This window comes from Salvelinus alpinus, chromosome 38 (assembly GCF_045679555.1).
Source record: "Salvelinus alpinus chromosome 38, SLU_Salpinus.1, whole genome shotgun sequence".
Lineage (NCBI taxonomy): Eukaryota > Metazoa > Chordata > Actinopteri > Salmoniformes > Salmonidae > Salvelinus > Salvelinus alpinus.
The window spans coordinates 14,086,849-14,158,937 of NC_092123.1; the positions used below are offsets into that span (position 1 = coordinate 14,086,849).

The 72,089-nt window shown below is 41.8% G+C and overlaps 1 protein-coding gene across 1 annotated transcript; it reads left to right on the top strand.

The window, feature by feature from the left end:
- The first annotated feature begins 21,256 nt into the window (after positions 1 to 21,256).
- Positions 21,257 to 29,217, top strand: LOC139566238 (zinc finger protein 804A-like). The gene is made up of 4 exons (XM_071387268.1): positions 21,257 to 21,475; positions 21,720 to 21,833; positions 25,711 to 25,841; positions 26,472 to 29,217. Exons 1-4 carry the CDS (start codon positions 21,257 to 21,259, stop codon positions 29,215 to 29,217), a joined length of 3,210 nt encoding a protein of 1,069 aa, XP_071243369.1.
- Positions 29,218 to 72,089: the final 42,872 nt, after the last annotated feature.

The window sequence follows — 72,089 nt, forward strand, 5'->3', positions numbered from 1 at the left end:
CCTGACTCTCTGAGGTCATTAAAGATCCCATGGCACTTATTGTAGGGGTGTTAACCCTGGTGTCCTGACTAAATTCCCAATCTGACCTTCATACCATCATGGTCACCTAATCATCCCCAATGTACAATTGTCTCATTCATCCCCCTCCTGTAACTATTCCCCAGGTTGTTGCTGTGAATGAGAATGTGTTCTCAGTCAACTTACCTGGTAAAAAAAAAATATATCAGCAAAAAGGTTGAAAGCTAGATCAGGTTCAGATAGCTAAAATACAATCAAGGTCACTGAAATAAAAATTATGTTAAAAAAACACCTGCTCACTGAAGTTTTTAAAGTTTGTCTTTGTGATCATGAGGCTTAGATTTTTGTATCTCTAACACAAACAACTGGGCAATGGTCACTAATATCTTGGACACCAGTAGAAACATAGTAGAAACATAAGAATAGAATAAGTTGAATTTGAAGAATCTTTAGGGCTGGGCCATTTAGGCTTATTCACCAGCTGGGTTAGGTTTAGATTATTACACATCATTTAGATTGTCTGATGCCTACTTTTCCCAATCATAATTTAGGTCACACAAAATAATAACTTCTGATTTAGTAAAGAAGACAACAAACTAGTTAACTCCTCAAGTGAACAAATGTTAGCTGGACGGTAGACCCTTATAATGTTATGACCAAAAAAATCCCTAGACAAAGGTTTAAGATGGTAGCTAAAAGAAATTGGCAAGGGAAATGGATTTCAGTAAAGAGACAGAGAAAATATTTGTTATAAAATGGCCAATCCACCACCTCTACTCTTTCTGTCAACTCTAAACACATTGCAACCCTCAATATTAATAGCAGGGCAAACATTGTGATGACCATACTGGTTGACACAAGTGGACAGAGTGTGTTTGATGGCTTATAACTCCATGTTGGAATGAGATATGAGGATACAAATTTCAACCCAAGACCGTGGTCTTTCTCCTAATATTGAAACAAGTCATTTAAGATATACTGGTGCTGAGAAATACACAAAAGATTCAAATGTGTAACAACCAACCCCAGTCTCCCTTACTTTGAATGGACCATCAGATATGTTTTCCTTTTACCATGTTATGAATGAAGATATCAATAAATATCAGACATTCAGGCCAGGAAGAAGACAACATTTAATGTTAAAGTTGAAATATCTCTGCCTTCAAATGTTGTCTCTGCTTTTACAGCTGCCAAAATGTGGAGCAGCTGGCATAATGTGTATGTCAGGCCGCTGGCATGTACATGTATTTCTCAACAAACTCACACACTTTTTCTTTAGCAGGGTTTGGGGGACACTCAAGCTGGGTAGAAGACAATCTATGACACCAATCATTAATGCCTCAAGTCACCACGCTTTTCAAACATGGGCATGGTTGTGACAGGATAGAAGAACAGTGTATTTGTATTTATTATGGATCCCCATTAGCTAATGCCAAGGAAGTTCAGGATAACTCCAAGCAGTTTAGTCACCTCAACTTGCTCAATTTACACATGATTTGTTACAAGATGTATTTGAGGTTTAGGGTTTAGTGAGTGTTTTGTTCCAAATACAATGCTTTTAGTTTTAGAAATATTTCGGATTGAGTTATTCCTTGCCACCCACTCTGAAACTAACTGCAACTCTTTGTTAAGTGTTGCAGTCATTTCAGTCGCAGTAGTAGCTGACGTGTATAGTGTTGAGTCATCCACATACATAGACACTCTGGCTTTACTCAAAGCATGTCATAAGTAAAGTAAAGGCATGTCATAAGTAAAGATTACCTTTTTCAATGGGCCTAGACAGTTGCCTGGGGAATTCCTGATTCTACCTGGATTATGTTGGAGAGGCTTCCATTAAAGAAGGGAGTTGAAAGTCCGTGTTGCCCAGCAATAGCCCCAAAACATCACTGCTCTAGAGGAGATCTGCATGGAGGAATGGGCCAAAATACCAGCAACAGTGTGTGAAAAACTTGTGAAGACTTACAGAAAACGTTTGACCTCTGTCATTGCCAACAAAGGGATAAGAGCGTCTGCTAAATGACTTAAATGTAAATGTAAATAACAAAGTATTGAGATAAACTTTTGTTATTGACCAAATACTTATTTTCCACCATAATTTGCAAATAAATTCATTAAACATCCTACAATGTGATTTTCTGGATTTTTTTTTCTCATTTTGTCTGTCATAGTTGAAGTGTACCTATGATGAAAATTAAAGGCCTCTCTCATCTTTTTAAGTGGGAGAACTTGCACAATTGGTGGCTGACTAAATACTTTTTTGCCCCACTGTATATTAGGTCCAGCCTTTGGAACTTTGGTTTTCCTAGATATGGCTACTATATTGTGAACACTACATCCGATGGATCTGAATACTGCTTTCAAGCTAATTTCTGCAGCATTAGTGAAGATGTGATCAATACATGTTGATTATTTCATTACTCTGCTGTTTGTAACTACCCTGGTAGGTTGACTGATAACATGAACAGGCACTGGTTACAGTTTGAAGCTTTTTCTTGAGTGGGCAGCTTGATGAAAGCCAGTCAATATTGAAAAAGCACCTAGAAAATATACCTCTCTCTGTTGATATCACATACAATTTAAAGCATTTCACACATGTTTTCCAGATACTGACTTTTAGCACTTGGTGGTCTATATCAGCTTCCCTCTATAAATGGCTTTAGGTGAGGCAGATGAACCAGTAGTCATATTACTTCAACTGTATTTGACATGAGATCCACTCTAATCTTTACAGGAATGGGGTTCTGAATATAAAAAGCAACACCTCCACCATTGTCATTTCTATATTTTCTATAAATGTTATATCCTTGAATTGCTTCTACTGTATTGTCAAAGGTATTGTCTAATTGCGTTTCAGAGATTGTCAGAATATGATTGTCATCTGTTACTAGCAAAATATTGATTTCATGAACCTTGTTTCTTAAGCTACATATATTAACGTGGGCTAATTTTGAGCACTTTTCTTATGGGATGCTTACATGATTTTATTGCTTTACTGGGAAGTAGATGTGCTCATGTTCTTTATGTTAGTGCAGGGTGAGCTGCTCACAGTGGACTTCCTCAGGGCACACCGGCTTAGTGCTAACAGTATAAATCTGGTTCATAGGCACATGATTACTGCATACAATATCTGTAGGATCAGTAGAGGCATTCAGGGCAGTTAAAGGGACATAAATTAGGTTACTTATATTGTGTCTACTGACACCACTGGTGTAATGTACATTTGCTGAAGCATTATGACAACTCTGCGTCACAATGGTAGGGATTAGTTGAGCTGGGCTTGAGTCATTGATAAATCATTGTCTCAACGCAGCCTTATAGTGTAGTAAGGATGTGTACAGATGCCGTATCTTAATTTAGTCATCCTGTTGTTTCAGGAATTTTTCTGCATAGAATGCTTCTAAAGTTTTTAATCAATCATATTTGATTTGCCCTAACAAAAAATGTATCAAACCCTACAAAAGGTCTCTATTAATTATAATCCACATAATAATTAACTTTCTGTTGCTACAGGATTATTTTCCTACTGTAGCAAACTGGCACAAATTAAGATCCTATATCTGTACCAAGAAGATCATTGATTAACCATTATTTCAGCACATCAAATCAGACTCTACCTACTGAGTTTACGTTACTTTTCAGTTTTTTTAACCCAGGCTTACCTGTGTATTTTCTAAACCCTTGTGTAGTTTTAACATTGTGTATATTCCCCTTGCCCTAAGAGTAAAAAATGACCTGCCTTCACTAAACCCCTCAAATAAAGCAGCTTAATTGAATTTTAAACCCCAAATCTATTTTGCATGAAGAATCAACCTGTCATGCATCACAAACTTTGTGAATATCTGGGTTTTCCCTCTCCACAATGCAGAAAGACTGCATTTAATCAGTGGACACCACTCGTTTTTATTATAACACACCTGTCATAATTGTTTTCTTTACTAAAGTAGAGGTTTATTATTATTATTGCTAAAGGTATTGCATAGGTGTAAAGATTTTTTTTTCAAGCGATAGCACTTGTATAGCCTAAGAAATTAGCAGAAATGTGCAGAAAGTAGTTTGAATGCATTTTATTGAAGGAAACAATGACAGTCTTGAACTTTTTTTGCAACATAGTGATATATTCCTATATACACTGTACAATGAAGAATTCAACTACAAAATACTAGTCTTCTCCCATTTTTTTAACCATTTCCTCCACCCACAAGGTGTATAAACAACAACAATAAATTAGAATAAAATAAGATAGATACAAAACTAAAATGTGAAAAACATAAATCAATCAACTCTAATTAGCACATGTAGAACAGTATGCATGGGTGTGTGCATGGACTTTGCAAATGTATTTCTCACGTGCAGCACATAGCATTTGTTTTACAGTCCTTCTTTGGGTGGCAGAATTGGCATCTCTTCCTCTTGCCTGCCCCAGCTGCAGCCACAGGTGGATCAGGACAAGATTCAGCCCCCTGAACAGCTTTCACAAGCGTTGCAGAGGCTACTGTGCGGGGGAGGCGCTCCCTTCTTTGAATGTGTGGAGTTACATGTGTCTTTCCCAGCTGCTGCAGGAACACCCTCCTCTTGTTCTGCTTATCAGGCATCCAGGTAGGGTTGATCTTATTATCACGAAGGCATTGTATGAGGAAACATCAATGATGTTATGGAAGATGACCAGGGGCCAGCGGGCAGTCATCCTCCTGCAGCTGTAAGTTCCAATCACTTTGTCCAGGTTGTCCACACCTCCTTTGTTGTGGTTGTAGTCCAGGATGATGGCTGGCTTCCTGTCCTCACGATTACTGATCTCAGCCGTTTTCTGCGGTGTGCTCAGGTGGACCACATTCTTGTTCCTCTTTGGGAGGTAAAAAACTATAGTGGTGGTGGGGGTGAAGCCAAACTTTGATGAGAAGGCCTCTCTCCCCCTTGTTGCGAGGAGTGCAGGGGGAGCTCAGGCTTGTTCTTTCTAACTGTGCCAACCATGCTGATCTTCCTCTACAGGAGCTCCTGGCTGAGTTCAATCAGTAGCACACATCATCTCAATTCCTCATTGTGTGTGTGTGTGTGTGTGTGCGTGCGTGCGTAAATTATTTTATAACTGCCGGGTCAAAAATGACCCTAAGACAATATTTGTACTCTGGTGGTATACAGATTTCATGAAAATATTGACAAAGGTAATGTTTCACTTTTTCTAATGTTGGGGTCACTCTAGGAAAAGTAATCAAATTTCAAGTTGAAAAAATATAATTTAGGGGGTTTAAACATAGTGGCGGGTCATTTTTTACACGTACGACAACACAATGGTTAAGCACTCAGGAGAAGTCAGCACCTGAGTGATTTTTTAAAGCTCTGTTCTCTTTAGCCCTTTCAGAGGAAAGCATTACAGTGGAGTGAAAGACCAGACATTATTGAGTTTGTAATACAATGTTCTCTCAGGGACGGAAGCTCTATTTAATTCCATCATGATCTTTTTCCTAGTGTAAGGGCTATAATAGAATACCAACACCTCGGTCACAAAATTCAACCACAATCTGATTGAGTGGTAGGGCCAAACAAATTGCCACACAGCCTACAAAAATTGATTCTGTGGTGTAGAACCACTTTACTACTGCCATTGTTGACCGGTTTCAATAGGTCTGCCATATGTGCTAGGAAAAAATGTCATTATTTCCAAACACAGAGGAGTAATCCTCTACAACAGTGGTTCCCAACATTTTTCGCTTACAGTACCACCAATTGAATTTTGCTCTGCCTAGAGTACTCCTGAAGTACCCCCTCATGTGCATTTTACCAGTTGGCCTCAAGTATATAGGCCAAGTACCCCTGGTTGGGAACCACTGCTCTACAAACTCCTCCACATTATACCTTGACTGTATTGCATATGAAATAGTTGTTTTATAAATATGTGTAGGGCTCCCTTGTGAAAGAGACCTAATATATACAGTACCAGTCAAAAGTTTGGACACACCAACTCATTCCAGCATTTTTCTTTATTTTTACTATTTTCTACATTGTAGAATAATAGTGAAGACATAAACTATGAAATAACACATATGGAATCATGTAGCAACCAAAAAAGGGTTAAACAAATCAAAATATATTTGATTTTTGACAGAGTAGCCACCCTTTGCCTTGATGACAGCTTTGCACACTCTTGGCATTCTCTCATTCAGCTTCACCTGGAACAATTTTCCAACAGTCTTGAAGGAGTTTTTGAGCACTAGTTGGCTGCTTTTCCTTCACTCTGCTGTCCAACGCATCCCAAACCATCTCAATTAGGTTGAGGTCAGGTGTTTGTGGAGGCCAGGTCATCTGATGCAGCACTCCTTCTAGGTCAAATAGCCCTTACACAGCCAGGGGGTGTGTTGGGTCATTGTCCAGTTGAAAAACAAATGATAGTGCAACTAGAGAACATTACCAACCCCTACGCTCCATATATTCCGCTGGCTGCCCCACCACCACAGAAAGCACTGAGCTAGGTTGAAACACCTGCATTTTGAAGCTGTCTTACTCAAGAAAACAAAAGAGAGACCATGTTTATATGCGGCTTTATTGACTCAAATAACATTTTGCATTTTTACATTGTTTGCAAACTGATATGTGATATCTGCCGAACTTGCCCTGAAAGAGGGGTCGCCACTGGTTATGACATGGTTAAGTAAAGTGTTACCTGTCAACATAAGTGAGCCAGATAACAATAAAAGGACTTGGTTCTGACATTGATCTTCATTATAAAGATGGACTGAGTTTCCCATATCTCTGTCTGCTACATTCACCCCCCAATCACACTCCCCATTGACACCAGCAGTTGATCTGAGCGCAACTGTAGATCCAAGTCCACGTGCACAATTGTAAAGAACGTTACGCTGCTTGCTTTGCGAGGACCACTTCCCCATGATCTGGCACCTACAGTAACTGGCTCGAATTTGGGACATCTGCCTTGCAAACACGTGATATCCCTCCTGAAGCTTTTCAACCCATCACGCCACCAAAAATGCATTATTTAGTGGTGCAATCAGCGATATTTCAGGCTGAGGATTGAGTTTCACAGATCCCCATCTACTACACTAACAGTGGTAAGTCGCTCCACTACAAATAATTAAACACCAAAAAGAGAAACTAGACCTAACCGTTGTGTAGTAATTTTTAACTTTAAAATCAATGAGACATCTTTTCATTGCTGTTTTTAATATGTTAATTAATAAGGATTAGCTCTTAGTATCATACACAGATGGTGGAATCAGCCCAAACTTCAGTGGAATATGGGCTGTCCAGCCATTTTTGGAATGGTGAAGTTATGGCATGTAGTGGCATTTTCTTTACATGGCAATTTCCAACCGTCCACTAAGGACAACATGTTACCATCTAGTCGAGCCAGGGCATTGGGGAGGGGTTTGGGGTTAAACTTAAATCATGAGTTACAGCTCCTAGCATCGCAGGTTCAATCCCAATGCTTGGCTCTGTTTTAAGCCTATCCCAAACTTTATCCCTAACCATAACCTCTCTGAATGAATGCCTAACCTTAAGTTTAACCCATCCCACTCGGAATTAACACCTAAACTTAAGTTTTGATTTCAGTTTTGCACAGTTTGACTGACAACTAACAGACAGCAAAATACTCCATAACTAAAAGGGCAACACACTCCATAATCTCTGTTGCCTGCAGTTTTGGCAAATGTATCAATTTGCATTGGGTCGGATAGATTTTTGGGCAACATCTTGTTGCAATTTCTCTCAGTCTAAATTAATTCTGTATTGATCAAAATTATGGGATTTGGCCAGACAATGTGTTAACGTTTGGTTTGGGTGGTATACCATATTACCATATGTCGGGGTATTTGTAAATAGCCACGGGATGGTTTTTCCAATAAAACTATTTATTTTAAGGTTTTCAAGACATTTTCATATTTGGAGCTACTTTTTAAGTAAATACCTGCAGTAAACTTGTGCAATACTTTAGGAGATAAAGCAGATCGTTCTCCATTTAACTTTGAACATTATTTTAACTGTCACGCCCTGACCGTAGAGAGCTGTTTATGTCTCTATTTTGGTTTGGTCAGGGTGTGATTTGGGTGGGCATTCTATGTTCTTTTTTCTATGTTTTGTATTTCTTTGTTTTGCCCGGTTATGGTTCTCAATCAGGGACAGCTGACTATCGTTGTCTCTGATTGGGAACCATACTTAGGTAGCTTTTCCCCACTGATGCTTTGTGGGTAGCTATTTTCTGTTTAGTGTTTTCTGCACCTGACAGGACTGATTCCGTTTCGTTTTGCACTTTGTTCTTTTTGTTCTAGTGTTCAGTTTAAATAAAAGTCATGAACACTTACCACGCTGCGCTTTGGTCCGATTCTTCCTCATCCGACGACGACACCCGTTACATTAACTTATGAAGCATACCAGAGTTCCCCAGAACAGTTGAGCCAGCCACGTGTTTGTTTGTAAATAACATAACGGAAGAAGGCAGGTCAGTCCAGCTGGGGTCGCGTTTTATAATGAAAGTTAAGTTTTTTTTTGTTGCTTTAATAGAGTGATCAGGAACGTGCATCTATAGTTTTCTTTCACACAAAATACTTTAGGGCAACACATTCGGCAGAACATTTTAATCAGATGACAACAGAAGTGCAACACAATTTGGCTGACAGCCACACAAGTAAATGAGCGTACATTGAAAAAGTAAAAGGTAGTTTTTGTAAAACCGATGCATGGCCATCATATTTCTAATGTTAATCATATTAAGAATGTAGCCAGCTTCATTTGCTAATGTTTTTCTTAAAGTTAATTTAGCATTTTACTGGAGAAAAATTGTCTGGATTGACCGAGAAAGTGTACCGGTGTCAATGTTCTAGGGGAATGGAATAAGGCGGAGTCAGGCGCAGGACACAGGTATGAGTAAAGCCACGATATTTACTCAAATTCAACAATAATCCAACAAGGATGAACATAAACAATCCAGATCACGTACACGGAATCACTTGACAAAAACAATCATGCACAAAACAACAGGGGAAGCCAGAGGGTTAAATAAGGAACGCTGATTATGGAATGGAAACCAGGTGAGTATAATGAAGACAAAACGAAAATGAAACATGGATCGGTGGTGACGAGAAAGCCGGTGACGTCGACCGCCGAACGCCGCCCGAACAAGGAGAGGGACCAACTTCGGCAGAAGTCTTGACAACCGGAGAAACGTAGCTACACATCAGTCAGAGACCTGTCTGCTAGTTGCCGGTTTCTGGTCCTTTATTAATCTGGATTGGATTAAATAAATGCAATACAATGAATGGTGAACTTCTCAATGCTGCACACAGTGCATACATCTCCTCAATAGAATCAATGGATCTAGAAAATGTATTTGAAATAATACCATTACTCCAAAGTAATTAAGCTCTGCATTGTACAAATAAATATATTTGTGTTTTGTACACTTCACATTACAAAAGACCACCGGCTGTACTATAAACAGTAACAAACTAGCCACAACTAAATGCAATACACATTACAATACCACTGTAGACCTACATACTTGGACTGGATTAAATAAATGCAATACAATGAGGGGTAGTTTCTCAATGCTGCACACAGTGCACACAAGGGAAGCTATGTTGCAGACAGTCTGCTAGCATGTACTGTAGCTAGATAGCCTAATATTGCACCACGCGGTAGAAGACTCTTTCAGCAGAATTATATTTAATCCCAAAAGTTTAGCTAGCAACACAACAATGTTAGAATACAGTGGCTTGCAAAAGTATTCACCCCCTTGGCATTTTTCCATGTTGCCTTCCAACCTGGAATTAAAGTCGATTTTTGGGGGGGGGGTTTGCATCATTTGATTTACACAACATGCCTACCGCTTTGAAGATGTAAAATATTTTTTCATGTGAAACAAACAAGAAATAAGACAAAAAAACTGAAAACTTGAGCGTTCATAACTATTCACCTCCCCCAAAGTCAATACTTTGTAGAGCAACCTTTTGCAGAAATTACAGCTGCAAGTCTCCTGGGTTAGGTTTCTATAAGCTTGGCACATCTAGCCACTGGGATTTTTGCCATTCTTCAAGGCAAAACTGCTCCAGCTCCTTCAAGTTGGATGGGTTCCGCTGGTGTACAGCAATCTTTAAGTCATACCACAGATTCTCAATTGGATTGAGGTCTGTGTTTTGACTAGGCCATTCCAAAACATTTAAATGTTTCCCCTTAAACCACTCAAGTGTTGCTTTAGCAGTATGCTTAGGGTCATTGTCCTGCTGGAAGGTGAACCTCCGTCCCAGTCTCAAATCTCTGGAAGACTGAAACAGGTTTCCCTCAAGAATTTCCCTGTATTTAGCGCCATCCATCATTCCTTCAATTCTGACCAGTTTCCTAGTCCCTGCCAATGAAAAACATCCCCACAGCATGATGCTGCCACCACCATGCTTCACTGTGGGGATCGTGTTCTCGGGGTGATGAAAGGTGTTGGGTTTGCACCAGACATAGCGTTTTCCTTGATGGCCAAAAAGCTACATTTTAGTCTCATCTGACCCAGAGTACCTTCTTCCATATGTTTGGGGAGTCTCCCACATGCCTTTTGGCAAACACCAAACATCTTTGCTTATTTCTTTCTTGAAGCAATGGCTTTTTTCTTGCCACTCTTCCATAAAGCCCAGCTCTGTGGAGTGTACGGCTTAAAGTGGTCCTATTGTCAGATACTCCAATCTCCGCTGTGGAGCTTTGCAGCTCCTTCAGGGTTATCTTTGGTCTCTTTGTTGCCTCTGATCAATGCCCTCCTTGCCTGGTCTGTGAGTTTTGGTGGGCGGCCCTCTCTTGGCAGGTTTGTTGTGGTGCCATATTCTTTCAATTTTTTATAATGGATTTAATGGTGCTCCGTGGGATGTTCAAAGTTTCTGATATTTTTTTATAACCCAATCCTGATCTGTACTTCTCCACAACTTTGCCCCTGACCTGTTTGGAGAGCTCCTTGGTCTTCATGGTGCTGCTTGCTTGGTGGTGCCCCTTGCTTAGTGGTATTGCAGACTCTGGGGCCTTTCAGAACAGGCGTATATATACTGAGATCATGTGACAGATCATGTGACACTTAGATTGCACACAGGTGGACTTTATTTAACTAATTATTTGACATCTGGAGGTATTTGGTTGCACCAGATCTTATTTAGGGGCTTCATAGCATATGTATTTGCTTCAAACTCCCGCAGCTGACTTGAAGATACTGCAGGCCAGAGCACTATACCAAAAAGCAATCGATACACTCACAATCCATGGATTATGGTAAATAAAAAACAAATTAAAGGATTTAGATTAAATATATATAAGACAATATTAATACTCGTTACATAGGCATTATGCAATCTTTGGTTAGCAATAACTTTGAGTTAACAGAATCTAGCTGTAGGCCTACAATAAAATCTATCATTTCAGTCATCTTTGAAGTACAAGAGTCAAACATAATCACTGTGTGCAAAGATGTCTTCATAACATTCAACATACGGAAATCAGTAACTACTTCAAAAAGACAAAATATAATTACAACCACAAATTAAATAATGAATAGAATAGAATTATCTTTTCACAGTGTGAATACTACAAGGTTAAACGCCTCTAGTCTAAATTCCCTGATGGCAGAGAATAGATGAAAAGCAACCTGACATTTAAAATATTCTCCCGCCCAGAATGAAACATCCATACTTGAGTGACTTGTGATCTTATAAACTTCAAATGTTGTTTTTTCTGTCAGTACCACAACCACTTAAAACATTTACCTTCTTATGCATTGCTTTACTTCTCTTTTACTGAGATAATTTGTGAATCAAAATTATTCCCTGATGATTCACTTTGATTCACTCTGAAACATTGATGTTTCAGAGTCATGTAAAATCATTCTTGAACTCTCCAAACTTTCCAAATGTAGTGGTCCCACATGACCTTTTGTGAGTGTATGAAAGATTCTCCCTACTGCTAGAGCCATGCTGGTCTATATATTGGTTTATCACAGCGTGAGAGTGTGGGTGGGTTGATGTACAGTAAGTGGTGTGGCAGGAGAAAGCTGATTGATCTACTGCTTGGTGCTGGCAGAGGAGACATGGTGTTTTCTAAATGACCAGGTCATCACCAGGTCCTCAACAAACAGAACATTGACCCATTCAGCAAAGGTCTTAATCATGGCTGACCAACCTGTTCTCAGAGCATTTCGTATTATTCTGTACGTAAACCAGCGACACACCATTCAGTATGATATGTTATGTTTTGTATGGTATGTATTAATTTGTGGATGTCCATCATCCATTTTGTACGATATGTTACGAATTGCAATATGTACAATATGTTACGATTTGCAAAACGTATTAGGTATTAAACGTATTTAACCTCCCCACGTCTACCTTTGACTCATTCCTCTCTGCCTCCTTCTTTCCACTCCTCTCCTCTTTTGACCTCACCCTCTCACCTTCCCCCCCTACTCACAAGGCAGGCAATACGCTTGACCTCATCTTTACTAGATGCTGTTCTTCCACTAATCTCATTGCAACTCCCCTCCAAGTCTCCGACCACTACCTTGTATCCTTTTCCCTCTCGCTCTCATCCAACACTTCCCACACTGCCCCTACTCGGATGGTATCGCGCCGTCCCAACCTTCGCTCTCTCTCCCCCGCTACTCTCTCCTCTTCCATCCTATCATCTCTTCCCTCTGCTCAAACCTTCTCCAACCTATCTCCTGATTCTGCCTCCTCAACCCTCCTCTCCTCCCTTTCTGCATCCTTTGACTCTCTATGTCCCCTATCCTCCAGGCCGGCTCGGTCCTCCCCTCCTGCTCCGTGGCTCGACGACTCATTGCGAGCTCACAGAACAGGGCTCCGGGCAGCCGAGCGGAAATGGAGGAAAACTCGCCTCCCTGCGGACCTGGCATCCTTTCACTCCCTCCTCTCTACATTCTCCTCTTCTGTCTCTGCTGCTAAAGCCAATTTCTACCACTCTAAATTCCAAGCATCTGCCTCTAACCCTAGGAAGCTCTTTGCCACCTTCTCCTCCCTCCTGAATCCTCCTCCCCCTCCTCCCCCCTCCTCCCTCTCTGCTGATGACTTCGTCAACCATTTTGAAAAGAAGGTTGACGACATCCGATCCTCGTTTGCTAAGTCAAACGACACCGCTGGTTCTGCTCACACTGCCCTACCCTGTGCTTTGACCTCTTTCTCCCCTCTCTCTCCAGATGAAATCTCGCGTCTTGTGACGGCCGGCCGCCCAACAACCTGCCCGCTTGACCCTATCCCCTCCTCTCTTCTCCAGACCATTTCCGGAGATCTTCTCCCTTACCTCACCTCGCTCATCAACTCATCCTTGACCGCTGGCTACGTCCCTTCCGTCTTCAAGAGAGCGAGAGTTGCACCCCTTCTGAAAAAACCTACACTCGATCCCTCCGATGTCAACAACTACAGACCAGTATCCCTTCTTTCTTTTCTCTCCAAAACTCTTGAACGTGCCGTCCTTGGCCAGCTCTCCTGCTATCTCTCTCAGAATGACCTTCTTGATCCAAATCAGTCAGGTTTCAAGACTAGTCATTCAACTGAGACTGCTCTTCTCTGTGTCACGGAGGCGCTCCGCACTGCTAAAGCTAACTCTCTCTCCTCTGCTCTCATCCTTCTAGACCTATCGGCTGCCTTTGATACTGTGAACCATCAGATCCTCCTCTCCACCCTCTCCGAGCTGGGCATCTCCGGCGCGGCCCACGCTTGGATTGCGTCCTACCTGACAGGTCGCTCCTACCAGGTGGCGTGGCGAGAATCTGTCTCCGCACCACGTGCTCTCACCACTGGTGTCCCCCAGGGCTCTGTTCTAGGCCCTCTCCTATTCTCGCTATACACCAAGTCACTTGGCTCTGTCATATCCTCACATGGTCTCTCCTATCATTGCTATGCAGACGACACACAATTAATCTTCTCCTTTCCCCCCTCTGATAACCAGGTGGTGAATCGCATCTCTGCATGTCTGGCAGACATATCAGTGTGGATGACGGATCACCACCTCAAGCTGAACCTCGGCAAGACGGAGCTGCTCTTCCTCCCGGGGAAGGACTGCCCGTTCCATGATCTCGCCATCACGGTTGACAACTCCATTGTGTCCTCCTCCCAGAGTGCTAAGAACCTTGGCGTGATCCTGGACAACACCCTGTCGTTCTCAACTAACATCAAGGCGGTGACCCGTTCCTGTAGGTTCATGCTCTACAACATTCGCAGAGTACGACCCTGCCTCACGCAGGAAGCGGCGCAGGTCCTAATCCAGGCACTTGTCATCTCCCGTCTGGATTACTGCAACTCGCTGTTGGCTGGGCTCCCTGCCTGTGCCATTAAACCCCTACAACTCATCCAGAACGCCGCAGCCCGTCTGGTGTTCAACTTTCCCAAGTTCTCTCACGTCACCCCGCTCCTCCGCTCTCTCCACTGGCTTCCAGTTGAAGCTCGCATCCGCTACAAGACCATGGTGCTTGCCTACGGAGCTGTGAGGGGAACGGCACCCCCGTACCTTCAGGCTCTGATCAGGCCCTACACCCAAACAAGGGCACTGCGTTCATCCACCTCTGGCCTGCTCGCCTCCCTACCTCTGAGGAAGTACAGTTCCCGCTCAGCCCAGTCAAAACTGTTCGCTGCTCTGGCACCCCAATGGTGGAACAAACTCCCTCACGACGCCAGGTCAGCGGAGTCAATCACCACCTTCCGGAGACACCTGAAACCCCACCTCTTTAAGGAATACCTAGGATAGGATAAAGTAATCCTTCTAAACCCCCCCCCCTTAAAAGAGTTAGATGCACTATTGTAAAGTGGTTGTTCCACTGGATATCATAAGGTGAATGCACCAATTTGTAAGTCGCTCTGGATAAGAGCGTCTGCTAAATGACTTAAATGTAATGTAAATGTAATGTAAATGTATTATATGTTACGAATTACAATTTGTTGTGGCTAACATTGGCTAGGTGGCTAACGTTAGGTAACTTGCTAATGTTAGCTAGGCAAGGGGTTAGTGTTAAGGTTAGGAGTTGGGTTAAAGGGTTAAGGTTAGGGGAAGGGTTGGCTAACATGCTAAGTAGTTGCAAAGTAGCTATACTTTTATGGCTGCATGTCCTGCACCAGCATCCCATGTTCTCTCCCAGCATCATGGTTTGAACAAGGTGCTTAATTCCTGCTCATTTAATACAATACAGTACAGTACTACAGTCCACACTCAAAAAGATTAGCCTACTGGAGTTAATTTAATTTATTTTCTCAAAAGAGCATAGCTACATCAATGGGCTTTTATGTTTTTATGTAGTGCGTAATGTGCGTTAGCCTATATATCATAGGCTATGTATTGGATAAGGGAACAATTATTTCGGCTTTTTTGGGCTTGGCCTCATAAAATGTATTTAATGTAGGGCTCATAAAACATATTTAATGTAAGGCTTATCAGGCTCAGGTAGCATGAGGTTTGAATTTTTATGCCGATCAAAGCTCTAGTCAAATCCAGACGTATTTATATGCGTTTGAATGACACTTCCAGTTTTCTTTGGGAAATACCAGGTTACCCGGGAGAAAAGTGATTTGTTCTCTGAATGGAACATTGCTGACAAAATCTATGACTGATTTTGTCTGTCAAACAGTAAGGGCTACTGCTTATTTTTTTAATAGGAATAAATAGGCTCAAACACAAAGACCTCGTTGTTAGTAGCCTAAAGTCAAATTAAAATGGAGACTGTTTAAATGATTTAGGCCCTTTCGAATTAGCCTTCTTTTAGCACCATACGCTTTCCATCTCCCCGGCTGCCACTTCATAGTAATGTATGTTATGTAAATTACTCGAATATGGCTTATTGTGAGATCAATAACTGATAAATAGCTTCATTATGGGCAACAAAACATACTGGTTTTATTCAAATTAATTATAGCGTAGCAAGCTTTTTATTTATTTTTTATTTAACCTTTATTTAACTAGGCAAGTCAGTTAAGAACAAATTTCTATTTACAATGACGGCCTACCCCAGCCAAACCTGGACGACACTGGGCCAATTGTGCGCCGCCCTATGGGACTCCCAATCACGGACCGATGTAATACAGCCTCGATTCGAACCAGGTACTGCAGTGACATCTCTTGCACTGAGGTGCAGTGTCTTAGACCTCCGGTCTCCTTCTCATCTCAAACTGAACAGGACATAAGTAGGCCTAGTCCACACGCACAGATATTGCATTTTTTTTTTTTACAAATGGACTCGCCTCCTATAGTGCCACTGTACACAGTACAGTCATTGGATAGGCACTACATAACAGTTCACATCAGCAAAAGCAGGGCGGGTCAGGGCTCATAATTGGGAATGCCTCTCCATTGCAGTGTAATGCAATGTAGCCTAGGTTTGTATACACACCATCCCAGCAGTGCAAAAACTCAGGAATCAAAACTTTGCCGTGAGCGTCTCCGAGCATGCTCTTCATATAGCCTATAATATAGGCTATGGATAATTTTATTGAGACCACATTACGTACACTTATATTGAGTGCCCAGCAGAGAATCAAGGATGGGGGGCATCATCGGGCACACATGAGATACTTAAATAAGCCACTGATTCTCAAACCCTGAGTAATATGACATGTAATCGATTACAAATTACATGACCCTCCCCTGGACAAAATAAATAAATACTAAACCCTCCCCCTGACTTAAATTGAAAAAGCAGGACCCTCCTCCGGGTAACTATTGTATAAATGTATATATTTCCATAATTATCTCATAATGTAGGTAACCTACACGTATCTGTGAGGTGTTGGCTAGAGCGCACGTGCCAAGACCAGAGCGTGCACATTTGCTATATAAAGCAACAGTTTTTGTGACAAAACCATCAGCAGAGTTGAATGCGATGGAAACCCATTTAACTTGTATTTTTTATTTGGCACATTGGAATTTAACCGCAAACATTATTGTCATGTGCACTACGTCATCACGTACAGACTTTTTCCCCCAATAAGTCAGTTTGATGGAAACACATCTCTGGTGGAAAAAGGTGCTTATTAGTTCATGCACATTTTTGAATATTCACTTGAAATTGGATGGAAACCTAGCTAGTGATACATATAATTGAGTTTAGCATTTTCTCTAAATTTTCCCTGACCAGGATTACTCACAGAAGGAGAGGACTATGGCCGAGGCACTTGAGGACCTGAAGGCTCATTTCTACTGTGAGCTGTGTGACAAGCAGTACTACAAGCATCAGGAGTTTGACAACCACATCAACTCTTACGACCATGCTCACAAACAGGTATGGTGCACCTAATACCTCCTACCATGCAATTCATTCAGACTAGTTACATTTCAACGTTGCCAAATGCAAAAAAAATCTAATCTACGAAGGACAAAGAAAACACTGTCAAAATAGCAATCTCCAACAAAACGGCATATTTGATTTCAAAGTACATATCAAAAGAATGAGGGGATAAAAAGGTGTTTGTTCTACCATGCTACAGTATTTGCATGACTTGCTTAACCTGAGAAAAATATTTGACCTGTGCCCTGAATGAGCATATCCCCCATTTACTACAGTGTACACATTTATATCCCCCGTTACCTACAGCAGCTTTTCTCAAACCCTGTCCTGGGGACCCCAAGGGGTGCATGTTTTGGTTTTTGCCCTAGCACTACACAGCTGATTCAAATGATGAACTCATCGTCAAGCTTTGATTATTTGAATCAGCTGTGTAGTGCTAGGGCAAAAAACGAAATGTGCATCCCTTGGGGTACCCAGGACCGAGTTTGGGAAACACTGAACTACAGTGAACACATTATTCCACTAAAGGGGATTCTTGTTCATGCCTTCAACAAAGTTTGTGGTCATTTGAAGCTCAGTTGGTAGAGCATGGCACTTGAAATGCCAGGGAAGTGGGTTTGAATCCCTGTGGGATGCAGAAACTGGCAGAGAACGTTTCTGTGCAACAATGTCTCTGGAAAACGTCCACATTATTTCAAGGATTAGCCGTTTCGATAACCGAGACACCAGACCAGCTCGGCGGCAGAGAGACAAGCTAACTGCAATCAAGTCAGTGTGGGACAAGTGGGTGGACCGCCTTCCACGGTTTTACAACCATGGGCCAACGTTACTGTTGATGAGCAGTTTATGCCATTTTGGGGCCGCTGCCCCTTCAGGCAGGACATACCGTCTAAACCCGCAAAATATGGAATCAAGCCCGCAAAATATGGAATCAAGATCTAGGCTGCCTGTGATGATGCTTCATCATATGCGTGGAACTTGCAAGTGTACAGTTGAAGTTGGAAGTTTACAGTTGGAGTCATTAAAACTCGTTTTTCAACCACTCCACAAATTTCTTGTTAAAAAACCATAGTTTTGGCAAGTCAGTTAGGACATCTACTTTGTGCATGACAAGTAATTTTTACAACAATTGTTTCCAGACAGATAATTTCACTTATAATTCACTGTATCACAATTCCAGTGGGTCAGAAGGTTACATACACTAAGTTGACTCTGCCTTGAAACAACATGGAAAATTCCAGAAAATTATGTAATGGCTTTAGTAGCTTCTGATAGGCTAATTTGAGTCAATTGGAGGTGTACCTGTGGATGTATTTCAAAGCCTACCTTCAAACTCAGTGCCTCTTTGCTTGACATCATGGGAAAATCAAAAGAAATCAGCAAAGACTGATTAGACCTCTACAAGTCTGGTTCATCCTTGGGAGCAATTTCCAAATGCCTGAAGGTATCCCATTCATCTGTACAAACAATAGTACGCAAGTATTAACACCATGGGACCACTCAGCCGTCATACCGCTCAGGAGGGAGACACGTTCTGTCTCCTAGAGATGAATTTATTTGGTGCGAGAAGTGCAAATCAATCCCAGAACAACAGCAAAGGACCTTGTGAAGAAGCTGGAGGGAAGAGGTACAAAAGTATCTATATCCACAGTAAAACGAGTCCTATATCGACATAACCTGAAAGGCCACTCAGCAAGGAAGAAGCCACTGCTCCAAAACCGCCATGAAAAAGCCAGACTACAGTTTGCAACTGCACATGGGGACAAAGATCCTACTTTTCGTACAAAATCGTACAGAAATATAACTGTTTGGCCATAATGACCATCGTTATGTTTGGAGGAAAAAGGGGGGCGCTTGCAAGCCGAAGAACACCATCCCAACCGTGAAGCACGGGGGTGGCAGCATCATGTTGTGGGGGTGCTTTGCAGCAGGAGAGACTGGTGCACTTTACAAAATAGATGGCATCATGAGATAGAAAGATTATGTGGATATTTTGAAGCAACATCTCAAGACATCAGTCAGGAAGTTAAAGCTTGGTCGCAAATGGGTCTTCCAAATGGACATTGACCCCAAGCATACTTCCAAAGTTGTGGCAAAATGGCTTAAGGACAACAAAGTCATGGTATTGGAGTGGCCATCACAAAGCCCTGACCTCAATCCTAGAGAAAATGTATGGACATAACTAAAAAACCATGTGTTAGCAAGGAGACCTACAACCCTGACTCAGTTACACAAGCTCTGTCAGGAGGAATGGGTCAAAATTCACCCAAATTATTGTGGGAAGCACGTGGAAGGCTACCCGAATCGTTTGACCCAAGTTAATCTTGCCACCGTGTCAGATTTCAAAAAGGCTTTACGGCGAAAGCAAACCATGCGATTATCTGAGGACAACACCCCATCAATCAAACACATGACAATGGCATTTCAACTCGCCAGGCGCGACACAAAACTAACAAAACTCAACAAAAAAAACTATATAATTCATGCCTAACCTTTGAAGATCTTCTTCTGTTGGCACTCCAATATGTTCCATAAAATTCATAAATGGTCCTTTTGTTCAATAAACTCCATCGTTATATCTCCAAAATGTCAATTTATTTGGCGCGTTTGATTCAGAAAAACACCGGTTCCAACTCGCGCAACATGACTACAGAATATCTAATAAGTTACCTGTAATCTTTGTCCAAAAATTTCAAACAACTTTCCTAATCCAACTTTAGGTATTTTTTTACGTAAATAATCAATCAAATTTAAGACGGGATAAGCTGCGTTCAATAGCGGATAAAAACAAAGTGGAGCGAGCTTTCAGGTCGCGCGCCCCAACCACAACAGTACACTTGGCTATCCACCCAGATAGGAAATGGCTACTTCTTAATTTCTCAAAGGAAAAACATCAACCAATTTCTAAAGACTGTTGACATCTAGTGGAAGCAATAGGAACTGCAAGAAGGTGCCTTAGAAATCTAGATCCACATAGAAATCCCATTGAAACCACTGTCACCTCAACAACAAAAATCCTGGATGGTTTGTCCTCGGGGTTTCGCCTGCCTAATAGGTTCTGTTATACTCAAAGACATCATCTTAACAGTTTTAGAAACTTTAGAGTGTGGTCTATCCACAACGACAAATGATATGCATAACTTGGCTTCTGGGCCTGAGTAGCAGGCAGTTTACTTTGGGCACGCTTTTCATCCGGACGTGAAAATACCGCCCACTAGCCCGAAGAGGTTAACAAGAAGTTAAGCTGTATTTTGGTGGATTGCACTTGTGATTGTATGAAAGTTAAATATTTCTAATAATCTTTTTTGAATTTCGCGCTCTGCAATTTCACCGGAAGTTGTCGAAACGTTCCGCTAGCGGAACCCCTAGCAGTAAAAGGTTAAACAATTTAAAAGCAATGCTACCAAATACTAATTGAGTGTATGTACACTTCTGACCCACTGTGAATGTGATGAAAGAAATAAAAGCTGAAATAAATCATTCTCTCTACTCTTATTCTGACATGTCACATTCCTAAAATAAAGTGGTGATCCTAAATGACCTAAGACAGGGAATTTTTACTAGGATTAAATGTCAGGAATTGTGAGAAAAAAAAAGTTTAAATGTATTTGGCTAAGGTGTATGTAAACTTCTGACTTCAACTGTATATGGGGAAGCCAGATGGAGGAGCCCCTGAGAAGATCCAAGGGATGCAGGTTGTCCTTGGACGTGACACAGTGACTACGTGGCCACAACATCACATGCAATAACTTTTTAACTTCGCACAAGCTGGGCCAAGAGTTCCTCAAGAGGAAGCTGACGATGGTAGGAACAGTACGAAAAAACAAGCCAGAACTCCCACCTCAGCTGTTGAATACAGCTATCAATTCCTGTAAGTTTGTTTTCACGGCCGACACGTCCCTAGACAAAAATATGGCACTCATGAGTACACTGCATAGGGATGGGAGAGTCTGTGGCCAGGAACATTAAAAAACAGAAATCATAATGGATTACAATGCCACAAAAGGAGTGGTGGGCAGTTTAGACAAGCTGGTGACTGGCTACAGCTGCAAAAGAAGAACCCTACGCTGGCCACTTGTGATATTCATCTTGGACATCTTGGCATACAGCACGTTTGTCATCTGGATGGCATTGAACCCAGATTGGAACAGAGGGAAGCTCCAGAGGAGACGGTTCTTTCTCAAGGAGCTGGGCAAGACATTGGTAAGACCTCAAATCCAGAGGAGGCAACATATCCCAAGGACCCCAGCTTCTGCTGCCATCGTGAGGAGGATGCTGGTTCCCCGTCCACCTGACCCACAGAACCAACAACTCTAGTACCGGAAGTAAGTGTGAATGATGTTGTTGCATGTGTGTGTGTCTGTCTCTCCTAACTTGGCCTGCTGTAACTATATATGTGAGTGAGATGTTAGTAAAATTCCTGAACTAAGTGTTTTCATCATTCTAGATTGCAGCCGGTAGCAACAAGAAGAAGCGCTGTGATATGTCTTTACCCAAGAAGGACAGGAATACACAGTACACATGCATCAAGGGCAAGAAACACATTTGCAACACACAGACAGTAAAACTCTGTCCCTCGTGTGGTGTGTAGACCGGCCTTAATTTGTGTTCAATGGGGTTCATTTATCATTTCCGTAAAATACTGTGCGTAAAATGTGTCCTTCCAATTTGTTCAGGTCAAAGCAATAAACATCAATAGTGATGAAAACCTTGTTTCATTTATATTTGTTCAAGATAAACATGATTTATTCCACCCATGTCTTGATTTTGTTTGCAAAAATCTTTTTTTATTTTTTACAAATAGCTCTTTTATTGATAAATGTGATCTAGCAGAGGTAAATAGCAAATATAAAAGAAGGATTTTTAAGTCTTGAGACATGGACTGTGTATATATGCCATTTGAAGGGTGAATGGGCAAAACATACGATTTAAGTGCCTTTCAATGGGCTATGGTAGTAGGTGCCAGGCTGCTGGGTTTTTCACACTCAACAGTTTCCTGTGTGTATCAAGAATGGTCCACCACCCAAAAGACATCCAGCCAACTTGACACAACTGTGGAAGAATTGGCGTCAACATGAGCCAGCATCCCTGTGGAACGCTTTTGACACCTTGTTAGAATCCCTGACAAATTGAGTCTGTTCTCAGAGCAAAATAGGGTGCAAATCAATATTAGGAAGGTTTTCCTAATGTTTTGTACACTCCGTGTATATTAAGGTTTTTGAGGTTTGATCAAATGTGACCAGATATCTCTATGAAAAGTCACATTTAAGTGGTTCACTAAATGTTTTATTTGATAAAAGACTCAGAGCTTCAAAATGGTACATACACTGTAGTTGGAGGAAACATGGGAAAGTAATGCTGCTTTGAAAGTTGATAAACTTGATATCCCACTTAGGAGACAAGCAGAAAATACCCTTGAAAGATTTTGATGAGGTTTTCACACTTGCTAAATAGATTTTCTTTGTTTACTCCCATTCAGCATTGTTCACAACATCTTAAGCATTAGTCCCACCCATCTCTTTAAGAATTCACATGCAAATGCATGACCAACTGTTACCGTGGTCAACCCCTCCATGATCCCAGCCAGTCTTCGTTAGCCAGGAAGTATCCTGTCTTCCTCCATCTAAAGCTCAGCGTTTCTCCTTGGCTAAACTAGGCTCATAATCATATTTACGGATCACATACAGGTTTGTAATTAAGGCCTAGAAAGTTCACATACTCAAGAAGGCATTTCTGGAGAATTATAATTTTTTTAAACTTTCTTTCAAACGACATTACTGTGAGGTAGGAACTATTGTCAAACGTCCCCGATTCTGTAACCAGTCACAAATGTAATTAATATTTGTTTAAAGATCATATGCTAACCTAAGCTGAACTGTATCTGCATTATTAATTTTGCATTAACATCCATTCTCACTTAACAAGCACAGGTCAATGAATAAACCGATTTTCAGACATATACATAACACTGACAGAGCTAATTCCTCTAGCTGGCTGTGTTATCCTACACACAAGGAGTAGGGTGAAGTTTCCCTTAGATCTTGGGTCAGAATTACATTGTCAGTATTGCAAGGTTAATATTGGGGGAGGGGAAGCTGATCCTAGACCTGTGCCTAGTGTAAACTTCATCCCGGAGCAGCCTACAACAGCATAGTTGGAACAGTCTAAATATCAGTTCCACTTTGACCCCAGCTAAAAAGCAGATTGATGAGACCCAAAAAGACAGTAGCCTGGTTTAGATCTACATGTGATTTAGGAAACTACTGTGACCAGGGCAGTTGTAGCTAAAGCAGAATGTCACATGCACTTCATTGTGCATTGTGTATTTCCATGTAAGTGATAACGCCCGAGAACCTGGTGTTTGAAGGATATATTGGCATGGGTGTTGTTAACTGTGGCAATATATCCTCCAAACACCAGCCTCGAGAGCGTTATCACTCTTATCCCTTGATTGCTAGCTAGCCAACTATGGCTAATTTACAGTTACGTCAAAGTGCAGCCAGATGAATAGCAAAGTAGCTGCATTTGTTTAAGCTGTTTTCTAGTGACATTTATTTGAATATATCCATAATAATGAGCTAATGAGTTGCAATTTCGCCTGGCATAGAAAATATGCTTTCTCGTCAGGACACTGTTGTTGTTCAGAGGAGGTAGCCAACAACACAGCAAATACAATCACTTCAAACTGAAGCTGGAAAGACTGCAAACTAACTGACATTTTTTCAATTGACAATTCTTTGTATATATCCAGAAGAATTATGCTAGCTGATTCATGATTTCGACTGGGTGAGAAATGTTGCCTGTCTGTCTTGTCCCGACGTCATTCATTACTATGGGACAGCTGGAGATCGAATTTGAATATTAAAACAATGTTGCAAAAGTCGGAGAGACAGAGAGCAAGGTTTTTACAAATCTCGGCTGTTGAAAACTAAATGTTAGTTCAAAAGGAATGTGAGATAATGTCTAGATGCTTTTTCTAGTGGAGATCAAGTTTATAAAGTGCCTGGCTGTGCTGATGAGACAATGGATTGCACAGTCAGATGGAATAGAGTAAATAGGCATTTTAATAGATTAAGCCGGTGGTAACTTGTGGAATAGACACAGGGTGGAATGCGATTATAACCAATTAGCATTCAGGATTAGACCCACCTGTTGTATAATATATTAATAAGTAATGTAAAGACTATGACATTTGGCTGAACAAAACATTGTGTCTGCATATACAGTCATTTATCTACATTACATTCTACCTTCGAGGGCAACAATTTGCATCAATAGTCACTTGTACCTACCTCACTTGTAGAATGAAAAGGCTAAACATTTTGGAGAGCCTGCAAGAGGTAGAAGCTCAATAACATGTGTCTATTGGACAGGCTCGTCCTATACTGTAAACCCAGCACATTAACAATTGCCTAGCCTCTCTGCTCGATAACCCTGAGAGAAGAGGCTACTTAACATGACAAAATTATCTCGGATGCATGCAAATAATCTCCTGGCTTTGTGACCCAGCCACTCTAAATGCAACCATCAGAGTACTTCAAAGAGGTAAGGTCACATAGCCTTGCTGAGTTGTGTGTAATACAAAGGAGCCTGTGTAGAATACATAAGGTGGAGCCATTCATGGGTTTGGGTAATTATAGAGCCCTATAGATTATCTATTCTATTAGGTGAAAAATAAAGATATATTATGGCAAATGTAGGGTTAGTTCACTCAAGGGTAACAACAGTTGTACACACAATAGTTGTGGCGAGTAACACTAAACACTAATTTAAAGAACACTAGGTGCATAAACGCTAATTGCAAAATGTGCATAATCTGCATTTGTGTTTATGGTCCACTACATCCTTGGTTGTCACACAACAGTTGTGGAAAATGCATTGTATAACTTCTGTTCCACTGAGTGTGAACTCAGTCCTAGGGTATGAGTCTATAATTAAACATGCTGTAAATTGTGAAGCAATGTGATCAATAAACCTCACTTTCCCAATCACTGCAATATTGTATTTTTTAAATATTTGCTTCATTTAATTAAAAACAGGTGTAGGGTAACTGTGAGGATATGGTAACCAATTAGTGAACGTCAGGATTGCTGATTTGGAATAAGTTGGATAAGGTTAGCCAACGTGAATTAATGAGATGTGAGTTGTTGTGGCATAAAATGTGTACATAGAATATTCTTACAACACATGCCTCCAGAGATTTACAGCACTGTGGGTGGCTGTCTGATACTGTACAGTTAGTTTAAAACCTTCTCCATAGAGACATTATATCTTCATTGCGTTCCAATGCCTTATATTGGAGAGGACCGTCTAAGGAAATAAAAATGACCTGAAAGAGTAATATCACTTAATTCAATTAGTTTGGCTGGAGTAAGCTCCTCAGTGGCTGACTCAGTACAGTAGATAATGAGTCTGGTGATATTTCTTCTCTCTGCCAGAGACTGAAAGAGCTGAAGCAGCGGGAGTTTGCCCGGAACGTGTCCTCCAAATCCAAGAAGGATGGCAGAAAGCAAGAGAGAGCACTACGACGTTTACATGAGCTGGCCGAACAGCGGCGGGAGGTCCAAAGGTGGGTGGAACAGCCAATGGACTCGTATGTGTCCCTATATGACATAATTGCAACAGGCTGTAAATTAATTTTAGAACGAGTTGCAATTGTAGTTTACGTAAGTTAAAATACTTATCAAACTAATGTTAGATGTATTTATTTTTGGGATGAATTAGACGATGAGCACGGTTACATGCACACAATGTGATTATTGTGGATAGTCAAGTTAATATAATACTTAATTTAAAACATGCTTTGCAAGAAGAACAATTTCCCTAACAATTATGTTTACATGGACACATCTCAAATCTGGCTGCTGATGGGACTTTTGATAAATGCAGAAAATCGGCAATCAAAATAAACGTTCTACCACAGTGACCATGATATTGTGTTATAATAACAGTAACACTATTTGATTCTGAGTTCAGACATATAGAGTTTGTATGAAAACCAGGTGTTTTAAATCGGTGTATGCTTACTTTGATTATGACCTTACGATAAGCAGAGTAAGGTGTATGCATGACTAATGCCATACTCTGCCTTCTGCCGTAATCAGTTTAATATATAATTATTAGTGTGCATGTAAACATGTTGATTTTTGGATGTTGGCTGCTGTCATACTGATTCTAGTGTCAACTCCTTTCTGTGCAGCGCACCTGGTAGTGGACCCATGTTCCGATCTACCACTGTGGCCGTGGAGGGAGGCTACAGGGGAGCCGGTGGTGACAGAGCCAGCAGCCGGGCACAGAACAGCACCCAGGAACACACAATGTGCCCAAAAATCACCTTAGACACACTTACAGATAACCCCAGCACCATTCAGGCCCAGAAAACTCCCAGCAGTGTGGCCGGAAAGTGTGGCCAAAAAATATCTTTCTCCTTCCCTAAAAAGGCCTCTGTGAAGCTGGAGTCTTCGGCGGCGGTGTTCTGCCAGGCTGGGGAGGACGGGTCAAGCAGGCATGCATGTAGACAGAGACTCGGTGTGCAGCTCAACTCCCCACGGCCTCCCGCTGGCCTCAACTCCCCCAGCCCCCCTGCCAGCGAGAAGGCTCTGCATAACAAGGGGAAGATTCACATTGCAGGCTCACAGGGTCAGGGGTTAACCAATGCACCATCGGGGTCAGACAGCTCGATTCCCCCGGCTGATTTGTGCGCTATCCTCGTTTACTCTGAGGATGTGGCTTTTCCCTGCACAGTCCAATCCTCCATGTTTCTCTCCCATTCAAACACATTAGATGACTGTGAACTGGACATGGTGCAGGGAAGTCTAAAAAGCAACTTGGCTGAACAAAGACAGGAAACTGAGGTGGAACAAGGACAGGGGACAGAGCCTGACAAAATCATGTTAGCAGATAATGTCTCCCATAAGGGAGGACACCCATTGTCGAACTGCGCTAATCATTCGAATGAAGCAATTTACACTCAACCTCAAGACGAAGACCTAAGTGTGTCAGAGGATGAGAAATGGACAGTTGCAAGGCCATGTAAACCTTTCTGCTCTATCCTCAGTAGAAATAGGAAAACGGTGCTCCAGTGGCCCTCTGAGATGTTGACATTCACCAGGACAAGCCCATCTATTTCCTTCAGCTGCAACCCCCTTCACTTTGACTTCAGAGCCTCCACTAAAAACGCTGGCTGCAGAGTGGTGGAAAGAGATGTCGAGAAATCAGCTGAATTAGCTAAGAAGTTCTGCAGCGATGAAGCAACCCTGGAAACACGTGAGTTGTTTAAGAGCTTGCCAAGCCCAGAGCGCAGCCTTGTTCAGGAGGATTGCGAGAGGCCTAAAAGTCATGGATGCGAGGAGCAAAGCAACACACTCATCAGAAAGGATGAGCAGTGTTGCAATTATTCAGCACAGTTGGCAACCACAAGCTTGACACACACAGCTATGGCTGTGGACACACGCAGGTGTTGTAGCACAAGCCAGAGGAGGAGAAGGCAGCGGGGGCACAGACGGATGACTCACCGGGGGGGAGACAGATATGAAGGGGCAACAGAAAGATTTGGTAATTGCCTGACACTTCCCAATCATTGTGAAAGGCTTGATGACCAAATAAGTGATAGCAGTGCAAAACAATTTCAGCCAGACGAGCCCAAGCAATCACCCTCAATTGAGGGCAACGAGGGGAGAATTGAAGCTTACAGAGACACAGCAGGTGTTGTGAGGCAGGCATTGGCAGAGTGTGTGAATGGCCCAGCAGCTAGTCTGGCCCACTCTGATGAGGCTCTCCAGGGTCCAGGACAGATCAACGAGGGCAATATGCGCCTTCAGCTGTCCCAACACGTAAATGCCATAGAACACACCTCTCTCAACTTTGGATCTCTCCAGACCAACCCGGTCATCACAAGCGCAGACCAGATGAATAAAAGAGATCCCACACCTTTACAACACCAGCCACTCCCTGAATCATTGTTACAGGAAGGTGGAAGATGTCGAAAAAGGACTATGGATGACCAAACTGTTGGTAGTACTTGTGTGAACTCTTTGCATAAACCAAACAAGAGACGAAGAAGGAGGAGAAGGGCATGTGGAGCTCATCAGAGTTCAGTGGCTGACATGAGCAGTGGAGAGAGATATGAGCAGAGTCGAGGAGCAAATGGCCTTAGACCATACACTGGCTCCGACTCCCCTGGACCTGAGGATAGATTGAAACCTGATGCACTTGAGAAGAGTATTGACAGTGTAAATGGCAGATCCAGCTGCAAAGGCCAGATCAATGGGTCAGATCTCAAGAGGTATATTTTTGATTCCGGAGCTAAGGGCTCAGATGTTATTGTTGCACATAAGTCTGTGATGAGCCCAGATCAGCCAAACTTTCACAGTAAGAGTGATGGCTCCTGTAAAGTATTTCTACCAATAGGCAATGGGAAAATGTCAGAGACCTTTAATGCTAGCTACACAGAATTAGAGGAGGAATCATTTAACTCAAAGGACTGTTACAGGTCCACACTGGACAGACTGGAGAAGCATTGCCTCCAACATCTCCAAGCCCACAGGAAGGCTATGGACTATCAAGCGTTCCCTGACAAACTGAAACCAGTTCTAGCCAGCCCGCACATCCTTGTGTCCTCCCCCATAGTACTACACCCTGTACAACTCCCTCTACCCTTATCCACCTCCATCACCATCCACCAGACTTTCCTGCAGCACCACACAGACTTCCTCCAGCCACAGCCCCCACTCATGTCACCTATCCTCCCCTTCACTCACCTGCCGCTGGGGGCAGAGGTTTGCCCACACGGTCACCCTCCCTTTATTTACCCAGCCCCAATTTCGGTCATGGCACGACCGAGCCTGCACCCCATGACTATGTCCTTTCGCCCCCTGCCTCGCACTATGTTTCCTCATATGTTCCCACCTCACCACACTGTCATCCCCCTACATCCTCTGTTTTAAGACTCCATTGACCTCCATAGAATTAAAATTACTAGTGTAGCCCTCTTTGCTTTGTAAAGTCTGGTTTTGACTACATAGTATATACACTATATATACAAAAGTATGTGGACACCCCTTCAATTTGTGGATTTGGCTATGTCAGCCACACCCATTGCTGACAGGTGTATAAAAATAAGCACACAGCCATGCAATCTCCATAGACAAACATTGGCAGTAGAATGGCCTTACTGAAGACCTCAGTGACTTTCAACTTTCACCTTTACAACAAGTCAGTTTGTCAAATGTATGCACTGCTAGAGCTGCCCCGGTCAACTGTAATTGTAAAGTGGAAACATCTAGGAGCAACAACGGCTCAGCCGAGAAGTGGCCACACAAGCTCACAGAGAGGGACCGCCAAGTGCTGAAGCACGTAAAAATCATCTGTCTTCGGTTGAAACACTTAATACCGAGTTCCAAACTGCCTCAGGATGCAACAGCACAATAACTGTTTGACGGGAGCTTCATGAAATGGGTTTCCATGGCCGAGCAGCAGCACACAAGCCTAAGATCACCATGCGCAATGCCAGGCGTCGGCTGGAGTGGTGTAAAACTCGCCACCATTGGACTCTGGAGCAGTGGAAACGCGTTCTCTGGAGTAATGAATCACGCTTCACGATCTGGCAGTCCGATGCACGAATCTGGGTTTGACGGATGCCAGAAGAACGCTACCTGCCCGAATGCGTAGTGCCAACTTTAAAGTTTGGTGGAAGATAATAATGGTCTGGGGCTGTTTTTCATGGTTCGGGCTAGTTCCAGTGAAGGGAAATCTTAACGCTACAGCATACAATGACATTCTAAATGATTCTGTGCTTCCAACTTTGTGGTAACAGTTTGGGGAAGGTCCTTTCCTGTTTCAGTTCCCCATGACAATGCCCCGGTGCACAAAGCGAGGTCCATACAGAAATGGTTTGTCGAGATCAGTGTGGAAGAACTTGACTGGCCTGCACAGAGCCCTGACCTCAACTCTATCGAACACCTTTGCCCATGGCTGAGTGGAAGCAAATCCCAGCAGCAATGTACCAACATCTAGTGGTAAGCCTTCCCAGATGAGTGGAGGCTGTTATAGCAACAAAGGGGAGACCAACTCAATATTAATGCCCATGATTTTGGAATGAGATGTTCGACGAGCATATTGGTCATATAGTGTACTTGCACTGGAAGTGCTTTGTCCGAGCGTTAGAACTTTTATCTATTATTTTAGGGCAGCTCTCATTGTATTTATTTATCTATTGTATATCAGCCAGCATAGCATTCTGTGTGAAAATGTGTGAAGACAGCTTGTCTGTTGAAACATTGGTTATTAAATTATTGCATATGAGCTCCTAGAGGATGCGGCTCTCCTTTTCTTTTCAAGTGTTCTACTCCGCTAGCCAGCAACTTGCCTAAACAGGTGAGTGTTTCTTTCGCCTCCGGAAAATGTGTGGTGACATTTCTTTCCTGAATGGGATCTCGAACACTCAAGTATTTGATAGAGGTTTCCAAAACTTCTCCACTGTGAGGGTGTTGTCTTGTTTTACTGTTTTGCATTGTTCTAGAGAAACTTGAATAATATTTTAAATACAGACCATTCCATTTTAAGGTTTTATCAGCATAAGCATCAGCTTTATCAGTCATTGAGGTTTGAGTTTTTATTTATTTTTTATTTTTTTTATTTAACCTTTATTTAACCAGGTAGGCAAATTGAGAACACGTTCTCATTTACAATTGCGACCTGGCCAAGATAAAGCAAAGCAGTTCGACACATACAACAACACATAGTTACACATGGGAGTAAAACAAACATATAGTCAATGATACAGTGAAAAAAAATAAGTCTATATACAATGTGAGCAAGTGAGGTGAGATAAGGGAGGTGAAGGCAAACAAATATATGTATAAATAAATAAAAATATAAAAAGGACATGGTGGCGAAGTAAATACAACACAGCAAGTAAAATAAAAACTAAAAAACACTGGAATGGTTGGTTTGCAGTGGAAGAAAGCGCAAAGTAGAGACAGAAATAATGGGGTGCAAAGGAGCAAAATAAATAAATAAATACAGTAGGTAAAGAGGTAGTTGTTTGGGCTAAATTATAGATGGGCTATGTACAGGTGCAGTAATCTATGAGCTGCTCTGACAGCTGGTGCTTAAAGCTAGTGAGGGAGATAAGTGTTTCCAGTTTCAGAGATTTTTGTAGTTCGTTCCAGTCATTGGCAGCAGAGAACTGGAAGGAGAGGCGGCCAAAGGAGGAATTGGTTTTGGGGGTGACCAGAGAGATATACCTGCTGGAGCGCGTGCTACAGGTAGGTGTTGCTATGGTGACCAGCGAGCTGAGATAAGGGGGGACTTTACCTAGCAGGGTCTTGTAGATGACCTGGAACCAGTGGGTTTGGCGACGAGTATGAAGCGAGGGCCAGCCAACGAGAGTGTACAGGTCGCAGTGGTGGGTAGTATATGGGGCTTTGGTGACAAAACGGATGGCACTGTGATAGACTGCATCCAATTTATTGAGTAGGGTTTTGGAGGCTATTTTGTAAATGACATCACCGAAGTCGAGGATTGGTAGGATGGTCAGTTTTACAAGGGTATGTTTGGCAGCATGAGTGAAGGATGCTTTGTTGCGGAATAGGAAGCCAATTCTAGATTTAACTTTGGATTGGAGATGTTTGATGTGAGTCTGGAAGGAGAGTTTACAGTCTAACCAGACACCTAGGTATTTGTAGTTGTCCACATATTCTAAGTCAGAGCCGTCCAAAGTAGTGATGTTGGACAGGCGGGCAGGTGCAGGCAGCGATCGGTTGAAGAGCATGCATTTAGTTTTACTTGTATTTAAGAGCAATTGGAGGCCACGGAAGGAGAGTTGTATGGAATTGAAGCTCGCCTGGAGGGTTGTTAACACAGTGTCAAAAGAAGGGCCAGAAGTATACAGAATAGTGTCGTCTGCGTAGAGGTGGATCAGAGAATCACCAGCAGCAAGAGCGACATCATTGATGTATACAGAGAAGAGAGTCGGTCCAAGAATTGAACCCTGTGGCACCCCCATGGAGACTGCCAGAGGCCCGGACAACAGACCCTCCGATTTGACACACTGAACTCGATCAGAGAAGTAGTTGGTGAACCAGGCGAGGCAATCATTAGAGAAACCAAGGCTGTCGAGTCTGCCGATGAGGATGTGGTGATTGACAGAGTCAAAAGCCTTGGCCAGGTCAATGAATACGGCTGCACAGTATTGTTTCCTATCGATGGCGGTTAAGATATCGTTTATGACCTTGAGCGTGGCTGAGGTGCACCCATGACCAGCTCTGAAACCAGATTGCATAGCGGAGAAGGTATGGTGGGATTCGAAATGGTCGGTAATCTGTTTGTTGACTTGGCTTTCGAAAACCTTAGAAAGGCAGGGTAGGATAGATATAGGTCTGTAGCTGTTAGGGTCAAGAGTGTCCCCCCCTTTGAAGAGGGGGATAACCGCAGCTGCTTTCCAATCTTTGGGAATCTCAGACGACACGAAAGAGAGGTTGAAAAGGCTAGTAATAGGGGTGGCAACAATTTCAGCAGATAGTTTTAGAAAGAAAGGGTCCAGATTATCTAGCCCGGCTGATTTGTAAGGGTCCAGATTTTGCAGCTCTTTTAGAACATCAGCTGACTGTATTTGGGAGAAAGAGAAATGGGGAAGGCTTGGGCGAGTAGCAGAGGGGAGGGCAGTGCTGTTGTCCGGGGTAGGGGTAGCCAGGTGGAAAGCATGGCCAGCCGTAGAAAAATGCTTATTGAAATTCTCAATTATAGTGGATTTGTCGGTGGTGACAGTGTTTCCTATCTTCAGAGCAGTTGGAAGCTGGGAGGAGGTGTTCTTATTCTCCATGGACTTTACAGTGTCCCAGAACTTTTTTGAATTTGTGTTGCAGGAAGCAAATTTCTGCTTGAAAAAGCTAGCCTTGGCTTTTCTAACTGCCTGTGTATATTGGTTTCTAGCTTCCCTGAAAAGTTGCATATCACGGGGGCTGTTCGATGCTAATGCAGAACGCCATAGGATGTTTTTCTGTTGGTTAAGGGCAGTCAGGTCAGGAGAGAACCAAGGGCTATATCTGTTCCTGGTTCTAAATTTCTTGAATGGGGCATGCTTATTCAAGATGGTGAGGAAGGCATTTTAAAAAAATGTCCAGGCATCCTCTACTGACGGGATGAGATCAATATCCTTCCAGGATACCTCGGCCAGGTCGATTAGAAAGGCCTGCTCGCTGAAGTGTTTCAGGGAGCGTTTGACAGTGATGAGTGGAGGTCGTTTGACCGCTGACCCATTACGGATGCAGGCAATGAGGCAGTGATCGCTGAGATCTTGGTTGAAAACAGCAGAGGTGTATTTGGAGGGCAAGTTTGTTAGGATGATATCTATGAGGGTACCCGTGTTTACGGAATTGGGGTGGTACCTGGTAGGTTCATTGATAATTTGTGTGAGATTGAGGGCATCAAGCTTAGATTGTAGGGTGGCTGGGGTGTTAAGCATGTTCAAATTTAGGTCGCCTAGCAGCACGAGCTCTGAAGATAGATGGGGGGCAATCAGTTCACATATAGTGTCCAGAGCACAGCTGGGGGCAGAGGGTGGTCTATAGCAGGCGGCAACGGTGAGAGACTTGTTTTTAGAGAGGTGGATTTTTAAAAGTAGAAGTTCAAATTGTTTGGGAACAGACCTGGATAGTAAAACAGAACTCTGCAGGCAATCTTTGCAGTAGATTGCAACACCGCCCCCTTTGGCCGTTCTATCTTGTCTGAAAATCTTGTAGTTGGGGATGAAAATGTCAGAATTTTTGGTGGTCTTTCTAAGCCAGGATTCAGACACGGCTAAAACATCCGGGTTGGCAGAGTGTGCTAAAGCAGTGAACAAAACAAACTTAGGGAGGAGGCTTCTAATGTTAACATGCATGAAGCCAAGGCTATTACGGTTACAGAAGTCATCAAAAGAGAGCGCCTGGGGAATAGGAGTGGAGCTAGGTACTGGAGGGCCTGGATTCACCTCTACATCACCAGAGGAACAGAGGAGGAGTAGGATAAGGGTACGGCTAAAAGCTATGAGAATTGGTCGTCTAGAACTTCTAGAGCAGAGAGTAAAAGGAAGTTTCTGGGGGCGATAAAATAGCTTAAAGGAATAATGTACAGACAAAGGTATGGTAGGATGTGAATACAGTGGAGGTAAACCTAGGTATTGAGTGATGATGAGAGAAATATTGTCTCTAGAAACATCATTGAAACCAGGTGATGTCATCGCATATGTGGGTGGTGGAACTGAGAGGTTGGATATGGTATAGTGAGCAGGGCTAGAGGCTCTACAGTGAAATAAGCCAATAAACACTAACCAGAACAGCAATGGACAAGGCATATTTACATTAAGGAGAGGCATGCTTAATCGAGTGATCAATAAGGGTCCAGTGAGTAGAGGTTGGTTGGGGTCACGGCGATCCAGACAGCTGGCCGGGTAGATGGCTATCGGTAGCAAGATAGCATAGGATGGAGGTCTGTTTGTAGATACCTCGTGCGTTTCCGTCGGTAGGTTAGTGGGGTTCCGTGTGGTAGAGGGGATCAAATCAAATTGGCAAAATAGATATAGTGACCCAAGAAAAAATAAAATAAATAAATAATAATGATAATTGTCCGATATACTTATTCAGATAGCAGCCGATAAGACAGCTAACGATTAGCGGGCCCCAGATGAGCGTTCAGGTAACGTCGGGACGGAGGTGCCAGTTGGATAACTCCCTCGGGCAGATAACGTCGGCAGTCAGTCGTGAAGGCCCGGTGGGGCTCCGTATCTGCGGCAAAAAAAAAAAAAAAAACGGGTCCGGATAGGTGACTGTAGCCCAGGAATGGCTGATGGAACTCCTCAGCTGGCTAGCTCCGGAATTATTTGAGTTTGCTCCGGGATCGACGTAAGCCAATAGTCACACGGTTTGCAGCTAGCTGGTGCTATCAAGGTGCAAATGTCCAGAGCCTGCGGCTGAAATCCGGGGAAACTGAGAGAAAAAAAGTCCCGGAATGCTCCGGTCCGAGTCGCGTTGCACAAAAGTGCCGGTAGATTATCGAGCTAAAGGAATAGCTGATGACCACAAAACGTGGGCAGCTGAAACACCAACGCTAGCCAGCAAACCGGCTAATTTCTGGGCAGCTACAGATTAGCTTCTGGCTAGCTATCGGATAGCTTCTGGTTAGCTTTCTGGCTAGCTTCTGAATTAGCCCCTGGCTAGCTTCCACGGTGGATTTTCAGATTTGAGGTAAATAATACTTTTTTGTAATTGGTGAAGCGGGTTGCAGGAAAGCTTTTGCAGGAAAGCTTTTGTAGTTGAGTTCTTGGATAATAAAATATATAAAAGATATGCGAAGAAAGGTGTAAATATATATATATACAGGACACGACAATACGAAACAGAAATGACGTCTGAACTGCTAAGCCATCTTGGAATGATGAAGTTTTTATTAATTCACAATGGATTCTAATGGTGTTTACCATTATGTAAAGGGAATATGTTTTAGAATGAATATATTGAGCTTAAATGTTATCTTTTTAATGATTCCTTTAAAATATAATTCCAATTGTGTGGAGGAAAGATATTCCAATGTGTCATCCATTATGTAGGTACAGTTGAAGTCGGAAGTTTACATACACCTTAACCAAATAAATTTAAACTCAGTTTTTCACAATTCCTGACATTTAATCCTAATAAAAATTCCCTGTCTTAGGTCAGTTTGGGGCACCACTTTATCTTAAGAATGGCAAATGTCAGAATAATAGTAGAGATAATTAATTATGAAAGTTTTTTTTCCATCACATTCACAGTGGGTCAGAAGTGTACATACACTCAATTAGTATTTGGTAGCATTGCCTTTAAATTGTTTAACTTGGGTCAAAGATTTTGGGAAGCCTTCCACAAGCTTCCCACAATAAGTTGGGTGAATTTTGGCCCATTCCTACTGACAGAGCTGTTGTAACTGAGTTAGATTTGTAGGTCTCCTTGCTCGCACATGCTTTTTCAGTTCTGCCCACAAATGTTCTATGGGATTGAGGTCAGGGCTTTGTGATGTTCACTCCAATACCTTGACTTTGTTGTCCTTAAGCCATTTTGCCACAACTTTGGAAGTATGTTTGGGTTCATTGTCCATTTGGAAGACCCATTTGCGACCAAGCTTTAACATCCTGACTGATGTCTTGAGATGTTGCTTCAATATATCCACATAATTTTCCATCCTCATGATGCCATCTATTTTGTGAAGTCCACTGGTCCCTCCTGCAGCAAAGCACCCCCACAACATGATGCTGCCACCCCCATGCTTCACGGTTGGGATGGTGTTCTTCAACATGCAAGCCTCCCCCTTTTTCCTCCAAACAAAACAATGGTCATTATGGCCAAATAGTTCTATTTTTGTTTCATCAGACCAGAGGACATTTATTCAAAAAAGTACGATCTTTGTCCCCATGTGCAGTTGCAAACCGTAGTTTTGCTTTTTAATGGCGGTTTTGGAGCAGTTACTTAATCCTTGCTGAGCGGCCTTTCAGGTTATGTCGATATAGGACTTGTTTTACTGTGGATATAAATACTTTTGTACCTGTTTCCTCCAGCATCTTCACAAGGTCCATTGCTGTTGTTCTGGGATTGATTAGCACTTTTCGCACCAAAGTACGTTCGTCTCTAGGAGACAGAATGCTTCTCCTTCCTGAGCGGTATGACGGCTGCGTGGTCCCATGGTGTTTATACTTGCGTACTATTGTTTGTACAGATGAACGTGGTACCTTCAGGCATTTGGAAATTGCACCCAAGGATTTTTTTCTGAGGTCTTGGCTGATTTCTTTTGATTTTCCCATGATGTCAAGCAAAGAGGAAGGTAGGCCTTAATTGCCTACTGTCTGTAAGCTGTTACGGTCTTAACAACTGTTCCACAGGTGCATGTTCATTTATTGTTTATGGTTCATTGAAGAAGCATTGGAAACAGTGTTTAAACCCTTTACAATGAAGATCTGTGAAGTTATTTGGATTTTTACTAATTATCTTTGAAAGACATGGTCCTGAAAAAGGGATGTTTCTTTTTCTGCTGAGATTATGTAGCTTAAGAAACAAGGTTCATGAAAATCAATAATTTGCTAGTAACAGATGGCATTCATATTCTAACTATCTCTGAAACTCACTTAGATAATACCTTTGACGATACAGTGGTAGCAATACAAGGATATAACATTCATAGAAATTATAGAAATGCCAATGGTGGAGGTATCGCTGTTTATATTCAGAACCACATTCCTGTAAAAATTACAGAGGATCTCATGTCAAATACTCTTGAAGTAATATAGCTACAGGTTCATCTGCCTCACCTAAAGCCCATTCTGGTGGGACGCTGCTATAGCCCACCAAGCGCTAACAGTCAGTATCTGGATAACGTGTGAAATGCTTGATAATGTATGTGATATCAACAGAGAGGTATATTTTCTGGGTGATTTTAAATATTGACTGGCTTTCGTCAAGCTGCCCACTCAAGAAAAAGCTTCAGGTTATGGTTCAGGTTATCAGTCAACCTACCAGGGTAGTTACACAGGAATAAAATCATCAACATGTACTGATCACAGCTTTACTAATGCTGAAGAAGTTTGCTTGAAAGCAGTATCCATGTACATCGGATGTAGTGATCACAATATAGTAGCCATATCTAGGAAAACCAAAGGCCCAAAGGCTGGGCCTAATATCATCATGCCTGCTCCTGCGCTGACCTGCACTATGCACTCTTGCCACCATCATTCACGCATGCCTGCCTTCCCTCGTCACGCGCTTCAGCGATATTGGACTCACCCAATCACCTGTTTATTACCTCACCTATATTTGTGAGTTCCCCAGCTCTGTTCCCCGCTGCTGCATGTTTGTCATATGTCCGTGTTACCCGTGTGCTGACGCTGTTCCTGTCTTGTTCTATGTCTGTTCCCGAAATAATGTCTGACTCCCAGTACCTGCTTCTCCTGTCTGGCGTTGGCCCTTACAAATATAGTGTATAAGAGGTCATACTATAAGTATTGTAGTGATTCCTATGTTATTGATGTAAAGAATATATGTTGGTCTGTGGTGTGTAATGAGGAGCAAACAGACACTGCACTTGACACATTTTTTCCAGTTACTAATAAGCATGCACCCATTAGGAAAATGACAGTGAAATATGTTAAATCTCATTGGATTGAAGAGGAATTGAAAAGTGTATGGTTGAGAGGGATGAGGCAAAAGGAATGGCAAATAAGTCTGGCAGCCCAACTGATTGGCAAATGTACTGCAAATTAAGAAATAATGTGACTAAATTAAAAGAAACTATACTATGAAACAAAGATAAATTATATAGCGTATGCCCTCAGGCTTGGAGGAAAGCAAAAGTAATTCCGCTATTAAGAATTGTAAATCCCCTTTTACTGGCTCAAATAGCCGACTAATCAGCCTGTTACCAACCCGTAGTAAACTTTTTGATATTTTTTGTTGTTGACCAGATACAATGCTTACAGTAAACAAATTGACACAACTTTCAGCATGCTTATAGAGAAGGACATTCAACAAGCACAGCACTTCCACAAATGATTGCCTGAGAGACAGTGATGATAAAAAGATTGTGTGGGCTATTTTGTTAGACTTCAATGTGGCCTTTGATATTATCGATCATACTCTGCTGCTGTAATGGCTTCTCCAAACAGAATCTTTCCAGATCCTTGATATCCTTCGGACTGCCCTCCACAATTCAAACCACAGGTTTTCAATGGGGTTCAAGTCCGTAGACTGTGATGGCCATTGCAAAATGTTGATTCTGTGGTCAATTAACCTTTTCTTTGTGGATTTTGATGTGTGCTTGGGGTCATTGTCTTGCTGGAAGATCCATTTGCGAGCGAGTTTCAGCCTCCTGGCAGAGGCAATCAGGTTTTGCCTAAAATGTCCTGGTACTTTGTAGAGTTCATGATGCTGTTGACCTTAACAAGGGCCCCAGGACCAGTGGAAGCAAAACAGACCCATAACATCAAAGATCCACCACCATATTTTACAGACCGTATGCATATGCATCCTTCTTTCGAGGCCAAACCCACCACTGGTGTACGTGGCTAGAGCTCTATTTTCATCTCATCTGACCATAGCACCCGGTTCCAATCCAAGTGCCAATGCCGTTTAGCATTGTAATGACATATGTTTGTTGCTCTCAATAAAGGCTTTTTTTATGGCAACCCTTCCAAATAGCCTATTGGCATGGAGGTGCCTAATTGTATAGTTGGAGACTTGATCATCTCAAGTTGCAACTGTTACAGCCGTTGGTTTTTCCATTTATATTTTAAGGTTAGCAAGTGAGGCGAACTGATTGATGTTACCTCGTCAACTTCTGGTGGTGTCCCTTCCACGGGACGGTTGAGTGAACGTAGGCTAATGCGATTAGCATGAGGTTGTAAGTAACAAGAACATTTCACAGGACATAGACATATCTGACATCGGCAGAAAGCTTAAATTCTTGGTAATCTAACTGCACTGTCCAATTTACAGTAGCTATTACAGTGAAATAATACCATGCTATTGTTTGAGGAGAGTGCACAGTTTTGAACATGAAAAGTTATTAATAAACAAATTAGGCACATTTGGGCAGTCTTGATACAAATTTAACAAAAATGCAATGATTCATTGGATCAGTCTCAAACTTTTCACATACACTGCTGCCATCTAGTGGCCAAAATCTAAATCGCACCTGGGATGGAATAATACTTTATGGCCTTTCTCTTGCATTTAAAGATGTACCAACCGTTCTTTTGTAATTGTTTTGTATTTTCTTTAATCAATATGTGTCACACATGTGCTGGCTTGTACATCTTGTGATATTTAAGAGTGGCTAGCCCAGTGCTCCAGTTATCTTGAGAGATGTGGAGTGTTAACACCTTTTTAGTTGGCTATTCAATTTCTAGAAAAACCATCGTTTATCTGATCTTCCCAGTTTTTGTTTTGCTCCACTTTTTTTATTTGCTTCCTATCTAAATTTGGTGTAAGTTTTTATTTTGTTTTCCTCTTCTTGGGCAAATTTAGTGAGTGCTAATGGCGGATGTCTTTTAGGTTCCAGTTGTTATTGCTAGTCAACTTTCAGTGGACACCCCCATGACTCTCTTTCAGAACCCCTCCTAAAACCCCACCTGTTTCATTTTGTTAGTTCCCCTTTCTGTTTGAGTGACGTTATTTGGTTCTCTTGCTGCATAAACACATAAGCTAATAAAAAACATGGACTTTAAGTTGGAAGCATGTGAAAAACCCTACATAGAGATGCTAGATAAATGTGTGAAGGCGAATCCGCTCGTCATTGCAAAGCATTATGACATGACGCAGTTAATCCCTACCATTGTGACAATGAGTCGTCATAACGCTGCATCAAATGTACATTATCCTAGGGGCGTTGGCAGACACAATGTAAATAACTTAATTTATGTCCCCCTAATTCCCCTGAATAACTCTGTTGATCCTACAGCTATTGTATGCAGTAATCATGAGCCTATGAACCAGAGTTACACTGTTAGTACTGAGGCAGTGTACCCTAGCAGGAAGACCATTTTGTGCAGCTCACCCTGCACTATCAGCTCCAACATAAATAGCATGATAAATCTCTGATAAGATTCCTGGTAAAACTTTAAAAACAATCAAGCAACCCAGAAAAGTGCTAAAAATAGCCAATATGAACATATGCAGCCTGAGAAACAAGGCCCATGAAGTCAACAACTTGCTTGTAACAGATGACATTAATATACTGACTATCTCTGAAACTCACTTAGATAATAGAGTGGTAGCAATACATGATTGTAACATCTATCAAAAAGACAGAAATGACAACAGGGCGGTGTTGCAGTCTACGTTCAGAACCACATTCCTGTAAAGCCTAGAGGCGATCTAATGTTAGACTTTTTCGATATTGCTGCACTGTCAGAACTAGAAGCGCAAGCATTTCGCTACATTTGCAATAACATATGCTAAGCATGTGTATGTGACCAATAAAATTTGATTTTATGTTAAATACTGTTGAAGTAATATGGCTACAGGTTCATCTGCCTCAACTAAAGCCCATTATTGTGGGAAGCTGCTATAGACCAAGTGCTAACAGTCAGTATCTGGATAATATGTGTGAAATGCTTGAACATGTATGTGATATCAACAGAGAAGTATATTTTCTGGGTGATTTAAATACATATTTTCCTAACTCTATTTCGTGAACTTCATTGTTGGTTCAGGATTTGTAAGTAAGATTTTCACGGTAAGGTGTACCTGTTGTATTCCAGGTTAAGCTGGTTGAGAGAATGCCAAGAGTGTGCAAAGCTGTCATCAAGGCAAAGGGTGCCTACTTGAATAATCTCATATGTAGTGATTTTTTTATCACTCTTTTGGTTAGAACATGTTTCCATGTGTGTTATTTCATAGTTTTGATGTCTTCACTAATATTCTACAATGTAAAAAATAGTTGTAAAAAATTTATTGAACGAGTAGGTGTTCTAAAACTTTTGACTGGCAGTGTACATAGTGCCCTGCAAAAGAATTCATCCCCCTTGGCGTTTTTCCTATTTTGTTGCATTACAACCTGTAATTTAAATAGATTTTTAATATGGATTTCATGTAATGGACATACACAAAATAGTCCAAATTGGTGAAGTGAAATGAAAAAAATTACATGTTTCAAAAGATTCAAAAAAAATTAAACCAGAAAAGCGGTGCGTGCGTAAGTATTTGTCCGCTAAATAAGATATGGTGCAACCAATTACCTCCAGAAGTCACATAATTAGTTAAATTAAGTTCACCTGTGTGCAATCCAAGTGTCACATGATCTCAGTATATATACACCTGTTCTGAAAGGCCCCAGAATCTGCAACACCACTAAGCAAGCGGCCCCATGAAAGACCAAGGAGCTCTCCAAACAGGTCAGGGACAAAGTTGTGGAGAAGTACAGATCAGGGTTGGGTTATAAAAAAATATCAGAAACTTTTAACATCCCACAGAGCACCATTAAATCCATTATAAAAAAAATTATAGAATATGGCACCACAACAAACCTGCCAAGAGAGGTCCGCCCACCAAAACTCACAGACCAGGCAAGGAGGGCATTAATGAACTTCTTGATGCTAAATAACATTCCCAAGGTAAACGGACTATTTCTCAGGTCCACATCGTAGAATATGCATATAATTTACAGAAAACACTCAATTTAGAAAACACTCCAAAGTTTCCAAAACTGTCAAAATATTGTCTAAGAGTATAACAAAACTGATTCTGCAGGCGAAAACCTGAGAAAATATAACCTGGAAGTGATATTTCTTTCTTTTTTATCTGTGTTTCCTGGCCAGTCTTTCTTCCAGTTAAAGGGGTATCAACCAGATTCCTTTTCCAATGGCTTCCTCAGGCTGTGACCAGGCAATAGACATAGTTTCAGGCTTGTATTTTGAAAAATGAATTACATTTTTCAAAAGTAGTCAGGTTTCCTCTGAATAGTTCCTGCGCGCGAGAGGGGAGCTCTCCATTTTCCTTTTCTCTCTTATTGAATAGGTTACGGTCCGGTTGAAATATTATCGATTATGTTTGTTAAAAACAACCTGAGGATTGATTATAAAAAACATTTGACATGTTTCTACGACCATTACGGATACTTTTAGGAATTTTCGTCTAACGGAACGAGGCTGTGGTTTTCTCAACATAACGCGCAACCCAAATGGCGTTTTTTGTTATAAAAGTAATATTTATCGAACAAAAAGAACATTTGTTGTGTAACTGGGAGTCTCGTGAGTGCAAACATCCGAAGATTATCAAAGGTAAGCGATTAATTTTATTGCTTTTCTGACTTTCGTGACCATGCTAATTTGGGGCTAGCTGTTGTAGCATTGATTGATACACTCACAAAAGCTTGGATTTCTTTCTCTGTAAAGCATATTTTCAAAATCTGACACGATAGGTGGATTAATAACAAGCTAAGCTGTGTTTTGGTATATTTCACTTGTGATTGCATGATTATAAATATTTGTAGTAATATTTTTGAATTTGGCGCCCTGCAATTCAGCGGTTGTTTAGGAAAATGATCCCGTAATCGGGATCTGTGCGCAGAGAAGTTAACCAGAGAGGCAACAAAGAGACCAAAGATGACCCTGAAGGATCTCCAAAGCTCCACAGCGGAGATTGGAGTATCTGTCCATAGGACCTCTTTAAGCCGTACACTCCACAGAGCTGGGATTTACGGAAGAGTGGCCAGAAAAAAAGCCATAGCTTAAAGAAAAAAATAAGCAAACACGTTTGGTGTTTGCCAAAAGGCATGTGGGAGACTCCCCAAACATGTGGAAGAAGGTACTCTGGTCAGATGAGACTAAAATTTAGCTTTTTGGCCATCAAGGAAAACGTTATGTCTGGTGCAAACCCAACACCTTTCATCACCCTTTCATCACCCAACACCTTTCATCACAGCATTATGCTGTGGGGATGTTTTTCATCGGCAGGTACTGGGAAACTGGTCAGAATTGATGGAATGATGGATGGCACTAAATACAGGGAAATTCTTGAGGGAAACCTGTTTCAGTCTTCCAGAGATGTGAGACTTGGATGGAGGTTCACCTTCCAGCAGGACAATGACCCTAAGCATACTGCTAAAGCAACAGTCCAGTGGTTTAAGGGGAAACATTGAAATGTCTTGGACCAAAGCCCAGACCTCAATCCATTTGAGAATCTGTGGTATGACTTAACGATTGCTGTACACTATCGGAACCTATCCAACTTGAATGAGCTGGAGCAGTTGTGACTTGAAGAATGGGCAAAAATCCCAGTGGCTAGATGTGCCAAGCTTATAGAGACATAGCCCAAGACACTAGCAGCTGTAACTGCTGCAAAGGCAACAGTATAGGAAAAATTCCAAGGGGGGTGAATACTAAAATGACCGTGAGAGATTGTCACTGCTCCTCTAAAGCTGCTATCCTTCGGGCTTATGAGTTGGTCCCAGAGGCATACAGACAACAGTTCTGTGTATTATGAAAGACGGAATTTTGAGTTCGCAAGGGAACAAGCATGCATTTTTGAACGGTGGTGTGGTTCTCAAGACGTCAAGGACCTTAAGGTTTTAAATACACTCATGCTTATTGAGCAATTAAAAAATTGCCTTCACTAAAGGGTTGCTACCTACATTTAATGTATGAGCACAAGGATCTCACTCATGAGAAGGCTGCAGTTCTGGCAAATGGGTTTGTGTTGACATAAAACTACCTTCACAAACAAAGCACCCACTAATTATCCCTTCCAGAGAAGTCACCTACTGCAAGGTGTGTCCTTTTCTATAGTACCCAAAGATAAAGATTGTAAGAAAACTGTTTTTTTCTTCATATCCAGCCATTTGCCATTACTGCCATGAGAAAGGACACAGTCTCTAAGTGTCCTAAGTTGAAAACAGGAAAATGAGAGGAAAAAGCTGTTTCTTCTTGTGGGATCACTCCAGCCCATTAAGTCTCTGGTTGGGACTGGTGTATCTCCTAAACAAGATTTGGGATCAGATGTGTATGAACCTTTCGTTTCAGACATGTTCGTGCCTCTGCAGAGTGTCGATGCTGTTAAGCAGCCAGTGAAGATACGAGACACTGGGGCAGCCCAATCCTTCATTCTGGAGGGTGTTTTGCCTTTGACACTTCAGGAACTGGTTACAGTGTATTAGTACACATAGTGGAGATGGGTTGTATGGAAGTTCCTTTGTATAATATGTAACTTGAACGCGAGTCTGATCTTATTTCTGATTCCGTTGACGTTAGAGTGAGGCCTAGCCTACCTGTGAAGGGGGTCTCGTTCATTTTGGGAAACGATTGGCTGGAGGGAAGGTCGTGTCAAATCCAGTCGTTTGTAAGGAATCCAGAGTAGAGGAACCTGATGGGTTATCAGAAAAGTGTTTTTCAGCGGCAGGGACTGGGAGACTAGTCAGGATCGAGGGAAAGATGAACAGAGAAAAGTATAGAGAGATCCTTGGTGAAAACCTGCTCCAGAGCACTCAGGACCTCAGACTGGGGTGCAGGTTCATCTTCCAACAGTACAACGACCTTAAGCACACAGCCAAGACAATGCAGGAGTGGCTTCGGGACAGGTCTCTGAATGTCCTTGAGTGGCCCAGCCAGAGGCAGGACTTGAACCCGATTGAACATCTCTGGAGAGACATGGAAATAGCTGTGCAGCGACGCTTCCCATCCGACCTGACAGAGTTTGAGAGGATCTGCAGAGAAGAATGGGAGAAACTCACCAAATATAGGTGTGCCAAGCTTTTAGCATCATACCCAAGAAGACTCAAGGTTGTAATCGCTGCCAAAGGTGCATTAACATAGTACTGAATAAAGGGTCTGAATACTTATGTAAATATGATATTTAATTGATTTATTTATATATATATACACACACATACATTTGCAAAAATGTCTAAACCTGTTTTTGCTTCATCATTATGGTGTATTGTGTGCAGATTGAGGGGGGGGATGATTTAATCAATTTTAGAATAAGTCTAACGTAACAAAATGTGGAAAATGTCAAGTGGTCTGAATACTATCCGAATGAATGCACTGTACATCCACCTCTCTCGTTAAAAGGCGGTACAAGCCGGCTGTTTCGACCAAGATCAAACTCTGTTGAGGGTGCAGGATGTCTTGACTGGAGTGTTTCCAGATCTATCACTCTGACGAATGGCATGCTCACATTCCCGTTCTTGTTGTTTGGCTGCATGCTCATTTTGTCTTTCCATGTGCTTCAACTTATTTGTTGCTCCAATCTATCCTCACGTTCTTGAGCTCTATTACTTGAGCTCTAATTTCTGTTGTTCCAACTTTGCCTTTAATTCTAACTCTCACAGTTGCATGTTTTCATCAACCTCCCTCTCCAAAGGGATTTCCTCCTTCACCAAAGCAGTACCGATCAACTCTGACTAATGCTTTTGGATCGCCTAAAGAGCAGATTCACCTTTGTACATTTGTCTAGTGTTTTCCACAAATGCTTCCAACTTAAAGTCCATGGCTTTTCAAATTTGTTTATGAAACTTTCAAAATTATTCCACCAATCTTATATTGGTTTATGGTTTATGAAACTTTCAAAATTATTCCACCAATCTTATATCCACTCAAGGTGGATGTCTGTGACCAACTCTACTACAAAAGTGTATTTTGAACACTCATATCTGGGCACAGCAGAGCTTCTGAGTAGGTGACAAGAACGACTACCATACTCATGGGAAACAAGATCCTGGCTGAGACGCCTTTTTTCCCCACCTTTATTTAACCAGGTAGGCTAGTTGAGAACAAGTCCTCATTTACAACTGCGACCTGGCCAAGATAAAGCAAAGCAGTGTGACACAGACAACAGCACAGAGTTACACATGGAATAACATGGAATAAACAATAAACAAGCCAATAACACAATAAACAAGTTAATGACACAGTAGGGAAAAAAAGAAAGTCTATATACAGTGTGTGCAAGGCATGAGGAGGTAGGCAATAAATAGGCCATAGTAGTGAAGAATTACAATTTAGCAGATTAACACTGGAGTGATAAATGAGCAGATGATGATGTGCAAGTAGAGATACTGGTGTATCATCATACATTCCACAGCAAAAGAGTGCTAAAAAATAAGAGGGAACTGAAGTCACTGACCAACAACTAAAACAAAACAGGTGTGGTTTTAGGAGGGGTTCGGAAAGACACTCATGGGGCTGTCCACTGAAAGTTGACGAGCAACAACAACTGGTACCTAAGACACCCACAACATTTTGCCCAAGAGGAAAACAAATGAAGACACCAAACTTAAAGACAGGAAGCAAACCATAATAGTGGAGCAAAACCAAATCAGGAAAATCCGATAAAGGATTGTTTTTCTAGAAATAAAAATAGGGAGGGCCAAATAAAGCTGTTAACCTTTTGCATCTATCCAGACAACTGGAGCACTGGGCAAGCTACTCTTAAATAGCACTTGGGCCAGCACAGGTGAAAAACCTTCCTACCATTGAGATGGCAACCAGCACAGTTGTAACCCATACTGACTAACGAGTTGACGCCAATCAGTGCAACCTACGTGCTAACATGCTACACGTGGAACATTTTCAGCACATTTTAGAGTGGCCTTTTATTGTGTAAACAAGGTGCACCTGCGTAATGATCATGCTGTTTAACTTCACTAGGGTACGCTAGCGTCCCACCTCATCAACAGCCAGTGAAACTGCAGGGCGCCAAATTCAAAACAACAGAAATCCCATAATTAAAATTCTTCAAACATACAAGAATTTTACACCATTTTAAAGATACAATTGTTGTAAATCCAGCCACAGTGGCCGATTTCAAAAAGGCTTTACGACGAAAGCACACCAAAAGATTATGTTAGGTCAGAGCCAAGTCACAGAAAAACACAGCCATTTTTCCAGCCAAAGAGAGGAGTCACAAAAAGCAGAAATAGAGATAAAATTAATCACTAACCTTTGATGATCTTCATCAGATGACACTCATAGGACATCATGTTACACAATACATGTATGTTTTGTTCGGTAAAGTTCATATTTATATCCAAAAATCTCAGTTTACATTGGCGCGTAATTTTCAGTAGTTCCAAAACATCCGGTGATTTTGCAGAGAGCCACATCAATTTACAGAAATACTCATAATAAACATTGCTAAAAGATACAACTGTTATGCATGGAATTTTAGATACACTAGAGGTTAACTACCACTTCTCTCTCCCGGATCCGGGATCCTACTCATCAAAAAAGCTGACTAGCATAGCCTAGCCTAACGGGACAGGGATATCATATAATATAATTTTCATAAAATCACAAGTCCAATACAGCAAATGAAAGATAAACATCTTGTGAATCCAGCCATCATTTCCGATTTTTAAAATGTTTTACAGCGAAAAAACACAATATGTATTTCTATTAGCTAACCACAATAGCCAAAGACTCAACCGCATATTTTCACCATATTTCTACCGCATAGGTAGCTATCACAAAACCGACCAAATAGAGATATAATTAGTCACTAACCAAGAAACAACTTCATCAGATGACAGTCTTATAACATGTTATACAATACATTCCTGTTTTGTTCAAAAAATGTGCATATTTGAGGTATAAATCATAGTTTTACATTGCAGCTACCATCACAAATAGCACCGAAGCAGCCAGAATAATTACAGAGAGCAACGTGAAATACCTAAATACTCATCATAAAACATTTATGAAAAATACATGGTATACAGCAAATGAAAGATAAACATCTTGTGAATCCAGCCAATATTTCCAATTTTTTAAAGTGTTTTACAGCGAAAACAAAATATAGAATTATATTAGCTTACCACAATAGCCAAACACACAAATGCATTTATTCACCGCAAAAGGTAGCTATAGCAAAAACCAGCAAAAGATATAAAATGAATCACTAACCTTGACCAACTTCATCAGATGACAGTCTTATAACATCAGGTTATACAATACACTTATGTTTTGTTCGAAAATGTGCATAATTAGAGCTGCAAACCGTGGTTATACATTGTGAATATGTAGCATCGATTCACCAGAATGTCCTGAGCTATTTTGGACACTCACCTAATCTGACCAAAGAACTCATCATAAACTTTACATAAAAATACTTGTTGTATGGCAAATGAAAGATACACTGGTTCTTAAATAAAAATACTAGGAAATCAAGCCTCAATATGTCTGACGTCATCTATCAGAGTGATCTAGTTTAATTGAAAGCTAATCATATACTTGACTAAAAAATACAGGGTTGACAGGAATCGAAAGACAAATTAGTTCTTAATGCAATCGCTGATTTACATTTTTTTAATTATCCTTACTTTTCAATACAGGTTGCGCCAAGCGAAGCTATAGCAAACAAGATGGCGACATAAACGTTTAACATTTATCGACAGAAACACGATTTATCATCATAAATTGTTCTTACTGTGAGCCGTTCTTCCATCAGAATCTTGGGCAAAGAATCCTTTCTTGGGTCTAATCGTCTTTTGGTCGAAAGCTGTCCTCTTGCCATGTGGAAATGCCCACTGCGTTCGGCATGAACTGGAAACGTGCCCAGCTGTTCAAAGTGCGTCAGAAATAAATGGGTCAAAATCGCACTAAACGGATATAAATTGCTATAAAACGGTTTAAATTAACTACCTTATGATGTTTTTAACACCTCTAACGAGTAAAAACATGACCGGAGAAATATTACTGGCTAAACAAACGCTTGGAAGGAGGCGAGTCCGACGTCCTCCGTGCGCAACGCGCAGGCAGCAAAGGGATGCTACTTCCGGTATTTGCTCTTTTATGCAGCCCCTGATTGCGCAATCGATACCATTCAAAGCGTCATCACGTACTGACATCCAGGGGAAGACGTAAGCAGTGTCCGTATCCTCATAGCAATAACAGTGGCCTTTAAACTGACTCCAGATCAGGGGCCAAAATGTGTGAAATCTGACTCCATGTCAGGGAAATTGCTCTAGAATTTGTTCTGTTCCACTCAGAGACAAAATTCCAACGCCTATAGAAACTGGAGACTGTTTTCTATCCAATAATAGTAATAATATGCATATTGTACGAGCAAGAATTTAGTAGGAAGCCGTTTAATCTGTAATGCAATTATGCTAATGAGAAAACAGCACCCCCTGTAGTCGCAAGAAGTTAATGCAACCGCCATGTTAGATTTTTAAAAATAACTTTACCATAACAAACAGCTTGCGTTATTGCGAGACAGCACTCCCAAAACGGCAGAGAATAGGAATCAACATTTTCCACAGAAATACGAAATAACATCATAAATTGTTCTTACTTTTGCTGAGCTTCCATCAGAAACTTGTACAAGGAGTCCTTGGTCCGGAATAAATCGTTGTTTGGTTTTAGAATGTCAATTTCTTCTGTCGAATTAGCAACCTTAGCTAGCCATGTGGCGCGAACATGCCCATCTTCTCTTGCCCATCTTCTCCCAATAAACGTTGAATAAACTGATAAAACTCAGTTGAAAAAACCTACTTTATGATGTTATTATCACATGTATCAAATAAAATCAGAGCCGGAGATATCCGCCGTGTGTACCGAACGCTTATCAGAAGACAATGTCGACGTACTTCGCGCGCCAGAGAAGAAAAAGACATTTCCAGACCTGTCACTCCAAAAGCTCTTGTTCGGCCTCAGATCAAGCTAGACACCCCATTCCACCTTCCACTGCCTGTTGACATCTAGTGGAAGGCGTATGAAGTGCATGCATATCGATAAATATAAGGCAATTGAATAGGCAGGCCCTGGAACAGAGCATCTTTTTCAGATTTTTCACTTCCTGAATGGAAGTTTGCTGCAAAATGAGTTCTGTTTTACTCACAGATATAATTCAAACAGTTTTAGAAACTTGAGAGTGTTTTCTATCCAATAGTAATAATACTATGCATATTGTATGATCTAGAATAGAGTACAAGGCAGTTTAATTTGGGCACGATTTTTTCCAAAGTGAAAACAGCGCCCCCCTATTGACAAGAAGTTTTAATGCAACCGCTGTGTCAGATTTTTTTTAAACTTGACGGAAAAAGCACACCATGCAATAATCTGAGTACAGCGCTCAGAGACCAAAACAACCCAAACAGATATCCACCATGTTGTGTAGTCAACAGAAGTCAGAAATAACATTATAAATATTCACTGACCTTTGATGATCTTCATCAGAATGCACTCCCATGAATCCCAGTTCCACAATAAATGTTTGATTTGTTCAATAAAGTCCATCATTTATGTCCAAATACCTCCTTTTTGTTCGTGCGTTTAGCCCAGTAATCAAAATTAATGAGGCGCGATCACTAGGTGCAGAGAAAGTCAAAAAGTTCCATTACAGTCCGTAGAAACATGTCAAACGATGTATAGAATCAATCTTTAGGATGTTTTTAACATAAATCTTCAATAATGTTCCAACCGGAGAATTCCTTTGTCTTTAGAATTGCAATGGAACGCAAGCTAACTCTCACGTGAACACGCGTGGTCAGCTCTTGCCTCTCTGGCAGACCTCTGACTCAATCCCCTCTCATTCACCCCACTTCACAGTCGAAGCCTCAAACAAGGTTCTAAAGACTGTTGACATCTAGTGGAAGCCTTAGGAAGTGCAATATGACCCCATAGACACTGTGTATTCGATAGGCAATGAGTTGAAAAACTACAAACCTCAGATTTCCCACTTCCTGGTTGGATTTTCTCTCAGGTTTTTGCCTGCCATATGAGTTCTGTTATACTCACAGACATCAATCAAACAGTTTTAGAAACTTCAGAGGGTGTTCTATCCAAATCTACTATAATATAATAATAATATGCATATTCTAGCTTTTATGGCTGAGTAGCAGGCAGTTTAATTTGGGCACGCTTTTCATCCAAAATTCCCAATGCTGCCCCCTACCCTAGAGAAGTTTTAATCAGCTTCTTGATATGCCACATCTGTCAAGTGAATGAATTAACTTGGCAAAGACACAATTTTCACTAACGGATGTAAACAAATTTGTGCAGAGAAATAAGCGTTTTGTGTGAATCAAACATTTCTAGGATCTTTTGTTCCAGCTCATAAAACATGCAACCAACACTTTACATGTTTCGTTTTATAACCACGCCACCCCAAGACCTCTACATCCAGCTTCTTCACCTGCGGTGTTGTGCAATGGGGTGGAGGGGCGTGCTGATAAGTATTTCTGTCTGTAATAAAGCTTTTTTGTGTGGAAAAACTAATTCTGATTGGCTGGGCCTGGCTCCTAAGTCTGTGGGCCTATTCCCTCCCAGGCCCACTAATGGCTGCGCCCCTGCTCAGTCATGTGAAAGACATAGATTAGGGCCTAATGAATTCATTTCAATTGACCGATTTACTTATATGAACTGTACCTCAGTAAACTGTTGCGATTTATATTTTTGTTCAGTAGTTACCACAATAGTGAATCATTTTTAATACTGTAAGAAATCATTGCATTCAGGTGCCTGTCACTCATTGAGTTAATGGAATGGTGTGTGTGTACAGTAAAATATGATAAAGGATTTTTCATTATCATTTTTAACCATGGTTGTGCAGCTAGTCAGATTACATTGTCTGTAGATTGCAGAACAACTTCAGTTTGTTGGAGCCAGGTGATGAGTTTTCCTTGGGCATAACAATTGTTTTGCGTGGATGTTTACTTGCAAGAATGCATGTGTGCATATCTGACAGCCTCAGATAATGTATGTAGATTTGTGAATGCAACAAACCTAGTCCCCAAAATAGATTTTTTTTTAGGGCACATTACTGATTTACATTTGTGGCATGGAAATATTCAGTGCCTCTTCACATCTATGGAAGGTACTGATCTACACGATCTTAAACTGCTGAGAATAAAACAGAGGACCAAACTTTCTGCAATGAACCTGAGGGTGTGTCTGTCAGCAAGCCTGTCTTTGAGCTGTTCTGCGAGTCAAACTTGTTCAGGGTTCCCAAAGGATGAGTGCTTCAGACAGAGGTCAAAACAGCTCAGGGCCCCATGTTACAATGTTTAAGAGAAATTCACTCCCTGTGACTACACAGGTCATTCCCCAGGGACATATAGTCACGGCAAGCAGTCTAAACATAGCATGTCATTCCTTCACCCACAATTGTCCTCTTCCCTCCCTCAGAAAGTTATTGTCTAGATCATAGCTTTGATCCACAAGGACTTATTTGATTCAGGAGGACTCATAACTCATAGCCTGCTCACTTACAACATTGTCTTCACCTTTTTACAGCACATGACCAACGAGACGTGGTGTGATCATAACAACATACAGGAACTCATGTCATTCTGTTCACCAGATTTAGAATTCCTCACAATCAAATGTCGACCGCATTATCTACCAAGGGAATTCTCTTCGATTATAATCACAGCCGTATATATTCCCCCCCCAAGCAGACACATCGATGGCCCTGAACGAACTTTATCTGACTCTTTGTAAACTGGAAACCACACACCCTGAGGCTGCATTCATCGTAGCTGGGGATTTTAACAAGGCTAATCTGAAAACAAAACTCCCTAAATTCTATCAGCATATCGATTGTGCTACCAGGGCTGGTAAAACCTTGGATCATTGTTATACTAACTTCCGCGACGCATATAAGGCCCTCCCCCGCCCTCCTTTCGGAAAAGCTGACCACGACTCCATTTTGTTGCTTCCAGCCTACAAACAGAAACTAAAACAGCAAGCTCCCGCGCTCAGGTCTGTTCAACGTTGGTCCGACCAATCTGATTCCACGCTTCAAGACTGCTTCGATCACGTGGATTGGGAAATGTTCCGCATTGCGTCCAACAACAACATTGACGAATATGCTGATTCGGTGAGCGAGTTCATTAGAAAGTGCATTGACGATGTCGTACCCACAGCAACGATTAAAACATTCCCAAACCAGAAACCGTGGATTGATGGCAGCATTCGCGTGAAACTGAAAGCGCGAACCACTGCTTTTAACCAGGGCAAGGTGACCGGAAACATGACCGAATACAAACAGTGTAGCTATTCCCTCCGCAAGGCAATCAAACAAGCTAAGTCCCAGTATAGAGACAAAGTATAGTCGCAATTCAACAGCTCAGACACAATAGGTATGTGGCAGGGTCTACAGTCAATCACGGATTACAAAAAGAAAACCAGCCCCGTCGCGGACCAGGATGTCTTGCTCCCAGACAGACTAAATAACTTTTTTGCTCGCTTTGAGGACAATACAGTGCCACTGACACGGCCCGCTACCAAAACCTGCGGGCTCTCCTTCAGTGCAGCCGAGGTGAGTAAAACATTTAAACGTGTTAACCCTCGCAAGGCTGCAGGCCCAGACGGCATTCCCAGCCGCGTCCTCAGAGCATGCGCAGACCAGCTGGCTGGTGTGTTTAAGGACATATTCAATCAATCCTTATCCCAGTCTGCTGTTTCCACATGCTTCAAGAGGGCCACCATTGTTCCTGTTCCCAAGAAAGCTAAGGTAACTGAGCTAAACGACTACCGCCCCGTAGCACTCACTTCCGTCATCATGAAGTGCTTTGAGAGACTAGTCAAGGACCATATCACCTCCACCCTACCTGACACCCTAGACCCACTCCAATTTGCTTACCGACCCAATAGGTCCACAGACGACGCAATCGCAACCACACTGCACACTGCCCTAACCCATCTGGACAAGAGGAATACCTATGTGAGAATGCTGTTCATCGACTACAGCTCAGCATTTAACACCATAGTACCCTCCAAACTCGTCATCAAGCTCGAGACCCTGGGTCTCGACCCCGCCCTGTGCAACTGGGTCCTGGACTTCCTGACGGGCCGCCCCCAGGTGGTGAGGGTAGGTAACAACATCTCCACCCCGCTGATCCTCAACACTGGGGCCCCACAAGGGTGCGTTCTGAGCCCTCTCCTGTACTCCCTGTTCACCCACGACTGCGTGGCCATGCACGCCTCCAACTCAATCATCAAGTTTGCGGACGACACTACAGTGGTAGGCTTGATTACCAACAACGACGAGACGGCCTACAGGGAGGAGGTGAGGGCCCTCGGAGTGTGGTGTCAGGAAAATAACCTCACACTCAACGTCAACAAAACAAAGGAGATGATTGTGGACTTCAGGAAACAGCAGAGGGAGCACCCCCCTATCCACATCGACGGGACAGTAGTGGAGAGGGTAGTAAGTTTTAAGTTCCTCGGCGTACACATCACGGACAAACTGAATTGGTCCACCCACACAGAGAGCGTTGTGAAGAAGGCGCAGCAGCGCCTCTTCAACCTCAGGAGGCTGAAGAAATTCGGCTTGTCACCAAAAGCACTCACAAACTTCTACAGATGCACAATCGAGAGCATCCTGTCGGGCTGTATCACCGCCTGGTACGGCAACTGCTCCGCCCACAACCGTAAGGCTCTCCAGAGGGTAGTGAGGTCTGCACAACGCATCACCGGGGGCAAACTACCTGCCCTCTAGCACACCTACACCACCCGATGTCACAGGAAGGCCATAAAGATCATCAAGGACAACAACCACCCGAGCCACTGCCTGTTCACCCCGCTATCATCCAGAAGGCGAGGTCAGTACAGGTGCATCAAAGCAGGGACCGAGAGACTGAAAAACAGCTTCTATCTCAAGGCCATCAGACTGTTAAACAGCCACCACTAACATTTAGTGGCCGCTGCCAACATACTGATTCAACTCCAGCCACTTTAATAATGGGAATTGATGGAAATTATGTAAAAATGTATCACTAGCCACTTTAAACAATGCCACTTAATATAATGTTTACATACCCTACATTACTCATCTCATATGTGTATATATATATACTGTACTCTATATCATCTACTACATCTTGCCATCTTTATGTAATACATGTATCACTAGCCACTTTAAACTATGCCACTTTATGTTTACATACCCTACATTACTCATCTCATATGTATATACTGTACTCTATACCATCTACTGCATCTTGCCTATGCTGTTCTGTACCATCACTCATTCATATATCTTTATGTACATATTCTTTATCCCTTTACACTTGTGTGTATAAGGTAGTAGTTGTGGAATTGTTAGGTTAGATTACTTGTTGGTTATTACTGCATTGTCGGAACTAGAAGCACAAGCATTTCGCTACACTCGCATTAACATCTGCTAACCATGTGTATGTGACAAATAAAATTTGATTTGATTTTGATTTGGGCTGTGTGCTGTTCTGTCAACGTGTTTCTTTGAGTGGAGTGTCTCATTGACTGCATGGGCACTGAGGGGTAATAGACCAACATTAACCCTTCCCCCTTCTCTTCTTCCTCTGCCCCACTGTTCTGGGGGAGTTCCAGAGCATCTGAACAGCCCTGAGGGAAATCGGTTCTTAAAATGATGCCATTTTGATTCCTAGCATTTCTGGCAAATAGCTTATCAGCCATCTGGGCATTTATGGTCACTGAGCAAAGGAGAATTGCTTCCCTTGTGTGTCCGCATCAACGTGCTTCTGACCTGGGGGGTAGATAGACGTGGGATGAAAAAACACCATACGGCTCTTGCAGAGCATTTCCATAATCACAGTCATTTGTATGATCTTTACAGAACATAATTTTGGGAGAGTAGTGTCAAGGCAGGCGAGGCAATTGGTCCAGAGCCTGATGCTCAGTTTTCCCTGCATGCTTACTTCAGTAAGCAGAATTTCTAATGCTCTCCTCCACTGATACGGCACCTTCGTGTTGCCTGGGAGCAAACAATTACAGTACCTATTGTTAGGTTCTTATTTTTCAGAGTAAATAACTCTGAAATAGCTTTAACCAAGTTGAATTCTTCCCAAAGGATCTGTACAGCTGTATTTCAGACAACCCAACATTTCTCCCATCACAGATATATATATCCCATTTAAAACACTCCTCCATCTCTCCAATCCTTACATCTTATGGTTCTACAGGAAGAGAGTAACAGGATACTAAACCCTTATTACTCCCTTCAGGGGATCTGACCTTACCTCCTGATCTCAACCCCTCCTTCGCCTAGTCCACAGATGTCCGTCTGTCTCCCCTATAGCAATCCTTTGAGCTCCTCCCATCCAACCAGCACATTCCACAGCCACTCTGTCTTTCTACAGATCTCACTCCTTAATATACTATGCGTCTGATCTATCATGTCTTTAATATCTCAATGTTCAAAATGTTGAATCCAACAGTCCCTCCTGTTGAACAATCGCATCCTAATGTTCAATTCATATAAAATTGGAAATTACTAAGAAATGGTTAAACAATGATAATAAAACATGAATTAAAAAACGAACAAATGACTATAAAACATGAATTAAACAAACTAACAAATGGAACAAACAATGAACAAACATTCACCGCAAGATTTACAAATTCAGAGACTTATGGCCTCTGTACTATGATCACACAATTTTATTTCCATCTATCATCACACAACAAAATGCCATTCCAGCTGAATCTGCTGTCTCATTCTATGCCAGATGGAGCAGCTTTTAGTTTCTCCACTTCCCCCTTCTGGTTCCTAAGAGAGTAATAGCACAAGACTTGGAAAGCAACAAAAAGACATAAAACATAACAGTAATAACAATGTGATAAGCTATGCATAATTCTATATGCATGAAAACCAAAGTCTGAGACCATGACAATTCCCACTCTCTCTTCACCTGACTCTATGCCTCCCGGATACTTTCCTGCTGGGTTCCACAAAAATGAAAGCTCTAAAAAGCTTCCTCATGCTTTCACCCAGTCTTCCCCTTAGGCCACAGGTTCCGAGAGGTGCTCCCAAGTCAAGTCATTTTCACTTTGGTTCCCATCTCCTTCCTTTCACCTGATAGGCACGTCACCTGAAATGCAAGTGTGTATCCCTAATCAACATTACATCCTCTTGAGGTAACTCAGCACTGTATATCCTTTCACATCAATGCCTTTAACATTTTGTTCAGAGTACAATTACCCCTCTATCGTCTATCATATGTTGCGTTAACCAATAAAGCAGTTAACCCCAACCCAACTATGATGTGTAAAGTAGCTCCCAGACCCAACCCATCTGTATGTCTTACAGTGGAATCTAGTCTCTCTCTCTCACTCCGCTTCCTCTGTCATGGTGTCTTCACTCACCCATTATGCAGCTGTACCTCACTTCACATGAGCACTATGGAAGGAGAGACATGACCATCTTTACCACTGCAGGTACCGTACCGAGTAGTGTGTGTCCCAAACCAACGCTGTCCCAACACCCCCGAAAGGTGTCTCTTGATGTACACTCAATCTCCAGAATTCAGCCCATGCCCTTGGTTATATCTCTGCTTTCAACTGAGGACATACACACTGCAACACATGGGTCATTTCCTGACAATATCATTTGTGACACTTGAATAACCCTGTCCCCCCATTGGCCCCCCAGTTACCAGTTACCAATCCATGTGGCATGAGTCGTCATAAACTGATATCCCAACAATGCTACTAAAGTAACCACTGCTACTTCCAACATGGCCCATGACTATAGTCTCACAATACCCCTCACTTGCGCAGTCGTCCAATTCCATGGTATCAATACAGCATCCTTCGCTACTAGTACTAGTCCTTCAGTTACTGTCCCTACAGCGCCCGCCGTGAGAATACCTCCTGCATGTAATCTGTCAAATGTTCGCCGGCTGTTAGAAATTGGAGAAAAATTTATGAGTAGGGAAAAGTATCCAACCTAACAAAATTCATAGTCACAGGTGTCCTAAAACTTTACCATAGTGTCTGAAATGCCACCACTATCTCTTCTACTCTCACCATGATCTAGGTACAGTTGAAATCGGAAGTTTGCATACACTTAGGTTGGAGTCATTAAAGGCACAGTCAACTTAGTGTATGGTAACTTCTGACCCACTGGAATTGTGATACAGTGAAATAATCTATCGGTAAACAATGGTTGGAAAAATTACTTGTGTCATGCGCAAAGTAGATGTCCTAACCGACTTGCCAAAACTATAGTTTGTTAACAAGAAATTTGTGGAATGGTTGAAAAATGAGTTTTAAACAGCTTGGAAAATTCCAGAAAATGACGTGGCTTTAGAAGCTTCTGATAGGCTAATTGACATCATTTGAGTCAATTGGAGGTGTACCTGTTGATGTACTTAAAGGCCTACCTTCAAACTCAGTGCCTCTTTGCTTGACATCATGGGAAAATCAAAATAAATCAGCCAAGACCTCAGAAAAAAATTATAGACCTCCACAAGTCTGGTTCATCCTTGGGAGCAATTTCCGGACGCCTGTTCATCTGTACAAACAATAGTACGCAAGTATAAATACCATGGGACCACGCTGCGTTCATACCGCTCAGGAAGGAGACTCGTTCTGTCTTCTAGAGTGGAACGTACTTTGGTGCGAAAAGCGCAAATCAATCCCAGAACAACAGCAAAGGACCTTGTGAAGATGCTGGAGGAAACAGGTACAAAAGTATCTATATCCACAGTAAAACGAGTCCTATATCGACATAACCTGAAAGGCCGCTCAGCACTGCTCCAAAACCGCCATAAAAAAGCCAGACTGTGGTTGCAACTGCACATGGGGACAAATATCGTACTTTTTGGAGAAATGTCCTATGGTCTGATTAAACAAAAATAGAACGGTTTAGCCATAATGACCATCGATATGTTTGGAGGGAAAAGGAGGAAGCTTGCAAGTCGTAGAACACCATCCCAACCGTGAAGCACGGGGATGGCAGCATCATGGTGTAAGTGTGCTTTGCTGCAGGAGGGACTGGTGCACTTCACAAAATAGATGGCATCATGAGGGAGGATATATTGAAGCAACATCTCAAGACATCAGTCAGGAAGTTAAAGCTTGGTCGCAAATGGGTCTTCCAAATGGACAATGACCCCAAGCATACTTCCAACGTTGTGGTAAAATGGCTTAAGGACAACAAAGTCAAGGTATTGGAGTGGCCTTCACAAAGCCCTGACCTCAATCCTAAAGAAAATTTGTGGGCAGAATTGAAAAATTGTGTGCGAGCAAGGAGGCCTACAAACCTGACTCAGTTACACCAGCTCTGTCAGGAGGAATGGGCCAAAATTCACCCAACTTATTGTGGGAAGCTTGTGGAAGGCTACCCAAAGCTTTTGACCCAAGTTAAACAATTTAAAGGCAATGCTACCAAATACTAATTGAGTGTATGTAAACTTCTGACCCACTGGGAATGCGATGAAAGAAATAAAAGCTGAAATAAATAATTCTCTCTACTATTATTCTGACATTTCACATTCTTAAATTAAAGTGGTGATCCTATTCGTCTAAGGTTTATGTAAACTTCCGACTTAAACTGTATATATTTTACAGAGCATTACAGTTCTGCTCCGATAGAGCCATCTCTTATCCTAAATCAAACAGTGTTCAACAATGCTGGGTAGCTACAAAAATGATGGCCTTACTGTAAAGCACATTCAAGCCCTTGGTAGCATTCAGTCAGCTAGCTTCCAGTTAAAAGTTTACATATGTAATTGTTGACATACTAACTGGAAAAATAAATGAAAATTACATTTTAGACAAGAATTCTGCAGTTTATCTTTCGGAAATAACAGCCATATTCTAGGGTCAAATCAGAGTGAACTACAGTATAGCTCCTGTCAGAGATGCATGCTAACAATCCATTTTTTGTCAGTTTTGGCCTATGCTGTGGGTGGAAAACAGGTCTCTGCTCACTGCCCATATTTCCTCCCTTTTCCTGACACTGAACTCCTCTGGTGCTCAGGGATAATGAAGCCGAGCTAAGGATGGATCTGTTCCGAAACCTCCCTCAGCTCCACACAGCTAGTGCAACCTCCCATACAGTCCAGTCCCACTTACCTCATCCCAGTTTGAAACCCCTTGCTGAGCAGACAAATTACCACAACTGAGCACTGAGAGAGAGCAGAACCATGAGTTAGCATTGAACAGGGATCACCAACCAAGAACACAAGAGGTTAGGTCGGGATATTTTTTTTTACAATTCACACTTACCTGAACTTGATAGAAATGTGGATTAGTGGATTTCTGAGGCTGGTAAATCTAATGAACTTATCCAGGGTTTGGGACAGCTACTTCTCAATAGAAATAGGTGTATAAACAAATCATTTTTACTATATTAATTTAACAATGTTTGTTATTGCCTTGGATTGTATTGGAACATATTATGTAAATAATGTTTTTGACTTAGCATAAACTGTTTGCTGTGGTATACAGTTTCACTTAAAATACAATTTAAAAAGATTGCAAAACCATAATTTCTGCCTTTTGCAGTCTTACCTAAATTAGTTTGCAATATTTTTCTAAGAGATGAATAAGAAATGTAAACATCTTGCAAGTTAAGGTATTTTACATAACTGATTTGTGGCTGCAGTTTGAGTTTCTGCTGCAAGTTCATTAAGAGGTAATCAATGCAACAGATTTTTAACTCAACTAAGTTTAGAAATGCTACTTTATAAGCAAACCTGACTACGGCTGATGTCATTATTACAATGTTTTACGCAGAACTGAATGATCACAAATCGCCATGGCATTCATTCACACAAACGCAGGTGTCAAAAACAAGGAGTTTCACATGGAGGAGAAATTTTTGTACCATAAATTAAGTGGCATTTCTCTTTTCCCAGCACTGTTTTACATCTGACCAATGTAATTGTTAGATAATCACATAACCGGATGCTACACATTATTCTGGGAAGTCCTTTTTGACGGACATGAATATGCCAGACACGGCAAACATGTCATGTCATATATTCAATAATTTAAATTGAAAATGGCATCTCTATGGGAACACTGCAGCCCCACCACATTATTCTATCCATCATCAATGTTTACCGTGGCATCCCCATATTGAATGTTGTTTTTATAACATTGTCTGGATTAGCCCAGCAGAACTGATTTACAAAATATGTCCAAGGCTCGAGCTTTGCATATAAATATGAGATATTCATAATTTATGTTTCTTTCCAGAATATGTCAATACTTGTATTTGACTTAATTGACGTAGTAATAATACACATGGATGTGATGCCACGGACCTTCTGTCTAATTACCCCGCTTTTGCTTGTAATGTCACATCACCTTCCTACTCACAGCTTCAAGGCCATGGCCGCTGTCAGCAGAGTGAATGGAGGATATAGTCGTATCATATAATGGATGCTCAGCCGGCGGGTATGCATTAACCACGGCCCTGGCAATGAATGGGCAGACACTAGTGCACATCCCTCCACCGGCCAATGCATCACTACATTGACAGGTGAGTAACAGGCATAACTGGCCCTCCCACCCTGTGTCCTGCAGCTGTGACTCTGAGAATCGTATTCCTATGTTTGAAAAGAGGCATTATAACTTTTATATGAAATGTATAATAAACCCAAGAGAAATGATTAATTGTCATGTCAACACAACAGTAATAGAAAATTAAACTGTTTGTGTTGCAACAAATTCCTGAATGGGTAGGCTATAACAAGCGTCTTTTTTCCCAGAATACTGTGGCTAGCTGAACAAAACATTCTTTCAGAGCTGGATAAGATGACAGTACTTGTTGCGTACGTGTGTTTACAGCAATGGCAATTCCCTTGAATTGTGGTGTTTACCTGCTGGGGGATTTCGAGCAGGTCAAACCTGTTTTCTTTTACTATGAATTATGTTGGTAGCTGAATTTCATATATATATATATTTTTTTTGCAAGACATATTTCATGTTATCTACAGGATGCAGCTGTTGCTCTCACATATGACATTCAGAAATTATAGAAAATATATAGCCCTTTCCTGCAGTCAAATGACCATAGCGCCCCCCCCCCCTATGGAATGTAAATATTTTTCATAATTAATAAACATTTAAACAAATTAATCATAGAAAATCCTGTGTTAATTTCCTACGGTAGTGTTATATTTACATTCAGGTTGTTTATTGTTGCTCCAACTCTATCAAAAAACTATTTTCTAAAGGTAAATATAGCAGATAGGTAACACCTTTTCACAACTCTATAATTACATGGTCCCTTGTATCGAGAAACAAAATGATTCTGAACGTAGGTTATTCAATCAAAACATTTGTTTGTTTTAACAGTAGTGGATGGATTATCTGTTTTAGCAAAGGCTCAATAATTTCAGTCAGTGTGCTTTGTATAAATTCATAAGACACATTTTACTCTCCAGTTAAGCATGAAGAAGACCTCACACAATGCGCAATGACACGTTCCAAAATGCTGAGAAAGGATAACGATCACAAGTGAAGAGACTAAAACAATTAACTACACTTTTGTTAAGGAACTTAAGTTGTTCATCAAAACATCTTTATATATTTTGATTTCTCTAATGCTACTAGTGTCAAATTATGACTTTTGTTTTATAAAATCAAACCAATTTGCCTGATACAAACCTCTATCTCTGTGGTTTCAGCCAGAATTCCCCAAACAACTTCCAATTGAGAGGGAGAGAGAGAGATCCAACATTCTCTGATCATTTGGCAAATTAAAATCGCTTGCCTCAGAGGAAAATGTTGCTTCACTTTGAGTTGGTGTTTATGATGCTGTTTGCAAGCTTTCCCGTGGGCAGTCATGTTAATATTGACACTGGGTCTCTCGGATGTGGAGGTTAAAATCCCATAGATCATTTTCCTGTTTTAATCAGAGCTGCCCAATTGCACGGGGAGAGGTACTGTAAACGCTTGCTGCTGATAGCTGTATGAGGCTACGCGCTCCCGAAGGGACCACTTTAAATGGCAGGAGATAACAGTGCAGACAGGCAATATTCCCTGTGCATGTAATAACTGTCACATTGAAATTCCCCAAAGAATAGCCTCAGCACAAGTGTGCAATATACACAATGCAATTGTACCCTCCTAATCGAGTGGGTGGTGCGAGCTGCGAGGCCTGTCGAAAATAACAGCATGTATGTAACAGCATGTAGCAACAGTAATACAGTATGTCATTTTAATACATACAAAGTATATCTCTGAACTCATGTGCAATAGGACAGTATAGGTTTTATCAACATCATTTGTGAATTGTAGGTCAGTATCTATCAGTGTTCTTGTTCCATGATGGTCAGTAAGAGGCTGTTTTAGCAATCATAATATTCCCCTGTATGTCATAATGGGTCCTTATTGGCATTTTAAAATGGAGGGATCTACACAGTAATTGGACAGATCACACAGCTGTCAGACAGCCTGGGACAGGCAGGGGACCTGATCACAAAACAGATCTCAGAACACACTGAGTATTGTTATTCGTTTGGAGCCGGTGCTCTGCGTAGTACGCCATGGGTCAACAGCAGTGGTGATCCGTCATTCAGGGAGGATTTGAGCCCCACCTGTTTAGCTATGCCTGTCTTTCATGTTATTTTGGCATTAATACGTGTCACATACTAGTTTGCAAGCAATGTAAAAATAAAAATCATTGAGGTAATGAAGCCGCATACTCAAAGTAAAAAAGAGACCATGTTTGTAAGGCAACTCCAAGATGCAGGTGTTTCAGCCTAGCTCAGTACTTTCTCTAGCAGTGGGGCAGCCAGCCGAAAATACGGAGCGTAGGGGTTGGCTCAGTGTTCTGTCACTACGTCACTGCAAAATCTACGGGGAGAGCTCGAAAATTCAAGCCCCTTGGGTGCCGCCATAGAGTTCCATAAGAAATGCCCATCCGAGAAGGCTCAAGGTCATTGGCCACAGATAAAAGGACGTCAAATCATATTATATCTACCGTAGCTTTGATTGGACTGATCATGTCAACATCATACTTTCAAAATTTTAGCTAGCAGTCATCATAAATCAAGTCAACAATCTCCTGACAAATCCTTTTCAATCCTTGTCATATGAAGAGAAATGATGGATAAAACGTATCGGTGCCCATTGGTGATTGGACAAAACATTACACAACAAGTTGGAAATCGCAAATTCAACAATGAGTGGTTTGGAAAGAATCCGTGGCTAACTGCAAGCATTGCAAAGCAATCCCTAGCCTGCTAATCGAAGTGGATGTGTGGTCAAAGTCTGAGTTTAAGGGTCCCTTTCCAAGCTTAAAAGGATAAACATTCACATGCCATGGGCCAGAAAAGTTTGAATACATTGGCCATTCTGTCAATCCAGCATTACTTCTGCCGCGTTCAAAACAATTGGAAACTCGGAAATGGGAAATCTAAGACTGGGAAAATAAGTTTTGAATGGTCATCCAAGTCGGGAACTCTGGCCTCTGTCTAGACATCATGATTCGAGCAGTTTTTTTCCTGAGTTCCCAGTTGTCTTGAAATCACCATAAATCCAGTGAATGCCAGACTTTGACAACATTTTCCCACTAAGGACCGCCGTGCCACCTTCCTGTTCAAGTGCGCACAGCGCAAGGTGAGTCCTAAAATGTATTGTATGCTGCTGCATAAATGATGTCATATGCCAGGGAGATATGTATACTGTAGCAAAGAAAGTAATACTAAGTGTATGTTGTGTAGAAGCTGTTAGTGGCCCATGTGCCTCACCCTAATAATTTGGTCCCTTTTTATGTAGGCCCTAACAGTTTGTGGGCACTGTGTGTCACCGTTATGGTGCGATTAATGTATTGTTGTGTTGTGCAGTGGCTTGCTGGCATGCATCTAAAAAAAATTGGGGAGCTTGCCCCACCAAGATTTACATGCTAAAATCACCACTGGTCAACAGTCCAAACAACAGCCCAAGAACTGGAGGAGCAGATGGTGCTGGACTGCAATTAATGCTGATATACTCAAACAAAAAAAACTAAACTGACTGTTTCTCTTGTGGGTGACAAGGCAAGGTGATCCATTTAGGGCTGTTCGGGGGCATAGCTTAGCGTTCACTCCCATGGGTGTGAGGCATAGCCAGGGGCCGCCCTCCTGTGGGTAAAATCTTACGCAGTATGGGCAATTGCTACCGGAATTCCCAAGTTGAACATGTACAAAAAGTTTTATCTACCATGATGAACACAAGCTTGTAAGTTACATGGCAAGGCCTAAACTCTCTTTTATCATATTCTTCCCTTTTCTCTTCATGCCTACTGTAGATTCAAATGATTAGTTGCAGGCGCCAACCTCATGCTGCCGGGTGAGACACATTAAGCTCAGACTATTTGAGTAAATGTCTTTTTATATTTATATTTTCAGCAGCTGCTGCGTAGGTGCTTTGACTTGTTTATAAGGATTTTTATTGCTAGCCAATGTTGAATTACCACGTTTTTCAAGCTAATGTTTGCTAGCTGAAGCTGACAAACCATTTCGGTCTGCGATGGGACCTAGAAAAACATCACCCAGATAATTATTGACAGGAATGTTTTCACTATTACTAAAGAGAAATGGCTTGTTTCTATTGTGTCTAGCAGTTCAAAAGATGTGACCCATATATTACGGCACAATGTTGTTTTTTTGTTTTGGGGGGGTTGGTTGATGGTCAGCATTTTATACATACCGGAAGCTAAAGCCAATGCAAATGACCAGTGCACAGGTGTCCAGTGTTGTATCGAGCTGCATGCTGACCTAATGTGCAGTGGGCAGCTGTAGCCTATTGCCTGCAGCAGCTAGTAACGGGGCAAATATTTTCCATCCCATGATTATATTTCAAGTAGGGTGGTTACCTACACAGAAAATAACTAATGTTGGTAGCCATCTAGACGTCACCGTCATATAGTCTACCAGTCAATTGGGAGAGCATGAAAGGCCACACCGGGACACTGTCCTTTTCAACCATGTGTGATTCTGTTCACTCACTCTTAGCTGTGTGACATATTTCATCATTTTGCAGGCCAGGGGTGTCTATATACCCTCTCCCCACTAACCATTTGTTTAATTTAAACATTGTTCTTGGCCAAACTGTTCCACTGTAGTACTGCCCCAGATCATAGCTCTAGGATTGTACCCAATCCCAATGTTAACACCCTCTCTCTCTCTTTGCCTCTCCCCTCCACAATCAATCAAATGTATTTATAAACCCCTTTTTACATCAGCCGATGTCACAAAGTGCTATACAGAAACCAAGCCTAAAACCCCAAACAGCAAGCAATGCAGATGTAGAAGCACGGTGGCTAGGAAAAACTCCCTAGAAAGGCCAGAACCTAGGAAGAAACCTAGAGAGGAACCAGGCTCTGAGGGGAGGGCAGTTCTCTTCTGGCTGTGCCGGGTGAAGATTATAACAGAACATGGCCAATATGTTCAAACGTTCATAGATGACCTGCAGGGTCAGATAATAATAATCACAGTGGTTGTAGAGGGTGCAACAGGTCAACACCTCAGGAGTAAATGTCAGTTGGCTTTTCATAGCCGATCATTCAGAGTTAGAGACAGCAGGTGCGGTAGAGAGAGGGTCCAAAACAGTAGGTCCGGGACAGTTGAAACTGGAGCAGCAGCAGGTGAACTGGGGACAACAATATAGTTTTTAGATTAGTGTTGTAATGAGCTTGTTAGGTTACATTCAGTTGAAGTAGGAAGTTTACATACACTTAGGTTGGAGTCATTAAAACTTGTTTTTCAACCATTCCACAAATTTCTTGTTAACAAACTATAGTTTTGGCAAGTCGGTTAAGACATCTACTTTGTGCATGACACAAGTCATTTTTCCAACAATTGTTTACAGACAGATTATTTCACTTATCATTCACTGTATCACAATTCCAGTGGGTCAGAAGTTTACATACTCTAAGTTGAATGTGCCTTTAAACAGCTTGGAAAATTCCAGAAAATTATGTCATGGCTTTAGAAGCTTCTGATAGGCTAACTGACATCATTTAAGTCATTTGTAGGTGTACCTGTGGATGTATTTCATGGCCTAGATTCAAACTCAGTGCCTCTTTGCTTGACATCATGGGAAAATCAAAAGAAATCAGCCAAGACCTCAGAAGAAAAGGTTCATCCTTGGGAGCAATTTCCAAACGCCTGAAGGTACCACGTTCATCTGTACAAACAATAGTACGCAAGTATAAACACCATGGGACCATGCAGCCGTCATGCCGCTCAGGAAGGAGACATGTTCTGTCTCTTAGAGATTAACGTATCTTGGTGCAAAAAGTGAACATTTATCCCAGAACAACAGCAAAGGACCTTGTGAAGATGCTGGAGGAAACAGGTACAAAAGTATTTATATCCACAGTTAAACGAGTCCTATATCGACATAACCTGAAAGGCCGCTCAGCAAGTTAGAAGCCACTGCTCCAAAACCGCCTCTGGTCTGATGAAACAAAAATAGAACTGTAGTTATGTTTGGAGGGAAAAGGGGGACAAGTTGCAAGTTGAAGAACACCATCCCAACAGTGAAGCACAGGGGTGGCAGCATCATGTTGTGGGGGTGCTTTGCTGCAGGAGGGACTGGTGCACTTCACAAAATAGATGGCATCATGAGGGCAGAAAATTATGTGGATATATTGAAGCAACATCTCAAGACATCAGTCAGGAAGTTAAAGCTTGGTCGCAAATGGGTCTTCCAAATGGACAATGACCCCAAGCATACTTCCAAAGTTGTGGCAAAATGGCTTAATAGTGTAATTTTGCTTCATAGCAGCAATGCTGTAATATATGTCAAAGTATTATTTTCCTTACTTTAAAACATTCCAGCATCCCTGTAAATTTGCAGCAGGGATTCTGTAATATGTTTTTACTGTAAGGAATATAAATAGCTTATCAATGCCAAAATACTTATTTTCTCAAATAAATATAGCAATCAACAACAACAAATTGATAATATAAGTGTGAATTGTTTTTCAATGATATGACAAATGTTCTTTAGGGCCCATTGAAGCTCTGTTCCTTGTGCGCTTCATATTTTATTGCATATAGCAAAGGTATAAGAGCATTTCAATGAGAAAAGCAACATACTGTAAAAAGGAAAAGTACTGTAGTTAAGTAAAATATACATAAAAAGTTACAGTATTATTTGCACTTGAGGGAACAAAGTCATCTTAATCATCTATCCAAAAATCTGTAACGAAATACTTAAATTGACAATGGACCAATTTAGGAGGCATACGAGTGGACACAGAGTTAACACATGCTGCGCCCTGGACTCTGGAAGTCGGGGGGTATTATGGGGAGTAAATCCAGGATTAAAAACCTAATTTGGATGAATAGGCTTTGCTAAAATGTGTGTCTATGGTCTGGGTCAGGAGCGATCAAAGAGAAACCAAACACAATAGAAAGTGAGGCAGGAAGGGTTAGTTGGCACAGGCCCCAGGGAGACAGCTAGGTGCCAAGGAGGCAACAGGAGGCTGACCGCACCTGGCATGTCACCATACCCTGAGAGGTCCTCACCCAACAGGTCACACAAACTCTAAAACCTGAGCTCTGTAGATTTGGCATTATAGGTTCAAAACATGTACAAAGACAGTGTGTGGCTACAGCGGTTGACAAAGGGAGGGGGCTAGCAGATGGTCCAGAGCCACCAGGGTCAGAGTCTATATATAAACCACCGTTGTCCCTCCAACACACCTGCTATCAGTACAGGGAAGGCTGGCAGGCTTTCAATCGCACTAATTCACCACTTTTCTATTCACTCCTTCTCCTCATTCACACTCATTTTGCATTATGGAGGCCTGCCTCTCTTTAGGGTTGCCCTTGCAAAGTGGTAAGAGATTTTGGCAGAGGTGTTAAAGGGGCATCCTGGAATTCAAAAAACAAAAGCCATACCCCGCCATTTTTTGGTAAACAGCTGAGGGATGGGGCTGGATGAATAAGCCACTTACATTTATAGACAGAGCTATTGATGAGATCTGATCATCCATGAGATAAAACAATTGATCGACTATGTTATTGGCACCCTTGATTAAGATGATCAAAAAAGAAAAACTTTCCCACTACTGAGACGGCAACCTGCACAGGTGTAACACATACTGATTAACAAGATGACACCAATCGGTGCGCTCTACTTGCTAAATGTGCTGAAGTCCAACCTTGAAATATAAATGAAAAAGCAAAACCTGTAACACTGGTTGACACACCAAATGATTGACACACCAAGTAGCAGAGCGTTCAAGTTTGGAGATGGAAGAGTTGGACACTCCACCAAAATTGATAAAATCCAAGCTAAGATTGGTCAGAGTGAATGTTGAGACAGAGGTGGTACCAGCAGACATTTCTTTGTTGCTATGCAAAACTTCCCTGAAGAAAGCTGCTTCTTCTTCTTCTGTGGGGTTTATCTGTATCCCTTTCTCCCTCATATTAGATCTCAGCCTCTCTCTTTCCCTCTGATGCTTTCCTATCACATTTAAGGACTTATTCAACTGGATGTGTCCCACCCTTAATCTTGTAAAAAAAATAGCCTCCTCTCTTCTGTCCCTTCCTGCAGTCCTCCCCTCCCCGACTTTCCTCTGTACTTGATTGAAATAAATGCCTGTCCTTAGTATCACCATCACGGCCCATATCAAGCTTTTTTTCCTTGCTCATTGAAACGACAACATCCCCACTTCTAAGTGCTTGTTTAGCCAGTACAACTACCTCGTTCCCCTCCACCCCCACATGGGCTGGGACCCAAGTAAATCTTATCTGTATACCCATCTGTCTAATTCTGCCATGGGTTTGTAGCACCTCATAAAGCAGGTATTGTCTCCTACGTGACCTAAAGGACTGGAGACTCATTAACACTGCACATGAATCAGAGCAAATAACTACTCTGTCTTGCTTGACTTCTTCCACCCATTGCAAGGCCAACAGTATGGCCGTCAGCTCCGCCGTATATGCAGCCAGATGATCTGATACCCTTCTATACAGTCCCATCTCCTTTGCCTGGGTATTACCCACCCACCCAAAGCTCTGTTCTGTCTTCGCTCATGTTCCCAGCATGCCTGTAAAATCCCTTTTGTAGGATGAGACACCCCATGTCCCTGTAGGTTGACCCATTAATTAATTACCAGCTGCCGTCTTCTAATCGGCAATGGCATATTCCCCATGTCCACCTGTAGTCCAGCCCTTGGGGACGACCGAAACGCCCAGAGCCAAGCGGCCCTATACGCTCACTACGCAAGTTGTGTAGGGCCCTGCAAATTACGCAAGGGCCCAGCCTCCCCTTCGTGTCAAAGCAGGTGGCAATGTTTACAACTTTGATGAGAGGATGAAGCGGAACTATCCTTCTGGTCACGAAAAGAGAAAAAAAAACACCATGAGAGTGAATTGCGGGACCAGCAATCAGATAAACTTGTGTTCTCTCTTCTCCAAGTTTGATGTCAGCAAATAACAGTAACGTTAAGTTGATGTGCTAGCTTGCAGTGCATCTCTCTCTAGTCTGTCTGTCTTTATAACCTAGCTGGGCAGCGCATCTCTTAGTCTGTCTGTGTCTTGCTTGCTTGCCAGACACTTCCAGGGCTGTGTTCTGTGACTTTGTGCCTGACAAAAGTGAGAGTGAAATACAACTATTTATTACGTTTGATAAACACCAACGGGCAACGGTTTTTATAGACTGCAGCTCGGAAAAGATAACTACGTCGCGGGTGAACATGCGTTCATATGCGCATGCACAAAATTAAACTTGCGCTTTCCAGCAGCAACCTCTGTTGGGACCAGTCCAGACAATATATGGGCGTGATGGCACTCCTCATAGGCGCACGTGATTTTAAAACAAGACAATGATTATCTAGTCTCTCAGTCAAGGTTGTTACAACTTTTTTTTTGCAAGATTGAAATGCAAGGTTGAAAGCAATGGACTGACATTGACTATTTATTTCTATCATGAATTTAAAATGTGGATTAGTTGGGCATACTGGGAAATATGGATGTACATCTCTCAGTAAATAATAACCATCAAGCATTCAACCAAGCCATAGTATAAATAGTATTTTATATTTGAAAATGTATAAAAGGAAATCTGGGGGAGCCAGTTTGAATGGGCCTGATGCAGCTCATAAAATTAATACTAGTATTGCTATCTAATTTACAGGTGCTATGCTTAAGTTTGTCAGTAGAGGAGATGCTGAATCATCAGCCAGTACAAGCACAGACTCAGTTGATCCACATCCAGCCTCAGCCAGTACTAACACAGACCTTGTACTGGCAGCTTCAGCAAATACTAACACAGACCCAGTACTGGCAGCTTCAGCAAGTACTAACACAGACCCAGTACTGGCAGCTTCAGCAAATACTAACACAGACCCAGTACTGGCAGCTTCAGCAAATACTAACACAGACCCAGTACAGCCGGCTTCAGAAAATACTAAAACAGACCCAGTACTGGCAGCTTCAGCAAGTACTAACACAGACCCAGTACTGGCAGCTTCAGCAAGTACTAACACAGACCCAGTACAGCCGGCTTCAGCAAATACTAACACAGACCCAGTACTGGCAGCTTCAGCAAGTACTAACACAGACCCAGTACAGCCGGCTTCAGCAAATACTAACACAGACCCAATACAGCCATCTTCAGCAAGTACAAACACAGACCCAG

Coding starts and splice junctions, on each gene's coding strand:
- LOC139566238 (XM_071387268.1), top strand. CDS start 21,257: ATGGATTACAATGCCACAAAAGGAGTGGTGGGCAGTTTAGACAAGCTG. Junction 21,476..21,719: donor AGGAGCTGGGCAAGACATTG/GTAAGACCTCAA, acceptor TCATCATTCTAG/ATTGCAGCCGGTAGCAACAA. Junction 25,842..26,471: donor CAGCGGCGGGAGGTCCAAAG/GTGGGTGGAACA, acceptor CTTTCTGTGCAG/CGCACCTGGTAGTGGACCCA.